The sequence below is a fragment of the Triplophysa dalaica genome, chromosome 20 (assembly GCF_015846415.1).
Source record: "Triplophysa dalaica isolate WHDGS20190420 chromosome 20, ASM1584641v1, whole genome shotgun sequence".
NCBI lineage: Eukaryota > Metazoa > Chordata > Actinopteri > Cypriniformes > Nemacheilidae > Triplophysa > Triplophysa dalaica.
The window spans coordinates 13,476,531-13,548,619 of NC_079561.1; the positions used below are offsets into that span (position 1 = coordinate 13,476,531).

General features: G+C 38.0%; 3 protein-coding genes across 10 annotated transcripts; 2 read left to right on the forward strand and 1 right to left on the reverse strand.

Annotated features, from left to right (window-relative positions):
• Positions 1-13,216: 13,216 nt before the first annotated feature.
• On the forward strand, positions 13,217-30,887 carry LOC130409761 (uncharacterized). 2 transcript variants are annotated; one of them, XM_056733942.1, is made up of 7 exons: positions 13,217-13,701; positions 19,063-19,190; positions 19,443-19,580; positions 19,690-19,852; positions 19,944-20,156; positions 29,420-29,470; positions 30,310-30,887. In XM_056733942.1, the coding sequence occupies exons 1-6, from the start codon at positions 13,476-13,478 to the stop codon at positions 29,464-29,466; spliced, it is 915 nt and encodes a 304-aa protein (XP_056589920.1). In that variant the 5' UTR covers positions 13,217-13,475; the 3' UTR covers positions 29,467-29,470; positions 30,310-30,887. The 2 variants fall into 2 exon arrangements, with proteins under 2 accessions (XP_056589920.1, XP_056589919.1); XM_056733941.1 differs by lacking the exons at positions 29,420-29,470; positions 30,310-30,887 and adding an exon at positions 23,576-24,660 and having other exon boundaries at positions 13,219-13,701.
• A 4,979-nt stretch (positions 30,888-35,866) lies between these two features.
• On the forward strand, positions 35,867-44,874 carry LOC130409723 (uncharacterized). Of its 3 annotated transcripts, XM_056733882.1 has the most exons (10): positions 35,871-36,442; positions 36,943-37,076; positions 39,404-39,562; positions 39,755-39,817; positions 40,370-40,429; positions 40,513-40,557; positions 40,976-41,462; positions 41,950-42,153; positions 44,356-44,488; positions 44,599-44,874. In XM_056733882.1, the coding sequence occupies exons 1-9, from the start codon at positions 36,193-36,195 to the stop codon at positions 44,466-44,468; spliced, it is 1,515 nt and encodes a 504-aa protein (XP_056589860.1). In that variant the 5' UTR covers positions 35,871-36,192; the 3' UTR covers positions 44,469-44,488; positions 44,599-44,874. The 3 variants fall into 3 exon arrangements, with proteins under 3 accessions (XP_056589861.1, XP_056589862.1, XP_056589860.1); XM_056733883.1 differs by lacking the exon at positions 44,599-44,874 and having other exon boundaries at positions 35,867-36,442; positions 42,071-42,153; XM_056733884.1 differs by lacking the exon at positions 44,599-44,874 and having other exon boundaries at positions 35,867-36,442; positions 42,086-42,153.
• A 64-nt stretch (positions 44,875-44,938) lies between these two features.
• zgc:113423 (uncharacterized protein LOC569178 homolog) lies at positions 44,939-51,787 on the reverse strand. Of its 5 annotated transcripts, none has more exons than XM_056733886.1 (10): positions 51,623-51,787; positions 50,352-50,464; positions 49,806-49,883; positions 49,077-49,184; positions 48,361-48,658; positions 47,697-47,900; positions 47,496-47,617; positions 47,098-47,293; positions 45,397-45,597; positions 44,939-45,080 (listed from the first exon to the last, which is right to left on the reverse strand). In XM_056733886.1, exons 1-10 carry the CDS (start codon positions 51,633-51,635, stop codon positions 44,944-44,946), a joined length of 1,470 nt encoding a protein of 489 aa, XP_056589864.1. In that variant the 5' UTR covers positions 51,636-51,787; the 3' UTR covers positions 44,939-44,943. The 5 variants fall into 5 exon arrangements, with proteins under 5 accessions (XP_056589864.1, XP_056589863.1, XP_056589865.1 ...); XM_056733885.1 differs by having other exon boundaries at positions 48,361-48,661; positions 51,623-51,786; XM_056733887.1 differs by lacking the exon at positions 49,806-49,883 and having other exon boundaries at positions 48,361-48,661; positions 51,623-51,786.
• Between the last annotated feature and the right edge of the window lie 20,302 nt (positions 51,788-72,089).

The following is a 72,089-nucleotide window of genomic DNA, read 5'->3' on the forward strand; positions in this document are numbered from 1 at the left end:
CTTGGGACCTTGACGTGGTGCTGGCGGGCATCGAGAGGCCCCCCTTCGAGCCCCTGGAGACGCTGCTGTTCCTCACTTAACCGTTGAAGACGGTTATACTTAACCGATGAAGACCGTTCTCCTGATGGCGCTCCTTTCCATCAAGAGGGTAGGGGACCTACAAGCATTTTCCATGCCTAGTATTTTGTTGTGGAAAAAGAGCTCTTATTCCTGACTTTCTATATATATTAACCACGAAATAAATGGTAAAATATAAATAAAAATCCCTGTGACACTAACCATGTAAAAATTAGCAATTGGTCCAAGCTGGACTCGAACCAGTCAAAGACACCGCATTCGGTTGCAAGCAAACCGAGCTAACTTCTAGACTAGCAATGATTTATATTGAAAGTCGGATAAGCAAAGTGAGAATCACCCTCTTTGCTTTTCAAACCTGTATGACTGTATAATGTGTAAACCGTATAACACAAAAGAAGATATTTGAAAGAAAGTTAGTAACAGAAAACCGTTCGTCCACATTGACATTTTTAAATACAATAGAAGTCAATCGGGACCATTGGTAAATGATGACAGAAATTTCGTCGTTTTGGGGGGGGAACTACGGTACCTTTAATCATGACTTGACTTAATTTGACATATTACACATTTTACACATAGCTTCCTGGAACATACTGCATTAGTTCTCAGCGGGTTTTTCTTTCATTTCTTTCCATTTTTTGTTTTTCCACAAAGTTAAGCTAGATATGGATTTGAGATGACACGTACCTCCAACTTGCCATGGAGTGCGCAAACCCAGAAGAGGAGGGGCTATGTATATAAGCTAATAAATGTGCATTTTGAGTGACGTGTGACGTTAACTTAACGCCGATCGGCGCACGGCCATTACTCAAACGCGTGGCGGTGTATGACGTTAATTTAGCACCAGGCCGCGCTTATTTAACGCCTGGCGGCATTAAGAAATCTGCGTTTTGTTATAAATATGGCAATCCAAAGCACGCGATTGTGATCCTGTTGGCTTTCGATAACCGACCATCTAATCGACCGTCTGACCGAACGTCTTGAGCTTTGAGCGTCTAACAGTGTGGGTGACCAAATTAGGGGTTCTTTTAATGGAGTGTCTATTTACATTTAGCAAACGTGGCCTGCCAAGTGGCGTAAAGTGTAAAGTCTGTATAGGAGATTGGGTTTCTATTCAACCTCTCAATGAAAATGCTACTTAATTCTATTACCTTACATGTAAATGCATTTGTTTTCAAAAAATATATTTAAAACTCAAAAAATTGTATTCATACAGTTGTAGGTTAGGCTTAGGTCAAGGGCTTTAATATCTCAATAAATTGCCATCATTTTAATACTTTTTATATATATAATGATTTACACTCTGTTATTAATGCATAATCTTTAAAACACAACAATAATGAGGTTTAAATAGTGATGATATCTACAACTATTTTTTATTAAATAGCATCTAAATAATATTTTATACAGCTATTTTCGTTTGGTGTAAATAGCCGCTGCCTTTTTTTAACAGGTAATATATACGGAACTGCTCACATTTCTTGGTACCTCTACACAAAAATACTAAGAATGCACAATATTCTCTGAAATAACTTGAAACTGACAAAAGTAATTGGCATAGAAAACAGGCCTCGCTTTTGATTTTTTTTATTCAACATAATATTGTAAATAATAAAACAAATTAAAATGTCAAGGACAAAAATGATGGGACCCCTAACCTAATATTTTGTTGCAAAATCTTTGGAGGCGATCACTGCAAGCAGAGGTTTTCTGTATCTCTAAATAAGACTTCCTCACCTGTTAACAGGTAGTTTGGCCCACTCTTCCCGAGCAAACAGTTCCAGCTGTCTCAGCTTTGATGTATGCCTTCTCCAGAGTGCCAGTTTCAGTGGTTTACATAGATGTTCGATAGGATTCAGATCAGGACAGATAGAAGGCCACTTTTTGGGTCATTATCCTGTTGGAGGTCCAATGACCTGCGTTTGAGACAGAGCTTTCTGATACTGGGCAGTATCTTTCGCTCCTGAATGCCTTGATAGTCTTGAGATTTCATGGTGACCTGCACAGATTCAAGGCACCCTGTGCCAGATGCAGCAAATGAGCTCAAAAACATAACAGAGCCACCTCCATGTTCCACTGTATGGAGTACACTTTGTTGAAATCTTGATTTTTCATCTGTGAAAACATACAGTTTTGATCCATCTGTCCAAATGACATTCTCCCAGAAGGATTGTGTCTTGTCAATGTGAATTTTAGCAAATTCTAGTCTGGCTTTTCTATGTACTTTCAAAAGTGGAGTCCTCCTGGGTCTTCTTCTGTAAAAAATACGTCATAAAAGCGACGGACGATGCGATCAGAAACTCACATACCTTCACCTTGGAGATCAGCTTGTATCTGTTTGGCAGTTATCGTTGGTTCTTTTTCTAGCATTCGCACTATCCTTCTGTTCAATCTGGGGTCGATTTTCATCTTGCGGCCGCGGCCAGGGAGGTTGGCTACAATTCGCTGGACCTTAAACTTATTTATAATATTTGCAACTGTTTTCACAGAAATATCGAGCTGCTTGGAGATGGTCTAGTAACCTTAACCTTTCCCATGTTTGTCTATTATTTTCTTTCTGAGCACCTATGCAAACCACTATCTCCTTTGCTTTTCTGGTCCATGTTCAGTGTGGGGCACACAATGATACCAAACAGCACATTGACTACTTTTCTCCGTTTAAATAGGCTAAATGAATGATCACAAGATTGGATACATGTGTGATACTACTTAATTACTAATTAATTTGAAATATCACTATAATCCAATTATGAATTATCTTTTCTACGGGGTACCAACAAATGTGTCCAGGGAATTTTAGAATATCTTTGTAGAATAAGCAATTATTCACCCCTTCCACAGCTTCTTTGCTTTATACTATGACATAGCAAAGACATGCAAGTATACATGAAACAATAGCTTTTAATTTCATAATTTGTAAGGGGGAATGAAGCAATATTTCAATGAGCTGTAAGGGTACCAACAGATTTAGCATGTCTTTATATATGGAGTCATAATACTCAACTCAACTTTATTTATATAGCACTTTTTACAATTTTCATTGTTACAAAGCAGCTGTACATGAGACACATTGAATACAAGAAAAACAACTAAAGGCATATACTTGTAAAAATGAGAAAAAGGTGAAAACAACAAAAGACAGACATACAAATGCTCCACACAAACAATATGCATACATACTTACACACATTGACATAGACGCACACACGCAAACACACTCGCACACACGCACAGTGAAAGCACACATTTGGGATAAAGAAGAGAGAACCACAGGTCAAATATTAAACAGACTATAAATTCTTATATTCAATATTAATTATGTTTAACTTCTAAATTCTAATAATAATACAATTATACGTCGTTAGACAATATACAACATCGAATAATAATAGACAGTGTCTATTATTGAATAGTAATACTGGTGATAATCCCTTCAATCGCTAAAACTTGTTGCAACATTCTTTACATGTGTTTCTCAACCGGGGTATGCTGACCCCCAGAGGTCCTTGGCGTAATTTCAAGGTGTCCGAATAATAATTAAAATGTAATTTTTTTACCTTAAGCTATCATACAATAGATAATAAATTATTAATATTAAAGGACTGGGCAGTTTAATATGCATCACTTTCAGTTTACAAAGAATCAATCGTCTGCTTGACGATTTGCCAAAATAAAAGTCCTTTTAATTTGAACACCAAGATGACAAAATATTTTCGGATGCTATAATATTTACAATAGTAGACTGTAGTTAATTGTACTATTTTGCAGTATTAGGTAAATACTAAACTTATTATAATTATTATATTATTATATATAATTATTATATTTACTTTAGTAAAGCTCTAAAACAATTTAGTATTAAAGAATTTTGCTACAGTTTACTAGAGTAAATACTGAAGTTTACTGCAGTATTTTTCATGTGGGGAAAATATGTAACACCTCAAGAAACTGAAAACAAGGAAATCAGAAAAAATAAGGTAAACAATTAACTTTTTAAATTACACAGACTTGTGGGAAAATAAAAAAGGTTTCATATGGCAAATATATTTAATCAACTTTGTTTATCAAAACATCAGATCCCTTCGTTAAAATTTAGAGCTTCTACTTGAAGATGCATTTCTAAATAGCTATGGGGAAGATTAATGGATAATAATTGCTTGTGTACCTGACTTGGCGTCAAAGCATGACTGGTTTGTTTTATAAAGACAAACAGCAAATACAACGATAAATCGTGCAGCGATTTGTCCAAGCTTGTTGGTATGCCCTGCATTCAGATAAGAGACGTCTTGAAGAAGATTATGAAAAATAAGAGTGCAATGGATTCATATTTACATTTACATTTAGTCATTTAGCAGACGCTTTTATCCAAAACGACTTATATGTGGGGTAAGCAATAGAAGCATAAGTACAAAAGCATAAGTGCAATCAAATAAGGAAAACGTCTCATATGACCAAACACAGAATACAGAGCTAAATTATGGGGTTTTTTTTAAGTAATATTTCATACAGTATGATGTTCCGAAAGCAGGTTAAGAAAGTAAGGATATATTTAGATGTAAATGTATGGTATACGGGACTTCACACTCTGTCACATTAGGTTATCTCTAAAGTTGTTTCACAAACCGGCATAATACACTTCTACAAATTACACTATTTAACTTAAATATCTACGACACCTAACTTTCGAAATCAGCAATGACAATAATAAAAAGGTGTTATTAGTTGGAGGAAAGTGAAGCGTACGAAGTTGAATAAAGGTTAGAAAAACACTAACGTGTAACAACATGTTCTTATACGTGAAAAACGTTAAGACGATAGGCACCTGCAGGGGTGCCGCCAGAAATTCTGGGCCCTATGGAAACCAAAATTTCTGGGCCCCCTACATTTTTTACAGATAAAATCTAACCCAATAAACATGCCCTGTATACTTATAAAAAAGATAATTAGCAAATTGCATAGTTAAAATGTTTAGGATGAGTACAAAGCCTACAAAAACAAGAAAAAATATAGAAATATGTACTTGTTTACATAAAAGGGAGAACATTTATTATCTCAATTGCATTTGCAAGCACAACAGAACATTATGTACACATATTGACATATACTTTACATGAACAAGCTTTAGCTGGGTCAAACTGCTCAATCAGGAAACACCAGCTACAGTAGAGACACGTTTTATTCAATTTTATATTCTTTTTTTCTGGGGCATTTTATTCATATTAAGAACGTCAAGTTTGACAGCATCTATCGTAGCAGCAGCACTGTCACTTCACAGAACACACGACACGGCAAACTGATTTTGTCGTTTTAGAAGCGTGTAGATTACTTTTTGTTTTGGAAAGTTATCATCATGTGGCGAATACAGTAGATAAGACGTGTTTAGAGGCTAAAATCTTCGCGAAGTTTCGCGCTCAGGCTCACCTTGTTCGGCTGATTAAGACGGGGACGTGGGGGAAGGAGGACGTGGGTGTGCAGCAGCCGCTGATTCTGTGTTCATAATTCAGTAAATATTTTACTAAGCTCGCTAGATAAAAGCAGGTCATGTAGCAACAAAAATAAGTTTTGGAATACAGGAATAGGTCAAGCTACCTTTCTTTTTGAAAAACTGTGTGACATACTGTCGACTTTGGCGTTCTCTGTCTTCTCTTTCCTTCCTTTCTTTCCGTTTTTGATGCCCTGACTTTTGATGTGACATGCCTGCGTGTGTCACTGTCTGCGCCGCATCATAGCAAGTCCAATAAGCAAGAGATGCTACACTAGCGATCGTAGCTCGGACAGCGCAGCTGGAATGAACCATTGTGAGAGGGAGCAGGGAGGGGTGTGACTGAAAGAGTAATTACATTATTTGTTTTTTAAATATTAAATCTATGGTCAAAACGGACAAAATGCACATTTATTGCACGAGGGGCCCTAGCACATTTAATGTATGTATTGAAAAGAGAAAAGAAATAGGAAAATAAAAAGGGGGTCTGCTCTTCTGGGCCCTAAATCAGGCTGGGCCCTTAGAATCGTCCTAACCTTCCACCCCTTTACGGCGCCCATGGGCACCTGTGCAATAATCAGTTTCCGTTAAAAACTGTTCCAGTGTTCGGGGTTAGTATGAATATTCATAGTTTGTTCTGCGATGGGCACGCCTTCTGAACTACGAAAATGCAAATGGTTTAGAGTGTTGTAATCTGTTCTTCCAAAGCAGCTTTACAGGGGCAAACAAGAAAAACAGAAAAGGTAAAACACAGAACAGTGCATGGTGTTTATAGAACGAGATCATTCTAATAAATAATATCTAATTAAAGAGTAGGTAACATATGTTTTTTTAGGCCCTACTTTGGGTAATGGAGTGTCTAACAACAAGTTTATCTACATACAATGTGTAAAAACACTTTAATCTCGTAATTGTATGCAGTTATTCGTACCCTACTTCTTGACTGACTCTCAAATGATTCGTTCCGCGATTCACCCGTCTAGGCCCCTCCTAGCCGGTAACCTCGTGTCATGTGATTGGTCAGATGATGTAGTCTGTTGTGATTGGTCAAACGCGTTCATCATTTGTCGCAAAGTGATTGTGAACGCCTACCATCATTACAGGATTACGGTTTACATGTGGTTGGATCTCTTTATATATATTTGTAGATAGAGATGGCGGCGATTTTACCGTACCAGTTTGAGCCCGAGTCTGACGAGGAAGAAGAGGCTAATCCTCCACAAACTCCACCACGACTGGAGCAGGATGATAGTCAGTGTCAAGTGACAACTCTTGTCATAAAAACTCTCAGTGTGACAACATGCATGTTGTGTTTTGCTTATCAATGAAGTAAATTATAATTTTTCTTAAAATACGTTAGTAATACTATTATTTCGTCTAATTGTGCGTTGTCATGGTACATAGAGCATTTAAAAAAGTCGACGTTATGAAAAATTATTGTAGTTTCACCCAAATATATCTATATAGGTGCACGTGCGGCAAATGCGTCAAACTGCAAAGCGAGGATGAAAATATTCGCTGCCAGGAAGTGCAACAGTTTGTTTACACATTATTATGAATCAATTTATGTTATGAAAAATATTTTCTATCGTTTGTTGCCATCACAACAAAATTATTTCATAAAAGATTCTATTAAGTTCATAAACGTTTAAAGTATTTAGAGAATTAATTCATCCTTCTGCAGATCCAAGTAAGAAAAAGAACATTTACAATTCTCTTGTAACAGTATTATACATGGACTATAGTTGACACGGCATACAGTCTACCGTGTTCGTATCTTCAGATGTTATTACAATACAGATAGTACTCCGCTTAGTTCTTGAAACAAATACTTTGAGAATTCATGGATTGAACAATTAAATCAGCCGAGTAAATAGCAAGATAAACGAACTGTAACACACCAGAAATAACAGAACATGCTAATGTTATTGTTATATGCATTAGCTAAACACAGACATAAGGTACGAAAATATTTCTTGAAGTTCAGACAAATATCAAAAGTCACATTTACAGGTTGGGACTCGGTGGAGCTAAAAGGTCCAAATAGAGTTGGTATTGCCCCCTCTCTCAAGGATAGTCGTTTCACATATCTTACACTGAACGCGGCAAGATTATCAAAGCAATCATCTGTGAAATGACGCGCGCACAGTAGGCCTACAACCCTTGTTTTATACTCGGGGGTGCCGCCAGAAATTCTGGGCCCTATGGAAACCAAAATTTCTGGGCCCCCTACAAATAGGAAAATAAAAAGGGGTCTGCTATTCTGGTCCCTAAATCAGCCTGGGGCCTTAGAATCATCCTAACCTTCCACCCCTTTACGGCGCCCATGGTTATACTCCTTCGGTATTCTTTGAAAAATGAATTGTAACCATTTTTCCCTCAGACGTTCTTGCTTCGGTAGCTGAAATAAGACGGACTAAGTGTCACACCGTAGAACACAGACTTTAGACATGATACACACGCATCACGAAAGTGCGACAGTGTTTGGGGGAGGAGACATACGTTTTCCCGGCAGTCTCAGCAACACGTTTATGTATAGCGACGTAGATATGCATCCACGGCTCGTTTGTGTGATTCAGAGTCGACTCTCATTTTTATAAGCAAATAACTTCGTTATTTATTCACCTTCGGACTTACAACTTGGCAGACAGCTTACTTTCAAACACGGCAATATAACAGACTGAATGAAACGTCATTTTCATGATGTCATGTTACATACGCTTTAAGAATCGTCTGAAAGGTATGTGCATCATGAAGAAGCGGGGAAAACACTTATAAAAATGAATTCGCAGTCACAACGTTATTTTTATGGATATTTTATATTGAATATTACGGCTTCCATTAAGCATGTCGGCTCATTATATACATATTTGTGTGCTTTAGCCACATTGTTGAACTAGTTAAATTATATCTTAAGAAATAGTCACAACACACGTTTTTATAAAAAAAAACTACTGCAATGAGATTTTCTTTTCATGTCAATATTAGTAATATACGTCGATCTTTGGGCTAATTTTGACCAAATTTCGACGGACCAAAAAAGACCAAATTTCGACGTAGATTTTTGGGCTAAAAGACGGCCAGGACAGGCCGACTTGATTTAGCCCAAAAAAAGACGTTCAAATGACGTCTAGTGCTGGGTGGGTTAACTCTTTACGATATTGCAGTGCATCACAATCGCATCTTTGGTATCTATCACAACTTTTAATACTTGCTTTCTTTAAATGACACATGATGAAATGAAACAAAGCATTTACATAGCCCTTTAAGTCAGAATCCTTACATTTTCTATGTTTCCTCGTTTCCATTAAAGTCATTGTGAATGCTTGTTACGTTTATTCTACATTTAAAATAATGTAGTCTGTTTTACCACAACCTTAACTTCTTACATTAATATCTTCCCCTTAAATTATTAACAAGTATTAACACAGAGATCGCAGTGATGACAAAGTGATTACATCTCTATTCTTCAAAATCTTGCATATGTTTTTACATATTCTTTCGTATGTGATGCGTTACAAAGACATGATGCTTTGTAAAAAATATTGTATTGTGGTCGAAAGTACTGGCAAAGACCTGTTTTTTCCAACCTTATTTTTTTCCACTTCTGTAACTTCATATTCAAAGTATAAGCGAAGAATAATGCATAAATATTTAACTGAAATAATACTTGAAAAACAAATCTAACAAACACACTGACCCCTGTCTTTTTGCCATGTGTGGTGGGGGTTATCGTTATATAGTATAGTACATCGCTTTTTTTGTTAGGACTACACCACTGCATATATCCACAAGGAAGAGGGAGAGCCCACCATCCGCAACTTCCACATTAATGTGACAAGTAGTCCGTCTTTGCTCTTGGTTGGGGATGTATTGGTCTGAGTTGAGATGGTCCGATGGTTGTATTTTTTCTTGGGTGGTGGTGGAATTGCCCTGAATGGAGCTGGGATGGTCAGTCAGTCTGCAGGTGTAGCTGTCGTAATCTCTAGTTGGGGATGAGCATTTGTCGATCATCTGGACCTGGTGGAACTTCGTGAGAAAGAGAATAGTTAGCGTAGCTGCTGTTAATTAAATTATTAAATTAATAAACCCTCGAATAGTATCATGAAGGCTATTCCAGATTGTAGGTGCTACGTATGAGAAAGCTCAACCCCCTTTGGTGGATTTAGTTATTCTAGGTGTTATCAAAAGTCCTAAGTTTTGAGATCTTCGAGAGCGTGATTGGTTGTAATGTGATAAAAGCTCAGATAAGTAAGTAGGGGCTAAACCGTTTAAGGCTTTGTAAGTAATCCGAGATATTCTGTGTTTTTGGTGCTATAAGTAATATTTCTGTTCTGCTAGAGTTTAAAAGAAGGAAATTACTAGTCATCCAATGTTTTAGGTTAGCTTGCTGTGTGTTTTTTTTGCCGTATCGTAACTTTCACAACTTTTCATAACTATCATTAACTGCAATAAAACTCAGATTTCGTTTGATGCATTTATAAATAAAGATTGGTTCCATGTTCTCTGGTATTATCTTGTCAAGTTTTTTTGTCAAGATCCTTGAGGTGTTGTTTATAATTGTTTATATGTTGCCCATTAAAAGGCTTTGCTTCTGTTACTTAAACACACACACACACACACACACACACACACACAGAGTAAACGTTTCACGTTTCAGGAATCATGTAGAAAAATGTTGATAAGAAAAAATGTAATTACTTATTTAAATATATGTTTCCTTCTGTCACAGTTGGTGTATGTTATGTTTGTTTTTTTCCTCCCCTGAATTGTCTCAATACTAGTTAATTGTTTCCTTGCCTGTTTTCACTTGTTTCATTATTAGTTCATTGTTTTCACCCGTCCCTCATCTTTGTTAATTAGTCCCGCACCTGATCCTGTTTTCCCTGAGTGTCTTCCTTTTGTATTTAAGCCCTGTGTGTTCCTTAGTTCTTTGTCTAGTATTGTTAATGTCAATGTCAATGTCAATGTCAATGTCAATGTCAATGTCAATGTCAATGTCAATGTCAATGTCAATGTCAATGTCAATGTCACCGTGTGTCATCTCCTGTGTGGTTCCCTGGATGTGATTAAAGTTATATGTTTGGATTATACTTAGAGTTTTGATTTAGATTACAGTCATTCCGTGACACCTTCATTGTAAAGGAATGGTGGCAGGGAACAGATTGCCAAACCCAATAATATTTGTTTTTACATTGTTTTAAAAATTGTAATTACCCCTTTGACATTTTTGTATTTTTCATCTTGCTTTAAACATACCTGTGTACATATGTTTGTCCATTTGAATAAACATATTTCTAATACTACAGAAAATATGAACTGAGGATGTGTGCCAACTGTTTTTTGCAAAAGCAGCTTTAAACAAAACATACATCTAAGTTTTTATTTGTTTCATTTGTTTATTCACTTTCTTTTGCGATATCCTGTGTTTGTGCATCTAGAGAGAACAGGCATATGCTGGTAACAACTACAATGTGTCATGCATTGTTGCATAATTTATTTATGCATGAATTAAATGTGCAACATTGACTGAAACATTCACTCCTGAACCTGATGTTCCAAATAGGGTAAGGTGGTACCCACTAGTCAACTGGCCAATCATAGCACACCTTTGTAAAATATCTATGCGTTTCAGAGAGGAGGGTAAAGAGGAGATACCAACATGCAAGGTTTGTGGAAAACAGCTTTGCATTACATCTAAAACAAACAATAATAGTTGATATAGCCCTGTCATTTGACCCCTTTTACTTTAGCTCCCCAGTGCCGGAAGAACTCATGCAGCCCCAGACCATGACACTCCCACCGCCATGCTTCACTGTAGGCAAGACACACTTGTCTTTGTACTCCTCACCTAGTTTTCCACCACAAACGGTTGACACCATCTGAAAAAAATAAGTTTATATAGGTCTCCTTAATCCATGTCCTTACTCTGCTTGTCTTCAGCAAACTGTTTGTGCATCATCTTTAGAAGAGGCTTCCTTCTGGGACGACAGCCATACAGACCAATTTGATGCAGTGTGCGATGTATGGTCTGAGCACTGACAGGCTGAACCCCACCTCTTCAACCTCTGCAGCAATGCTGGCAGCAAGTATACGTCTATTTCCCAAAGACAACCTCTGGATATGATGCTGAGCACGTGCACTCAATTCCTTTAGTCGACCATGGCGAGGCCTGTTCTGAGTTGAACCTGTCCTGTTAAACCGCTGTATGGTCTTGGGTCTATGCTGCAGCTCAGTTTAAGGGTCTTGGTAATCTTCTTGTTGTCTAGGCCATCTTTATGTAGAGCAACAATTCTTTTTTTCAGATCCTAAGAGAGTTCTTTGCCATGAGGTGCCATGTTGATCTTCTCCTGACCAGTATGAGAGAGTGAGAGCGACAACACAAATTTTAACACACCGGCCCCCCATTCACACATGAGTACTTGTAACACCAACAAATCAAGTGACACCAGGGTGTGAAAATGGCTAATTGGGCCCAATTTGGACATTTTTACTTAGGGGTGTACTCACTTTTGTTGCCAGCAGTTTAGACACTAATGGCTGTGTGTTGAGTTATTTAAGGGGACAGCAAATTTACACTGTCATACAAGCTGTAAACTCACTACTTTACATTGCACATGCTATATTGTAGTGGATTTGCCTTCACCTCTTATGTCCACTCAGAATTGCAACGTAACATTATCCTTCAGAGACTTGCCTGACAAATATGAGTATACAGTACATATATAAATGTTCAAATATAAGGTACTGTCAATATGAGAACGGTAAATGATCATTTTACAGATTAGTTGATATGTGAAATCACTTAAAATATAAACTATAAATTAGAATGTTAATCCTGCTAAGAATAAGGTTCATCATAAAAAAATCCCTGTAAAGCAGCCCGAAGAAACTTTTGGGGAGTTGCTGTAAATTTCTTCTGAACAGTGTCTGAAAAAGAAATGTAAATACACTTTAGTGTCAGATAATTTCAATGAGAGAATTTTGGAAATAATTCGTTATCATTTGCTCATCCTGCAGTTGTTACAAATCTTTAAACATTTCCTTTTTGTTCTAAACACATATCACAAAAGATTGTTACGGCTTAGTTACACATTTCTTCATTTGTAACAACTGGAAGGTGAGAAAATGATGACTAAGAAAATAATTTTTGGGTGAACTATTCCCTTAAAGACCTTCAAAACTTTTATACTTATAATAAGTTCCAGTTTTGTGGGTCCCAAAGGAGGCTTGGCTTTTGATTCTTTGCTGCCATTTCAAATTTTCCCAGAAAGGCAATGGGTAGCTTACATGCTTCTTCTCCCCAAAAAAACTATCGCTAAATCCTTGTTCCTACCACCACACACTTGGAATGTATCCTTCACAATGTTTCGTTTTCTGTGGATTTCAACCTGTGCAATACTCATTAAAGGGGTCAAATGACACGGCTAAAACTAATAATATCGTTTGTTTTAGATGTAATGCGATGTGTAAACGCGATATAAGGTTCTGTATTTACCACAGGGCTATCAAGTTTTGATCGCACTTAAGATGCACTCGTGGCCTCCGTGGTTGTTAAAAGAAGAGTCCTAGAAATGCGTCCCCAAAAATGCGGTCCTGATAGAGCAGCCTCCGGGGTTGAAGGCAGATGCTACAGGAGGCTATTTAAAGGCATGTTCGCGACGTTTTCATCAGTAGGTGGCGCAGGGATGCTGTGTTTTGAATGCTTCGAAGCAACTATGGATAGTTGTCGGTCGGTGGCACTATTGCTGATTTGAGTGTGAATCTCTAATCATAGAAGAAGGACTGCTGGTTCTGACATAAACAAATCAACTTAATAGTATAAACGCATGTCTTCTATCTGGAAACAATCAGTAAAGGAGCTCGTGAGAATCTGATAAACGTTGCTGTAAAGTCTTGACTGCTGTGACTCATAATGAAGATTGGTAGAGATTTGCTAACACACAATTCCCTAAAAAGCAAAGAGGGTGAGAATTATGCCGGTGCTAACAGCGTCGCCGACATCGTTGACGATCTCGAGGATAAAAACAGAGGGCCTGAAGACGACATGGATTTCAGTATATTTGCTCCAGTCGAGTCCTCCGATTGTGAGGAAGATGATGAAGAGGAACGCTCCCAGGGAACAAACAACGGAGAGCTAGGTTTGGATTGTTTTGGTTGCAATGCGTTTAAAGTATGAAAGCTTCACTTATTCAGTAACAGCAGATCTCATTAAAGTTGTGATTAACTGGGCTTGTTTATTGTTTTATACTGTTGTATGCGGTCAACGTATGACCTTCGCGTGATTTTGACATTTAAAAACATCAAAATCAAAAAGGTAACTTTCAGGGTATATAAATTACCATAGCAACTCACTCTTTGAAGATAACCTGCTCCAGGGGAAGGTTGTGTTTCAGGGTTAGTTCATTACAGCACAGATTACGATAACATATGATACTATTATAATTTTACAGCAATATTACAGTTCCATTTCCAATCTCACCTATTCAGCATTCAGAATTAATTTATTCATTAACCTTATTATTTAACCTTTTAAAATAAAATAATATTTAAATAAAATAATGTAAGTTTGTATTGTTAAACTCATTTAAGGCTTTATGTATTTATAGTGAATACTGTATATACTTTGAATTTGGTTTATTAAAACATCTCCAAATATCACTGGATGTATATGTTAACAGTGAAGTATTTTAACTCCAGAGCAATAACATAATCATTACTCTTGTGCACATATCAGGCAATATTTGATGCAATGGGTCAAAGACATATGTGGCCTAATGGTTAGAGAGCCATACTTAAAACTCAAAGGTTGTATGTTCGATTCCAGGTTTCCAAGGCTTTATTAGGTGACCAACAATGGGACCACCAAGGCATAATGTTTACATATTTAAATTCTTACTTTAAGGATACGTCTTTTAACATGGGGAAAGCAATGGCCTTTTAGCAAACAAAGTCCAACCAAAAAAGGAAAATGGATATATTTGAAATGCATTCATTTAAACGGGATATATTACATGAGATATAACTGTGGGCCTAACATTTCATTTTTTAGCCCTGTCAAGGCAAAATTCAATTACACAATATTTATGTTTTATAATTTAGCACTTTATATACTGATGCAGATTTAAGTCTTATAAACAAAAAAAAGATTTATAACGTTCTTTCACATTCAAAAACATAAGCTTCGTAACCGTTTCCATGGTGACTCTTGAAATCTGTGATCCATTGGCAATGTCTTCATGTTGTTCCTGTGAGCACGCGTTAACTTTTGGTAACTAGTGGGAGGTTGATTAAACATAGCCTTCAAACATGTTCCGTAACAGACATACCCCGAGTAAGCAAGGTTTGGGTTAATCAACCCAGAGTTCAGGGTTTAGCTGACGGTAAGTTAACCCTGCTTTCTTGAATACGATAACTTATGGATTTCACCCAGAACCGAAATAATACCAAAACACTTTAAAACAGCCTCAACTATTCGCAAACGGTGGATAAAACCTTGATAAATGATATATGAACCCGCCAAATCACAGAGATCTAGATTCGCATAGGCTTAAGATCACAGACAACCTCTGCAATTAAATGGGTCAAATGACACTGCTAAAATGAAAATTATTGTTTGTATTTGATGTAATGTAACGTTTATACTCAATTTAAGGTTAAAAAACGAGTATTTTTCACACACTATTCATGTTTGTATCTCCGCTTTGCCCCGCCTCTCTGAAACGCGCAGATTTTTGACAAAACTCATTGCTCTGAAAAGCGAGGTGTGCTATGACTGGCCAGTTATCCAGTGCGTAGTGATTGGTCGAATACTGCATGAGTGTGAGGGAAATGTAACGCCTCTTACCATAACATGTTCCCAAGCAATTTTACTGACAGGTGATAAAGTATCATCGGTACTTATATCAATTCGAGCCCGAAACTGATACGGGAAATGAAGATGATCAAGCCGACACATCAACTTTGCCAACGCGACTTGAGCAGGATGTTAAGGATTGGTATCAAAAAAATATTATGTTAAATAGTTAAAAACTATAACTAACTTTTTACCTTTTATATATGATGTTATAAAGACTATAACTATAAATAGTTTGTGTGAGATAGAAACATGCTCACATTACAGCAGGGAATGGTAACATAATAAATAACGCGAGCGCTTTGGCCCTTCTTGATCAACCAGTGTGTGACAGGTTAAGAGACACGACACACACAGAATGACGGTGTAAGCAATCCCAGTGGGGAATTAATTCTAAAACTTAAAATAATATGTCCAAAAAGGTGACACCCGGGGTGCTCGTGAATTAAGATCCGCCAGTCCGTGCTCGTGAAGTTGGGTCTTTATCCGTGTCTCTCTCGCTGGGGGTTGAATAAGCACAGCGGTAGGTGCGACCAGAATCAGGACCCAGAATGCTGGGAGTACGTGGCTTTTATGCCCAGCAGCTAATCAGTGTCAGGTGGACGCAATCAGCATTAGCTGCTGGCCCGATTCCCAGGCGACGCTGCACCTCGCCACATCCCCCCCCCAAGCGTCGACCTGGTATCCGGGAAGCTCCTGCAGGCGCCTCTGGAAGATAATAGGGGTGTGAGGGAAAATGTCGCCTGACAGTCCAACCCGTACTGACTGGAAGACGGACTGGATCGCCGGCTGGCACACGAACGGTACAAACTTGCGTGCTGGCAACCGAACGGGACTCCCACCTAGGCAGCGCTCTCGGACGGCTGGGCAGCGTCCTCTGTCGGCTAGGCAGCATCCTCCGGTGGCTGAGCCGTACTCTACGGCAGCTCGGCAGCGCTCTCTGGCATCTGGGCAGCGCTGTCGGGTGCCTATGCAGCAGTCTCCGGTGGCTGGGTAGCTCGGTCGGGCGGCTGGGCAGCAGTCTCTGGGGGCTGGGCGGCTCTGCTGGGCAGCACTCTCTGGCAGCTGGGCAGCGCTCTCGGTCGGCTAACAGTATTTTCTGCCGGCTGGGATCGTCCCTCAACTCGGCGCCGTTGATCTCTATCTCTTCTTCGTCATCCTCGGGTTCCTCCCTCTTGGACGCGGAGAAAGAGAGCGTGTCCGTCCTTCAATGAAACCAGGAAACACGGTAGTTACACAAACGGGTGACGAGTCGGTCTCTAAGCACCCGCATTCTCCACCAGGTGTGAGGCACAAAGCAATGACACGCACACAAGGAGGGGATAAGTAATCCCCGGAGGGTAAGTTTATTATACTCCCAGGGGGACGGAAGGATCAGGAACAAAACAAAACAAAAGACTTCTGGGTTCCCATGATCTGTCACGTGGCTCGAGCGTCCGGCTTCTGGAAGGTGGTAGAACAGTCCTGCCTGGTCACTCATCGTCTGAGCCTGTAGACATACCAGAGACTAGCGTGAGTGTTGTGGTCTCTTTGGGAGACGTTGCTCACCTCCTCTCTGTTGGCTTGGGCTTTTGTAGCCGACTGATAGAGCGAGATGATCTGCAGGTGTGCCGCTCTAATTTCCTCCTTCTCCATGGCGACGCTGATTGCACACTGGGTGTCACACAGTGTTACGCCGCGTCTCGTCGTGACTTAACAAAGCCAATAAACCCAAAATAAATACTTAATAAGAAGACATTATTAACACGACATTTGTTGCCTCTAGTTGGAATATTATTACTGATTATTAGGACTTAAGTCGTTTTTTTTCACATTGCTTGCATGTCTGCATTTGCAGATCGCAAACACATGACACAATCAACTCGCGTTAAGGCGGGCATACACTGTGCGAGTTCGGTCCGAATTTGAGGGGATTTTTGAGTCGGACGACTCCACTTTTGAGTCATGCCAAATGTATCCTTACTCTTACGTCGTCCAGTGTACAGGGGGATTCGAGAGCTGATTGATTACCATCTACGACCGGCAATCGGAAGGTCGGACGAATATCTGACATGTCAGAAATGTGTGTCGCCACTCGTTAGTGTATCGCACTGTTGAAGCCAAGCTACTTACAGATAAGTCTATCGATATGTTTTTCTCCACTGCGCGAAAACAAAACCATGGCTTCGCGGCGCGTGACATGGACAGAAGTGATGTCAGAAAAATTCATGTCTTTGTGGTAAGAGTCACTTTCTCCAACAGGGAATGAAAGTCCTTCACAGACATTCTTAGAAGGTCCTGTGCCCTTGGGTTGGTCTGGGCTCTGACTTGGCCACTCCAACAGGCAGATTTTGTTTTTCTGAAGCCATTCTATTGTGGACTTGCTCCGGTGTTTTGAGTCGTTGTCCTGTTGCATCACCCACCTTTTACACACTTTCAGCTGACGTACAGACATTCTCACATTATCCTGAAGAATTGTCTAATATACTTGGTAATATACTTGGCTAATATACCCTCAATGATTCCCCGCCTGCCAGGCCCTGATGCAGCAAAACAAGCCCAAATCATGATATTTCCTCCTCCATACTTTACAGTTGGGATGATGTTTTCATGATGATATGCCGTGCCCTTTCTACGCCAGGTGTAGTGCTGTGTTTTTTTTCCAAATAGTTAAATCTTAGTTTCATCAGTCCACAAAACAGTTTGCAAATTCCGCTGTGGAGTGACAATATGCTCTTTTGCAAACTTCAGGCGTGCAGTAATGTTCTTTTTAGTTAGCAGTGGCTTCCTTCGTGTTGTCCTGCTGTGGATACCCTGCTTGTTCAGTGTTTTACGTATTGTAGATTCATGAACAGAGATGTTTGCAAGTTCCAATGATGCTTTCAAATCTTTGGCTGTCATTTGAGGTTACTTCTTTACCTCATTGATGAGTCTTCATTGTGCTCTTGGTGTCATTTTGACTGTGCGCCCACTTCTTGGTGGAGTAGCAACAGTCCTAAAGTGTCTCCATTTGTAGATTGTTTGCCTAACTGTAGACTTGTGAATTTCTAAAGTCTTTGAAATGACTTCGTAGCCCTAGCCAGCTTTATGTAAATCAACAATTCTTGATCGTAGATCCTCTGAGAGCTCTTTTAGGCGAGGCATCACGGCTCACATAAGCGTGTTCTTCTTGTGCAGAGCAAACCGTTTGAGGAGTTTTTATCAGTCAAAGTAGCTGTAGTCCACACCTCCAAACTTATTATCTTAACGAGACTCCAGGTGTGCTAAAACCTCACTCCAATTGACCTTTTTGAGGTCATCAACTCAAGGGTTCACATACTTTTTCCCCAAGCGCTATGCGTTTTCTTTGGTTGTTCTCAATAAATTTGTGTTGTGTTATTGTTTTAGACACATTTTATTTGTCAATACCCTTGTCTTAGATGAAGATCAGATCGCATTTTATGAATTTATTTTTCAGAAAACCATCAAATTCCAAAAGGTTCACATACTTTTTCTTGCCACTGTATATCACTTCCAATCTTAAGGTATAACTTAAGAGAACGTAGTTCAGAAGGTTTCGGGATACACAGCCCTGATCTTTAGCAGACATCAGATTACAATCGGTCGCAATGCATTTTACTTAAAACCATGTTGCAATGATATATAATGCAATCACATTCATCCACAGTTTCTGTCACATATAACACTGAAGATGTTGATCCCTCGGAGGAGCCTTCCTGCAGTTTTCAAGGACGTCGTAAAAGGAAATCAAATGTTTTGGCAGAGCAGAATGCTAAGTGTAGTGAAGCAGATAAGGTATGTTTGGACATTGTACAGATATGATATATTTTGCGAAATCTTTAATATTGACTAATATTGACAAAGATTGAAATCAATAGTAAATGAACAGTAAATTAAATCAAAGTTTAATGCTTCTAATCTTAAAAAAAACTTGAGCCTGGGTTTTACACGTTGTTAAGATGTGATATTCGGTATTTCAAAACATATCTGCATTAGCCAAGATTTCCAGATTTTTACATATTATTGTCATAATGTGTTGCTACAAAGGTTTGCAAGTTATGTGGAGAGGCACAACCAATGAAACGAAAGCTTCAGAAAAAGATAAAAAAATATGATGAAGCCTGGGCCAGTGCTCCGATGGAGAACGGGAATTTAAACAATCTATTTGATGAAACAAATCTCCTGGTAAGACAGAAAGTTGTCTGGATCCTATAGATTTTTTTACATAAAAAAGTCCCCAACTAGTTTTCTACTCAAGATTATTTGATGATTTAGTCTTGTTTGACTCTTTTAGCTTCACAAGTGGCAGCTGCTGGGTATGTACCCGCTTTTTCTGATGGGGGGAAAGAGACGGTCTAAGACAGTGACCCAGTGCATGTGTCCAATCAAATTTAAACATCCCCAAAATAAGGAGGCACAGGACATTATGCGGCAGATTTTTGTTGGGCTGATAAATGGTAAAGCTAATTGAATATTATCTGCACAAAGGATATGCTAACTTTGGGTGTTTTAAATGATCAATACTTGCATTATTTTTTTCATTGTTAGCTCAACAAACCGCCTTCGAGCCAATTGTTACCAAAGCTCCGGCCCAGCCACCAGCCCCCCAGCTACAACTTATCCAGCCTCAGAGGGCCCTTCAACCTGTGATCCCGTCTTTGATCGCACAGCAAGTACCTGTCTTTCAGTCCTTAGTCCAGCCACTGGCCACCGAACTACCAGTCACCCAGTCTCTCTGCTCTACACCTCCCACTATCACAGGTAAGTTTTTCACTGAAAACAAATTATGACATGATAATTAACATGATTATTTAATGTTAAAGGGGCTCATTTTGGACAGACCTGAGCTATGTTTTTAGGTACCGAAGGAGAACTGAAGGCTTTCTTTTATTCACTGTATATAGTGACGTGTGGTATTGTTTTGGGATCTGTCATTTAATAAGAGGCAGGGTGGACACCTCATATCTCCAAATTCAATGTTTCAATGTACATCAATCACGTTCCGCAAACGGTCGAGTGCAAGGTAAGCGGTGATCTATGCTGTTTGGTAAATGTTATCAAATTAGCTCCAGCTGGTTGCAAAATCTATGTCACATTTGTGATGTATACATGGAATAGCTACGTTCACACAGCAGGCCTTAATGCTCAATTCAGATTAATCACACTTTTTATTTTATTTGGGTGTTGACTTTTTTTTTAATCTAATTTATTCTGATGTGAACTGGTCACAAGCTCGGGCTGGCCGAAGGGCTCCACTGTCATTGTGAAACACATAAAATAACAACCGTGAAATAATTCATATACATTGACATTTTGAGATATGAGATGATATAATATTTGATAGACAGTCATCTGTTTTAAATATATGCTTGGCCTATATGTCCTCCCTGCTTGTCTTCATGTCCCAAACACAGCTTTTGAACGCTAGAGAAATTGCCTCCAGGAGGTGGGTCCATGCACCATAATCAGCCTATTACTGATTCAAGAAATCGTGACATGACATTTAATTTAACCAAGTGAAGCGGAGATGGGTGATAAATGTATTACCCCTAAGCAACTGTGATTGCGATTGTTGAATGCTGACAGATGTTGAATGCTGAATTTGCTCTTCTTTTGAAAGCTGTTCAGTTCGTGATCAAACAAATTTTTAAACCGTTTCTTCCAATGTGCGTGCCTGACCCCCAGTTAACTTCTGGTTTATGTTTGGCTAGTGTCTAATAACAGAACTATTTGTATTTTATTTAATTCATGTTAATATTAATTTGTTTTAGTTTAACTGTATATTCATTTTTTTTATATAAATAATGTGTTGAATTTTGTTGCATATTCATTTTATTAAATAAACAATTTGTTGAATAGGTCCTGAATATGGTCACATTTAAACAAGCCGTATGGTACATTGACATTGACAAGCTGTTGAGCTTGGTATCGGTGTCTTTAGCCAAGTAAAAGTTAATTTTAGTTTCTTATGATTGTTATCAGTAATAATCTAAAGGCACTCTATTGTTTGTGAATGTGTACCGGAAGTTAAAGGTGACATCATACGACCACTTTCAACAAGCTGGTATGATGTATTATGGTCTTCATAAAATGTCTGGAACATATTTTGCTTATTAACACTCAATGGCTGTGTAGACAAAGCCTTTCTTCCCTTGTCAAAAACAGCTCTGCTAACAGCAACCCGTTTTAGTGCATGTCTCTTTTAATGATGATGAGTTACAGTGAACCCCACCCCCCTTCCATCCGGCTTGTCAACACAACACAGGCGCAGCACTGCCATGGGAATCATTAAGCTAAATTATGTTTCCTGAATTCCTCTGCGGTTAGTTTCGTCTTAAACATCTCAAATCATTTGTCCGGAGACAAACAAATCTGTTACTGCAAACAGCACCACTGATAAAATCTACGGATTACACACCCGAAATATCATCAGAATCACAAGGATTTAAGCGCTTGGCGTTGACAAGTTATAACGTTAACTGTTAAACACACACCGTGAAAGCATAACTAGTAAGCAGTGAATGATTTTTCAGCCCAAGCACGAATGATTAGAGACGATTAATACGAAACTAACCTGCAGTGTTCGCCCCTGTTCATTAGCAAAACAAACAGCTTGCCGCAGCTAAACGTATTAACACACACAATGTATTAACATTCATAAAGATAAACTCCAAGTGTCTATCTGCACTTATATACAGTAAGTTTAACACAGGCTTTGAATGTTCTATTTAGCCCGTGACTGAAGTAGCTCCCTTCGCTATCATATGCTAACGTTATCCTCCTATATACTGTATATGGTACATTTACGTCAATTCAGACTGTTGATAAATATTACTCGCATCGGCAGTTTTGTCATAGTGGAGATGGTGGTCTAGTGGGTTAAACCACTGAACTGGTAAATCAAAGGTTGCTGGTTCGATCCCAGCAGCCACCACCAGTGTGTCCTTGAGCAAGAAACTTTACTCCACGTTGCTCCAGGGGGATTGTCCCTGTAATAACTGCCAAATGACTAAATGTAAATGTAATGTAAATGTCTCGTTCAGTCAGTCTCGATCCCTCTTAAGGAACAACTTTGAAGCTAATCCTGCTTGTTCTGTCCCAGGTTGAAAAAGTACTCTGGTTTGAAGTGATTCGCGCAAACAAGCAGGTTTTTACTTTCTGAGGGATTTCCACTAAAAATTATATAAATCCACTGCTGTCTCCTCCTAGGTTTGGATTCTGTGCAGCGACTACATTGCATGTTGTCCACAAACTTTAGCAATGGTGTCAACTACACCGCTGTCGCTTGTGAAAACAACAATGGCGGAGCGCGTTGGGTGGAGCTGTGTAGATTAAGGGGCGGTAACATTATAATAAAATATGCTTCGGACATCACAACCAGAGCGAAATCTGAACGGCTCGATTTCTCACATGCTTGCAAGGAAAGGTACACCAAAACAAACTTACTGGGTTCTTATTTTTCACGTTTTCTGGGTTGCTAGATGCACCCAGGACTCAATTATAGCACTTAAACACAGAAAAAGTGGGGTTTTCATATGATGTCACCTTCATTGGAGTTGAGTCACAAAAGTTCATTCGGGTCACAAAATTTCACATGCGCAGTAACGTCTGTTTATGTTGTTTAGAAGAAACTGTCTATAATGAGGTAAAAAATTGTAGCCACATGTTTCTGTGTATTTAAAAGGATTCTAAAATCTGGGAGTGTGTGATCTTCAGTCAGTGTATGATGCCCGGTTTTTCTCAGAAAACGGTCAAAAAGTCGGCAGGTATCATGGCAAGTCATGTGGTGAAACATAAATCCTTCCGTTAAATTGGGCTCTTGTGAATAACTTGAAAACAAACTGGTATATACAAAATATTGCAAAAGAACAATTGAAAAACAACCAACAGAATGCTACCTTAAAAAAAAAGCAAGGACGCAAGACTTTTGCCAAGGGGGTTCTGCAATCTGCATGTATTCAATCATTTGAACATGATACATGATAGCCTACCGTACATCCCCAAATCCTCCCCATGAGTCTGCTCTCATCGGTTGCTCTGTGTGGCATTACATGGAGAGTAACACGTCAAATGTTTACGCATCATGCTGCAATTACTAGAATTTGCATTCACTTTGATTCCTGTACTTTTCACATCAGTAAAACACATAAACTAATGTTAATTTTTGTTTTTTTTTTAAGATTCCCATAATGGGACAGATGATGGTACAGTTGGAAGAAGAAAGAATATGCCAGAAACGAATAATAAATATGTGCAACAAATAAGAAGAATGATGGGACAGCCCTACGTTGGGGTTAGCAAGAAAGAAATGGTTGAGAAGCAGCCCCGGGTCATGGGAGCAAGATGTCAGTCAACTACGTGTCTGAAGTCCTCTAAGCATCACTGCAGTTCCATTGAAGAGGCAGACAGGGAGATCGTTTTTAAATGCTTTTGGGAGTACATGAACTGGAAGGAGAAACAATTGTATGTGCAAAGTTTGGTAGACGTGATCCCAGTACAGAGAAGAAGGGGGCTGTCTTCAAGAAGGTCATCTACTTATATCTTCTCTTTGGAAGTTGGTGGACACAAACGGAGAGTTTGTAAGAGAATGTTTTTAGCAACGCTTGGAATAGGGGAATGGTCTGTACTTAACTGGGTTCAGGGCACAGGAAATACGCAGCAGAATGCAGTGTCATGCCACAAAGGTGAAGATACTGAGTTTACGAGTTTACTACAGGATTTTCCTCATGGTTGAAACTACTCAACTGCTAACAATGTTAAAGAATCAAGCGTCATGCTCTGAGGATCACACACTCACAGACTTTCAATCTGTTTGGAATTAAACAGCCTCAGACAGAAAAGAATGAAACAGCATTTAGGTGTGCCAGAGGTGACTGCTTTGCCCAAAAAGTGCATGAATGGCATATTTGGTTGCATATTTAGATGCAGTCTTGGCATGATTTCAGCTAAAAATCATCTTTTGTGTTCTACTTGGATGGCAATAGATTATAAAAAAAATACAGTTTTTGGGGAACTCTTGATTTAATGATGTACCATCAGTTTTCTCATTTCCCAAGAAATGATTTGGGCCTAAGATTTTCACCCAAAAGTTACAATATGCTCATTTAACCTTATTACTTCAAGAATTTGAAGTTGTATTCGTAGGAAGCATTATAAGGAAGTCCACAATATGTAAAGGATTGGTGTAAAGATCAACTTGACAGTAGTATTGTTGTAATTGTTCTACATATTGTTAAATAAATATTTTACTCCTCGTTTAGTAATAATAAACGACACAGCATGTTTAGTATGTCTTTGTGCTTTTGATATCACTGTGCTTTGTTAAGTGTTGGTAAAAAGTGATGAAGTTTTGTGGAAATTAGCAGTCGGATGTAAGCATCTGAAATAATTATCTGAACATCTTATTCATTTTGTTGGTTTGCTGGAAGGGGAAAAATGTAGTCTCTCACTACTAATAAGAAACCTAAGCAAAGGGGGTGATGTTTCCTTAGGTTAAAGATGGGTCAAGGAGAAATGGGCGAAATTACAGTGGTTGGAAAAATATTGAATATTGATCACCAGTATTTCACAAATGAGTTTTGTGTCTTAACGAGATACTTCACTTAAAAATTAAGGTTCTGTTAAGAATTACACCCTGTTAAGGTGTTCCAATACCCTTAAGAATTTCTCTGTTCTGTTGAACTCAAAGGAACATATTTGGAAAAATGTTAGCTTCTGGGATTTCTGGGACATTATTGACTACCAATAGAAAAAAAAAATGGGAGTGAAAGGTGCTCCAGAACTGTTGGAAACCATGAAACTTTTGAGTTTTCATTCCAACGGGAACATTATATAACTGATTAATGATCGTGTTTTGTTAGGTAATAGGGATCACAGATGATGACCTAATGGAACTAAGACGACTTGCACCCAATGCAGCTATTTTCACCAGTATGGACATCAGTATCACTGTGCCGCAACTGTCCGTGACAAAGCTGTCCAGCACACAGTCCAAGTGAAAGTGGAAATGTTAGGCTAATTTCTCTTATACTATGGTCATGTTGTTACCACTTCCAGTATATCACCAGATGGGACTGTGGGCTGTTCACTGGAGATCAACTGTTCAAATCGTGCAACTTTGTGTATGTACCGATAACCCGGTATTAAAAGACCCCCTGGGCAAAATTATTAAAGACCGGAGCATCGATAAACTTCTGCTTTCGGTATGGAGAAACATGCAGCACGCGCAGCTTGTATCAGATTGCTCCGCTCTTAAATTAAACATATGGGCTGTTCAAATTTCATGAATGGGCGATGCATGTGTTTGAATGCTTTTGAAACTTGTGTCTGTCTCCATTTCGCATTACCAAAACAGCGCATCCTCAACAGAAGAGACATACGCACAACCCATTCAATTGGATTAAATGATGTGCTCGTTTATATAATATGCATTTTTTAAATAAATAAATCAGACCAAATATAATGTAATTTTATTTAATTCATTGCTTTACTTATATAGGACAAACATACAAATCGGTCCATTAAAACACACATTTAAATATTTCAAAACTTTTTGGGGGTTTTTGCGGCTATGATGCACCAACCCACTTCTTTTAATACTGCTGGTCAATTGAACTGAATACAATTTATTTTACATTGCAGCATATACTGTCTCACAGAAGTAGAGTATACCTATCACATTTTTGTAAATATTTTATTATATCTTTTCATTTGAAAACACTGAAGAAATGACACTTTGCTACAATGTAAAGTATAACAGTGTAAATTTGCTGTCCCCTCACAATAACACACAGCCATTATTATAAATCCTATCGAACATCTATAGAAAAAAAAGCTGAAACTTGCAGTTTGGAAAAGGCACCCATCTGAGACACCTGGAGATGTTTGCTCAGGAAGAGTGGTCCAAACTACCTGTTAACCGGTGCAGAAGTCTCACTGAGAGCTACAGAAAACAATTGCTTGCAGTGATTGCCCCTAAAGTTTGTGCAACAAAATATAAGTTAGGGGTCCCAAAACGGAAAAAAAGACCAATAAGGCACGGAGCATTGAAACGATTCTAGGTATGTTGCTATAATGGAGTTGGAGACACAAATTGGACAACAAAATATGACACTAGAAAATTTGACATCTTGGAAAAGCTCAATTTTTAACAATTATTTGAAAATCACTGTGCTAAGTGAAAGAGTTTAATATGTAAAACTTCTCAAGTATATCAGTGAAAAATATTCTGTCCACACTCCAGTCCAAAGGGTGGAGGTAATTCACCTCTTATACTGGCTGTCAGGCATGGTAACGGACCAAGAAGTGTGTTTTGTTTGACTTTATACTCGTCCAAACACCGGTTCTCGCTTCAGGTAATGATTTGTGTTTATCATGCAAGTGAACATGGTGAAAATTTGATGTTTGTAATTTTTTATTGCGTTGTTAGGCGTTACATGTCTCACCTTGGCGGCATGTCTAAAAAGCTCATCTGATTTTCTTAGACATTTTATTATTGCTTTAGCCATTTTTGTGCTCCTATAAATTTTTGTGTGCGTTAAATCGGTTATGTCTGTAATCTGTGTCCAAAGTCAGTCCTTGATGGCTCTGGTGCCATGCCGAGTGTAGCTTAAACTCTAATCAAACACACCTTGCAAACCTCCAATCACATAACGAATGGGAGGAGTGTTGTGGATGTCAGACATATGTAAACAAGACAGATATATTTTTTTAATGTATGTTTTGATAAAATTCCAAATTAATTAGTTTCTTATTCACATTATTGCTCATTTATTTTATTTAAGAATAAAAACGTTTAATGCACTGCATTTTCTTACTTAATCTTAATAAGCCTTATCTACATTTGCATTTACATTAAGGCATTTGGCAGATGCTTTTATCTAAAGCGACTTACATTGCTTTATCCTAAACATTTTACATAGGTATTTGCAATCCCCTGATATCGAACCCACAACCTTGCGTTGGTAACACAATGCTCTTACCACTGAGCTACAGGAAAGCTAGAGTTCTTGGCTCTGTAAAGCTGAACAACACAGCTAGAGAAATATTAAATAACAACATGTATGCATATTAAGAACACATTATGCACATTAAGTATAGTGTATACAAATAAATAAATATGCATAAGCAGTTGCATTTATGTCATGCCAAATAAATGCATTACAAACATACATTTCATTTGCATAATGCTCGGGTGGTATATCAACATATGAAATAAAGAACTATAAAAACTGATAGCTCCTGTCCGAAACAACAACAATGGGACAACAAGTGTGTTCGACTTTACACGGCTCTGCGCAGATTGATCAGCGTATGACAACAAAGTACTTGAGAGTGATTAGAAAGCACCGCTAGCCCTTTCCGTCGTGATGACCTCAAATCTGTCCCAAAATGCACTCCCATGTACCCTTGTGGACTTGTGCCTAGTGCCTTATAGGTCTGCACTTCCTGACGACACCAAGTGTGTACTCGGAGGATGTCCACAAGACAGGACAGGGCCAAACTCTGCAGGACATCGGCCCTCCAGGACCGACTTTGGACACCAGATCATAAGAGTTTACTGTCTGGTATATTTACAGTAGCAAAGGATATCTTATATCTCTTAGTTTTCTACAAAAAATCATCTATAACCCTTATATATTTAATATTGACTCAGAGAATGAGATTGAAAATAATAGTTTAAATCAAACTTTGATGCTCCTAATCTCATAAAATTAGACTAAGACTGGATTTTTCTTTTTACAGGGTCACATGTTTATCTGTATATATTCAAATAGCAATACATTATTCTTATATTTACTACATTTACTACAGTGTTGAAACATAACCATTGCAAAAAAAGGAAAGAGGAGTCAAGCTCAGAAAAGGCGCAGAAGGATAGAAGCTTTATTCCGCACAAGTAGCGCTACCAACTTTGCATCAGGTATGAATGAAGCAGCATCCCGTTTTTAAAGTGACAGGTACAACATTTACTCCGATGTACTAACAACACCTTGATGTTAATAGCAGCTCCTCATGACTGCAATGGGTTACACAGTTTCCACGTAGCTTGTATTTTACAGAAAGTTGAAGCAGTTGACTTTAAAACAATCAAGAGCAAAGAACCGTGTAGGGGTAGGCAGTGTGACCAAAATCACGGAATGTAGTCCTGAGAGACACAACCTTATTTCTTTTTGATTTGTCGTCTTTACTGTTATATATATAAAGTAATTTAAACAGACACAAAGGAAGGTATTTGGAAGAATGTCAGTAACCAAGCAGATCTCATCCCGGTCTAGTTTAGGTCTAAATGTGTCTAAATAATGAAAGGAGAGATTCATCGATTTTAAGAATCAATATTGAGATCCGACAACATTAAAAAGTGTAGTTTTTTTGGACCAGTGGCCTAATAGTACTTCAGACGTAATGCTGTTCGTAACCAGCCCAGTCTTATTGCACTTTTGTTCATATAGCAGTACTTTTAAAATAAAAGATCACAATACACTACTTTTAAATTCATCATCGAAATGTATGCTTAACAATGAGATTAATCACAGAAAAGTAATGCGATTGATCATGATTAAAAATGTTATCGTTGCCCAGCACGCGGGAGCGCAGTACTATGAATACATGCTACATCTGCTATGTTTGCATTGTTGTGTAACCTGTATGAAATTTACTAATGTGTTATAGATTTAGAATACTGTACATCCATGAGGAGAACATTTCAATCTATATCACGCACACTTGAAAAGGGATGCATGCCTGACAGTATTTTTATTTAATGTCCATAATGCACACTGAGAAATCTTTTTTTGTGTCCTGGGTTTTTTTTACATTATTATGTTTACAATTTTTTTCCTGCCTTATAGTATGTAAGTGAGATTGCATTATTGTCAGGGGAGTTCTCTTATAGATGTGGTCCACTTTTCCAACATTTTAATGTTATAAATGTTTAATATCCAAGTCTTGAACGTTATTCTTTAACATAAGCATGCTGAAATGTTTAAGGAATGAAGTTATATAATTGCATTTATTTCTCTCAGATGAACAAGATGCCATGATCCCTCTAGAAATCTACAATAAACAATAATACAGTAAGTCCAGCACCAGCAGCTTATGATAGTACATTGACTTGCGCACAAAATCTTACGCACTCCACGAGGAAAATTACCTGCTGAAGGACGAACTTCGCAGCAAAGCATTCTCTTTCAGCTCAATCCAAATGAAAGCTCAACAGATGCTTTTCTTTACCGGTCTGAGCATTGTCATGTTTGAGTGGTTGTTATCTAAATTGAAGGGCAGCGTGCCGGTGATGTACAGCACGTTGAGCCTGGAAGATCACCTGTTTGTTGTGTTGATGAAACTGCGCTTGGGTCTAAGAAATAAGGACATCACTTTAAGGTTTGCAGTAACAGAAAGCGCCATCTCTAATATTTTAAGAAACTGGATCCGTATAATGGCACAGATATTAAAGCCGATGATTAAACGGCCGACCAGGAATGCAGTTCTCAAGAAAATGCCTAAATGTTTTCAAAAATAACATACAGTTGAAAGAAAAAGTATGTGAACCCTTTGGGCTTACTTGGATTTCTTAATAAATTGGTCATAAAATGTGTTCTGATCTTCATCTAAGTCACAACAATAGAGAAACACAGTCTGCTTAAACTAATACTGCACAAACATTATACGTTTTCATGTTTTTATTGAACACAACATGTAAACATTCATAGTGCAGGGTGGAAGAAGTATGTGAAACCCTAGGCTAATCTCTTCTCCAAGAGCTAATTGGAGCCAGGAGTCAGCCAACCTGGGGTCCAATCAATGTGATGAGATTGGATGTGTTGATTAAAGCTGGCCTGTCCAATAAAAAAACACACACCAGTTTATTTAGTTGGGTCAACGCCAGCAGGGGCGGTTTGTTTTTTGTCACCAGGCTGGAGTGGAAGTGTTTCTGTCAAAGAGATTGTATCAAATTCAGAGTTCTTCGAACTGCTTGAACCAATGGATCAAATTCTGGCCATTCTGGGATTTCCGATAAGAGAGGACCTTGTGGCATGCCAAGCCACTCATCATATTCAACATTTAAAAAAAGGCAACAAGCAGCTGTCTGCTTCTGATGCTGGCACACCAGGAAGACTATCGAATGTAAGAAGAATACATTTGGAAAGAGTCATTTGGCGTTTGAAAAAGTTCACCATTTTGACATCTGTTATTCCACGTAATCAGGAAGACATCCTTGGGGATATGGTGACAGTGTGTGGGGCATTAACGAATCTTTGCCAGACGTAGTGCCTAAAAAATAGATGCACTGACAAGGGGAAGAAGTAGCATACTGCTTACAGGCTGAACAAAGATGGTGTAACATGTGGTACTGGTACATTCCCAGGGTTTCATTGTATGATGTTTTTTTCAACCGATTAATGATTTATATTAAATGCTTTTGATTGAGATTCTTTATTCACAAGGACTTATGCATTGACATGTTTAAGTCTAACCTTGTATGTTTCAATGTTTTTTTTTAACCCCATTGCTCTAGATGTTGAACATATTGCTCAGTCTTTAATTATTGTACTACTATGATGTGAGTCCACTGCGACGGATTTTTATTTGAACACAAATAAATATTTGGTTAAAGGTTTACAAATGTGTGTGGTATATATTTTCTATGTTTTAGCTTTCAGTTGTCACTTTGTCAAATTAGCAACATTGCAAAATATGTTCATTAGACATTCTCTATATGAGTGTTCAATGAACCGGTCTCCCAAAATGAAAGTTATTTAGTCATTTATTCACCCTAGTGTCATTCCAAACCTGTATGGTGGTAAACAAAACTTTTATCCTTATTGACTTTTTCAATGGACACGGAGATATTTCTCAAAATAACATTTTAACAAGAGTGGGAACAGGGCGTGTTGCACTGGACAAACAGAGCGTGTACAGGACACGTTGCACTGCACTCGCATCTTTCGCGGAGGAGCAGCGGAAGCATAAAAGAGAGAGAGAACCAGGCCTGGACTTTATGTTTTATTATGTTGGTGTGGCTGGCAGTCGACCGTGAGTGAGCTGTCGGCATTTTAGCTTTGTTTAGTTGTTTTATTTATTTTATTAAAAGTTTGGTTAAACCATGTACTTCGAACTTTGTTTCAACTATCATTTGTGTTCCACCAAAAAGAAAGTCATACAGGTTTTTAATGATATGAGGGTGAATGTGAGTTTTCCTTTTGATGTCATTTTTATAAAATGTTGAACCCATCAACCAAAAAAGATAGAGAGCAGGAAAGAGTTTTGAACAATTAACCACTGTGGTATTATTCCAGAATTCTCTTTTATCACTTGTAGGCTTGTCTCAACCAATGCTTGTATAAATCTTCAGGAGAGTACACTGGGGCTTACCTGTAGCTGATGAAGGTTTATCTTTTGTGCCTTTGCATTCACTTCCAATCTAAACCGAGAAAAAAATAATTCTATTCATCAACCTGTCTCTCTAATAAGATCACAGGTGCTTTTTGCCATGGCTAAACAGATGTTTGTTGTTAAATGTCACAATTGTGAGTGTTGTAAGAATGTGAGTGCAGGAAGAATCTCACAGACAAAGGTTCCAGGTGTCAAAAGGTCAAACTTTATTAGCTCGAGCCAACAAAGTGAGATCAAAGATCACCTGACAAATCCACATCTGACTCCAACATCTGTACAGAATTTACAAGATGTTAACCACATTGTCACCTTTTATTAGCCACACTCTCTGCCAGCAGTGATCTCTTTCTCCCTTTCGCTTGATTCTAACTATAGCATGGGCTTCAGGGATTATGGAAAAAATATGGTTATTGTTGGCATCCATGAGTCATCGTAATATTTACACAAACTTTGAAAGAGAGCTAAATATAACGCTTAAAAAGTCCCTAAAACTACTTGCATATTGTCAAGTCAATAAACAACTCCTTGAAAGTCAGTGAATGTGCTTGTGGAAAGAATAGATCACATATATAAATTATTAGAAATTCGCCCATATGAGGCCCCATATACAGAATATTTACCAAATACTGATCTTTGTCTCTGTCATTGAACAAAATTCTTTCCTGCAGTCTTGAAGCTGCAGAGTTCCTAGCGAACACATGTAACAAGTTTCTTTCTTGTTACCTTTAAACACACGTACGGCTCTTATTTCATCCTTGCTATATGTTCAGTCCTTGACCTTTTAACAAGTATACATCGTGAAACACTAGTGATTCTGAAAGCGGGGGAGCCGCCTGGGCCGGGGATACTTTTTATTTACAGTAATCATCTTTTCATCAATACAGTGTTAAGCCTTATTCGGATGGGATAGATAGGGGTAGAGTAATGCAATTTTACATTGCCTAGGACACAATGCTTCTTCAGGTGACTCCATAAAAACACAGAAAACGGGAAATGCCAGACTATTCCCATGAGATTATTATTACTTGAGGTCATTTTTCCGGACCTTGTTACAAGGTAAAAGATGCTGTAAAAAATGGAACTACAAACGTTACATTTATGCTCATGCAATATGGTATTATTCAGAGCCAAATAGCAAAATAATTGCTTTAATGTTGAATCAATGTTCATTTTCAATATTTAATGTAATAGTCTTTGTTATTTTAATGTGTTTTTTGTTATTATAGTAAATCTAGTATGATAACTTGTATGTATGTATAGGGGTGTAACTGTACATTACTTGTTCGGTTTGTGCTGCGGTTTTAGGGCCACGGTTTCGGTTCGGTTTGTGCTATGTTCAGGGAAAAGGGACTACTGACAAATAACAAATAAGAAAAAAATAATCAAGCTACAAGTAACAGCACCAATAAAACAACAGAGCAACGCAGAAAATAAAATAAGATACTGTATATTTTAAGGTATAAATGGATTAAAGTAATCAAATAAAACATAACATTGTATATGTACAAATTAAATAAGATGAATCATTATTTAATGTACAGAAGCTAATAAATCACAAGAAGTGAGTGATTTCCTTGACTTTTAACAGACCGTATGAATATACTGATGTCGCTTCAAAAGGAATGAAACCGATCCAGTGCATTAATATTGTGCACATGCGTTGTTTTTCGTCTGTTTCACCCGTTTACTTAAGACATAACCTACTATGTTTGTTAATATACTCGACAAGAGGGGTATGCTGACCTACTTCGTGTGTGAATATATCCGTTTAAGCGCTTCAAAGACAACTCAATATTTGTCAATATGTCTATATGACATTCCTTTTGCGCATTTCGGATCTTCTCATAGCGCGCAAGCGCGTTTTGTTGTGCATCATCTTGCACTTAAATATTTAAATCGGCAAGGCTTGAATAATTTAAGTTTAAACAGCAACATGTGCTTGTTCAGGTCTCACCTAAACCGGCGCGCTCACAACATTCGTGTAATGAAAGCAAAAAATGACAGGTTATATTACAACATACGTCAATCCTATTGAAATTTGTCTACTTTATTTGATTTGTTGTAGGTATTAAATGTGTATCCATCGACAAACATACATCAGCTGAACTTTGTCAGTCTGTTTTACGTATTATAATTTCTAACGAACGATATATAAATGCGTCTTCAGATTTAAGATGAGCCTTGCCGCGTGCCGAACCGTTGGTGGAGAACCGTGAGGTTCCATTTTTTACCGGGAACGTTACACCACTAGTAAGTTACTGTTTTAGGTCTACTGTAATGGCATAAAACTGTCTTGTTGGTCTTGTTTTGCAGATTTAAAATAGCATTTAAAGTTTAAATGAAATAAATTCGATTATGTAAAAGGCAACATTATTTATTCTTTTCTTTCTTTCTAGTCCATCTGTGCTGGCAGTATACTTTCAAACCTGCAAACAGGTTTATTAAAGGTGAAGGCATTCTGCCATTAACTGCTTTGTTGTGTCTTTTTTCAATGTGGTTCCCTAACCAGTTTTGGTTGTATGTAGTTTATTGCAGCATACAGTATTCGTGTGAAGAAATAAAGAAATAAAGCTTCTTAAACTTTTTTAAACAAAAACATATTTAAATTAGCATTCTATTAGTTTAATGCAATAATAGCCCAATAATAATGTGAACTATTAAGGGATACTTTAAAAAGCAGTAAGCTATAACCTATATGTGTAACACAACATATAAACTAAACAGGGCAAATGTATTGTTAGATCTTCATTTTTGATCTTTAAACCCCAGTGCTCTGATATTCAGCCAACACTATTATAATCCAGCTATATATTGATAAAAACAATAGGTGGGACACTAAGAGCTGACACAATAAAATTAACAAAAGTTTATACCATACATTTTAATTGTATCTGTCACCATGCACAAATACAATTATTATGCAAGCAAAGAATGGAAATGTTACTGCTTTTCAATACAGAAACTGTAACATGTGAATGTATGATAGTATATGCACAATTTATACTTGAACAAGTAAAATGTTGCTACTGTCAGGGAAAACAGGGAAACAGGGAAAATTGCAACATTTAATTTTATACAAAATATTTTCTATGGCATCATTTTGCAATTTCTTTATTTTATTTGTTAACAGAGAGGGTCTTTAAAAGTTAAACTGGCAAAATATTTTTTTAATATTTTTATGAAAATCAAGATACATTTCCTGAAATACGTTACGCACTTCTCTCATCTGAACTGTGTGTTTGTGTGTGTGTCTAAAAAGTTAAATTGACTGTTTAAGTACTAAATTGGAAACAAATATTTCCAAGTAACAAGTAACAAGCTATGTTTTGATTATTCTTTACAACAAATTTCTACTACAAATAAAAAAATCAATTGTTTCAACTGTCCCTACACTGGCAGTGGCAGTCATAAAATGTTCTTTGTTATCTCGACACAATAACTTTGACACATGCTATAATTTAAGAGGCTAAGAAAACACTGATTTAAAGTATATGAATGATACTCCAAATCTGTATAAATTTCTTTCAGATGAACACAGAGAAACATATTTGGACGAATGCTTATAACCAGACAGATTTCGCCCCCATTGACTCCCATAGTAAGAAAAAGTACAATTGAATTCAGCAGTGCCCTGAACTGTTTGCAAAGAAATGCCTTCTTTTGTGTTCGACAGAATGATAAAGTCATTTTTCCTAGTATGGGAGTCAATGTGGGGGCAAGATCTGTTTGGTTATAAAAATTCTTCCAAAAATATTTCTCTGTGTACATCAGAACAGATTTGGAACAACATAATGGTGAGTAAATGATGACAGAATTTTTATTTTTGGGTAAAGTAACCCTTTAAAGCAGTGAAATGACCATGCTGTCAGTAATGACGTCAATTGTAAAAAATAAAATTGGTCTTTTAAAATATTATTATTGACAACACAACAAATGTATAAAATACAATTTAAATAACAGTCATTTATAATAATTAACATAACACGTGACTCTGTAGTTGTCTTTAAGGAACTCAGATGCTGCAGCGTTCTGACTAAAGTAACGTTATATGAATGCGGCCCGTAAGAGAACCGCGGAGGAAGAAATAGTTCCTTTCCAACGCAGCTATTTGCTAACAAAATGCGTCTTCTCCACGAAAGCTTCTGACAGGTATTATTTGTCATGCTAAATAGCGGGAAAAAAACTCATTATATTATATATTAAAAACATAATCACGGTGTGTTAACATTTTTATCAGATCAAATGTAAGTATCCGGAAGATCACTATTTCGAGATTGATCCGCCCACTCCTACTAGACAAGCAAGCAAACATTGCGACGCAAGCACACTCCACTTCCATGAATGCACGTGTGTTTTGTAGTTAATTCGGCGAGGATCAAACCGATTTCGCCCGTTTTCACTCATGCTGAAGGATATGCATGATTCCGGTGCCGTTTCACGTCCACAAACTTTGTTCAATGGCGACGAGAACGATGAAGCTAACAGCCACTACATAGTTGTCGAGCTTAAAGATGAAGATCTTAAAGCGCCTACCGAAGCAGATCTGAGTATATTTGCTCCTGTCGAGTCCTCTGAATGTGAGGGAGATGAAGATGAACTCTCAGACTCATCCGGCGTTTCTACCTGGAGAAGAACAAACACGAGAGAGCGAGGTTTGACTTGTGCTTCCAATACAATCGTTGTCTGTAACGTTAGATGCGCAACATAAGGCGAGCAAAAGCAAAACGGCATGTAACTACATAATATAGCTCACTTGATTTGGCACTTATCATTTAAGTTTCCCTGGCCTTGAGTCGGCAAATAAATTATGCTAAAATAATTCACAGATCTGACTTGCCTTTTATCAGTCTGTCAGGTATTTCTAACCTGGTAACGTTAGTCCGGAGGTGTAACGTAAGTCCATAACGAATATCAATGACTTCAGATTAATTTGTATTACTAGAGTAACCATGGTTGATTTTTGCTTTAAAACTGAGGTTTAAGGTAATCAACCTGTCTGGCAACCAAGTGTCCTGACCAAATGTCCTAATTTAGTAACTATGTTATTTAAGATAATATTTTTTCTATTTATTATTTAATTTCTATTTATTTAACACTTGGTTTGATATCTTGTTATCTAAGCAATTACGATCTTGCCCCGTTTCTGTCACAGATAACTGGGAGAATGTTGCACACCCTGAGGGGCAAATGTCCAGTGGGAGTTTTAAAGGACACAGTAAGCCGAGACAGAACTTTCTGGATGGAAAGAGACCAAAGAGGAATCCTGAGTGCAGTGCAGCAGACAGGGTATGTATGTGTTTGTGTATTGGGTCAATGACTCCAATTGTTTGTGTCCTTATGGTTTAATTAAATAGAATAGGTTAACATTTTTCAATACTTTTTCAAATTGCTGGCATGAATTCTCTTTTCGGAGGTCCAAGTCGGCAATTTCTTGTTTTAACTTATTTTGAAACATGCTTTGCAATAATGTCAATGTTGTGTAACCGTACAAACGTGATACCAAATAATTTATCTTGTTTATAAAAACTGAAACTCTCAATACAACAACCTAAGATTGGGTGCAATCTGAGATTAAAGTCCCAGTGCAATTTTTCATGAAATATTGCAGTAAATAGATTATCAATTTGGGTCGTTTTCTTTTTAAAATTCATGTGCCATCATAATCTTCAATTAAAATCCAAAAATGCACTTCCGCCCTGAAATTACTATTCATCTCAAATTATGAAAATTTGACATGAACTGGCCTTCAGTCTGCTCCCAATTTCATTTCAAAATCAATGCAACAGCTGTTTTAACACATCCAATCAATTCGCAGTGAAAAGCCACACCCACTAATTGTCTCCTTTGAAATTCAAAAGATTAGTAACTCTTTTTAAATCAGTGCAGGTATTCTTACGTCTACAATGCTTGTAAAGTGGTTTGACCCCAGGAATACACTTATAATTGATCATTATTATAGAAATGAGTATTAACTTTAAATATTACATTTGTAATATTTCCATCAAGGCCATATGTGCTTACATAGACTGCTATGACTGTCAAATTTGATTTTAAATGGAAATGTCAAATGGTGTAACCGATTTGACTCTAATTTAGTCTAATATCATTAGTTTAGGATGCTTATTAAATGTGTTATATGCACTATTATATGAAATATAAACAATTGTGTGCAAACACAATTTATTGATTTATAGATATTTTCTAATTAATATCTGATCATCAAGAGCCCATGCATACGTTTTTTACATTTAGCAGACGCTTTTATCCAAAGCGACTTACAGAGAGTTCAGGGAGCAGTAAGCGATAGATCATACAGGAGCAATAATACAATAGGTGCTAATACAAAGTTACAAGTTTTAACAAAAGCCAAACCACTACATGTTGAGAGAAAGAGAGCGGGCTAGTGTTTTTAGTTTGTTACTCATTTGTCTGTCAAGTACTCACAGAAGAGATGGGTTTTAAGTAGTTGTTTTTGGGTAGTAATATTTCTTAATCTTTGGCAGTTATACCCTTTGACATTTTTCAGGTACTTTCAGTCTTAACTAACTTGAAAAATGGTGTAAATGTTGTTTTACATAAAATCAACATAAATACACTAGGTATATTTCAAAATATCTGATGCATTGTTTTAAAACAAGTTTTAAAAGATTGTTGAATTTCTCATCATGCTTTACCTTTTTTAGTCGCTAACTCTTATGTGTGTCTGCTTTTTAGCTAACGTCGGTAATATGGTCTTACAGGAGAAAATCAAAGATTGGAAATTTCCTGCTTTTGTTGACTTGGAATATATTATGTATACCAGATGCATAGTTTTATTTTTGCTACATAAATATTCTTTTAGTATTTAATGGAATAACAGCAACTTGGTCAGAATATTTTCTCCTGTGAATTGTGTAAGAATGAGAACTGTACAGATTTGGAGTGCCATTGTTTTGTCTCAAGAGGCACATAAGTAATGTTTTTTTTTTAAGGCATTTTTATGAAAGCAATGTAATTACCCTAGTTTAACTAAGCCATAGTCCTTGCTCAGGCTAAGCCTTGTCAGTGAAACCGGGCCTTTAAAGGCACGGTGGGTGATCTTGTCCAGAAATGTTTACTGTCATGTTGGTTGGAAATCTCTTTACTTTTTAAAGTAAAGTAAAGTAAAGTAAGGTAAAGTGGTCAAATAATCTTTTTATAATTATATTTCTTCTGTGAAAGGAGCAGAATCAAAAAAACATTAGCCCAATCAAAACGTTCTGGCTGAACGCTGTGACTGGTCATGTGTACATTTTCAGCCAACGCATTTTGCATACCACTGCGCACCCTTCACGCAAAAATTATACGTCATCAGCGCCGCAGGGCGCTCACGTCTGCTGTGTCAATGTAGGGAGAATGGCGGACAATCTCTTTAACATTCAAACTTTCCTGCAGAAATTTAGGAGATTTAGTTTGCAATTCGTTACGTGGGTTGCCAAAATACATTCATGTGTATCAAATAAACAATGTTGAGTTCAACAAACAGAGTGCTGTGTTCTCATGGTAGTATTTCTCTCTGTCTCTCTATCTCTATCTATCTCTCTCTCTCTCTCTCTCTCTCTCTCTCTCTCTCTCTCTCTCTCTATCTCTCTCAGGGGATGAATGAAGCACTTCCTTCTAAGGAGCATCCTTGTTACCAGCCTCCACAACTGTCTGATTCAGCCACAGCGCCTGTAGAGATGTTAGGGCCGCATACTTCAATCAGTCCTATAGCTGCCATGGAGCCTCCTGTATTCCCAAATACACCTGTCCAGGTTTGTTGGGTCTTATTTTTAATGATTGTTTAATGTTGGCATTACTCAGACATAAAAGATTAATGGTGAATTATTTGGTAAATTAAAAGGGATTCATGTCATTCAATGAAAAAGTAATGAATTAAAAGCACCAGTTAAGAATAATTTAAATGATATAGATCAAAAGTATCTCATCCCAGTTTTCTTCTTCAGAGCAAATCTGTTGTTGGGGAGAATCAGCACAATATATTACTTGAAGTCCTGAACTATTGTAAGGTAAGAAATTCTGATCTAGTTAAAACCGAGTGGCTGTTTATATGAGACTGTTTTCAACTAAAAACTCCAAACTTTTAATCCGTTTTGGCGGTTCATTTACAGAATCATATTTCAGTGTGTAGGCATGCCCGAGTATTTCTCAAACAATAATGGCGGCCTACATGTAGCTTGGGTGTGCTGCGTTACTTACCTATTATCATTTCTCCTGCAAAATCTATACTTACTGCACCACTACCACCAGCGGAGAAGTAGTATTTATATACACAAACTATAAAGCACATAAACTTTGACAAATTGTATTTAAAGTGCTTATAGCTTTCAATATGGGTATGCATATGTGGGCAGGCATGTAGGGTTTCTTTATAGTGCAACAGTGCCATCCACTGGCCTGCCATGCATAGTTTTCCCAGATCCATGTAAATGCAAATCGTTTTGATTATGCTGTTGTGTGCATGTGAAACTTTTCAAAGAGGCAAAGGAACAACTTTTTTAAATTTTCATCTTGTAAACTTACTCTTGAGTAGCTGATTTTTGTTTGTTGTGGACATGTAGTTCCTGCATGCAGCGGTGGAGAGGCTTGAACAGAAGATTGACAGACAAATGTCATACGAGGTATTGTAAAGATGAACTGTTTATACCTGACAAAGTGATGGTGCATTTACTGATGTTACTCATTTCTGTTGAATAACTTAAAGCAAAGGTGTCAAAGGAGTTCCGCAAGGTTCAACAGTGGTCCAAAGGTTTGTCAACTTAATTTATTTTACCACATGTTTTTTTATCTTTTCGTTTTGACTATTAATATTGGCATGTTTTCCACAATGTAACATTTTCTACTGTATTTATTTGCATTTATTGCGGTAACATTTTACACATCTGTTGAATAGCATGAGGGTGTTTTCTCCATGGGGACACAAATTTTGGAAGCTCTTGTTCATGATGTTTGGGCCGAAATCAACGATTACATTTGATTTGACAATTAATTACTTATTTTGGTCATTTTATTATTCAAAGTGATCATATCAGTCCCAGAGACTTGGAAGGAGTTCAGCAATCTGCCCAAAAGGAAATGTTATTTTTAACCACTTACCGGGATATGTATAATTTCTGGCACGTTTATAAAGTACAAACATTTTGACTAGGTGAAAATGTCTTTCTCAGAGACAGTCAAAGGTACCCACTGAAGGAGAGCAATTTTCCTGTGCTTTGGCCCAACGTCTCGGTCCACCCATACAGAGAAACCCACAGTGGATTCCTCCCTGGAAACGAAGCACTGTTCAGCAAGGGCCGAGCAGGGCAGATCTTCAGGTGAACAACAGTAATCTTCAGTCAGCCAGACCATCTGGTGGTGGTAGAGGGAAAGGCCGGGGGAAAGGACGCGGTCGCCGGGGTCGTAGTAATGGATCCAAGCGCCAGTCTCAGACTCCCGATCCTGCTGAGCAAACATCTGAGCTCTTGAGAGGTGGGATGTTTACAGCAGAAGCAGACGATCCGCAGCCATCTAAGGTGATGAAGAAAACCTCTCAGCTGTTCAAGGACTCAGAGCGTAAGCAGAAGAGGAGAAAAGGCTTGGAGGGAGACGGAGATCACAGTGAATCAGAGATTTTCAGAAAGGTGGTCACGCTTGAGACTGATGTGGATAAGAAAGGTAGGATATTGTTTTAAAGGTATTGTCAAAGTTGTGTGATGTGTTTGGTGAATAATGAGTGTCCCTACTGGGAACTCAGTGCTCGATATGGCCTTGACGTTGGAGCTACCCGCATAAACAATGATTTTCTTCTGCAAAGCACAAATTAAGGTATTTTGTAGAACTTTGGTAACCAAACCATGGTGGTACCCGTTTAGCTCTATTGTGCAGACAGAAAACGAATGCAAGTCAATGGTGACCGCCATTTTTCGGATACCAGCATTCTTTAACATATCATCTTTGTGTTCTTCTGAAGAAAGTCCTACAGGTTTGTAATGACAAGAAGATGAGTAAATGTTGACTGAATTTGCAATTTTGGATGGAATAGTTCTTTAAGTATAACATGGGCTCTGAAATATGATACACTCAAAATCTTCCTCACGTCATTGTCCCTGGAGTTCAATTATAATTTCCGTTCAGGAGTGTGATTGGCTCTTTTGTTCTTCAGTGATGATCGGGAGCTCCATGCGGAAAGTGTGGATCCCATTGTCTGTGTATAAGGAAGCGTTTAAAGAGTCAGAGCCACAGAGAGCCCTGGTGCCAGTTCTCCATTCTCTCTTCTCTAACAGCACTCTGTCCTGCAGTGCCGTCACAGGCAATCCAGACAAAGGCATCAAGCAGCTTGACCCCAACAAAATAGAAGCACTTCGAGGTAAACATGATTTTCACAGGTTCAGTTGAAATTTAAATGAAGTAGATCTCTGGAATCCAAAAGCATTTAGAAAAGCACATGAACATAAAATTGCACATGGTATAATGGAACATCTTCGATATGGATTAGGGATGCTCTGCTCTGATCTGATATTTGATATGTCGATATTGAATAAAATTCTATTCTCGGGTATCGGTGAGAATTGGCCCGATCTGGTATCAAATTTTTGCTAGGTGAAACGTTTATGGAGATGCTTGCTCTTAACCGGTTTCGCGCCGCAGCTGTGCTGTGCGCAGTTTGTGACATTGTATGCTAGCAAAGTGCTCTGTAGGAAGGTGAACAAGCCAACATATCATGCAGGGAAAAAACATGGAGCGAGCAACAGCGTCCGCGATTTAGAGGTATTTTACAAGTTATGCCAACAAGTTTCATCTCTGTTTGTAATATATGCAGAGTAAATGTTCCGAGGTCGTATAGTTTAAACAGTAAAGCTCCTGCTAGTCGACAATGAAAACATTTGAAATAACATACGAAAACAAGACGTTTGAAAAAAAGGATTGTGAACAGTTTATAAAAGTGTATGAGCAGCGAAATGTTTTAATTTAGGTCAGATCTAGCAACGATGATTTTATCCTCCATTGTTGTTTCGGATTTCTGCCACCGCTCGCTGAGTCATAATCATGTTACTACTAAAGCAAGCTCCTTGATTGGTTAACGCAGCGCAATTTTTTTTAACTCATGTGAATCAAGCGTTACACGCCTCTATCGCGTCGACTCATTTGCGCGAATCGTGCCGAAGGATGTCCTATCATGTCTTTTCATTGACTTAACATGTAAATCACTCCCGCTTAAAGGGGTCATTTGACTCGGCTAAAACGAATATTATTGTTTGCTTTAATTGTAATACAATGTGTATACATGATTTAAGGTTAAATAACGCTGTATTTTCCACATACCATGGATGTTTGTATCTCCTCTTTGCCCTGCCTCTCTGAAACACGCTGAAATTTTACAAAGCTCATCGCTCTGTAAAGCGAGGTGTGCTATGATTGGCTAGGTCACTAGTGCGTAGTGATTGGTCGAATACTGCACGGAAATGTAACGCCTCTTACCATATTCAGAACATCAGGCTGCTCCAGCGATGGTACAATGAGATTGACAAGACCGCCCACATGCATGGGCAACTTATAACACACCAAAGACGAAGAAAAATATGACCCCTTTAATGCTTCATTCACGTTTGATGGGAACACAGAGTCAGGGTTGGCGCATCAGCAAATGCTGAAATATTACTGATCATAACTTAAGGAAAGCGGAACACAAATACCCTTTTTTAGCGACATTAAATATTAGATTTGACAGTTGGATTAAAAACTTTCTTTAGTCTTTAAAATTTTGCCTATTTCATATGCACTGTACAAAGTTTTTAGACCGCCTTCTGGGCCATTCTTAGTTTTAGACTACAGTGGACTACAAGGTTACAAAACTTTTGTTTAAATGACTGTCAAATTAATCGGTCATCACTATTTTATTTGGACACGTTTACCAAGCAAGTGGAGCGGTTTTTAATTTAGCTACATTTGTTTTGGATGTTTAATAACTGTTTGCAGTTTAATTTTGAATGTCAAGTTTAAGATAATGAACTTTTAGAGTTTTTTTAAATTGTTGCACTGATGCTGGTATAATAAATATTTCACTAAACTTATTAATAATTTGTTTGTTATTTTGTTTTACAGTGTTAGGAAATAATTGTATAAGTTGAGCCTGATGCCTTGCACAGTTGCATACCGTTTATCTAGTAAATCAGCAATTTTACCTTAGTACATGGCATCGGCCGATACTGAATCTCAGGAACCAGAATCGGAATAAAAAATGTTGGATTGGACCATCCCTAATATGGATTCTGTCATAACAGATCATATAAAAGCCATTTGACGTTCATTAAACACAGATACCTGAATAAGATTACATTAAGCATCACGCAAAAAAATTCAAGTGTATCTGGGAGCAATAGTCTGTAACCTTTTTGCGCTTTATCAGTGTTGTTCAGGATTAAAGCTAAGCCCGATATAACATTTCAAAAATGTTTTGAATAAAATTATGTATATCGGTTTCTGGGAATTTATTTCATGACCTATAGCTTGCATCAGTCAAGCTCCCAAACTGAATAGTGTTACATTTTATTCTCGTGTTTCTGTTCAGAGTTTCTTGCTGAGATGTACCCACAGTACGATGTCAGCCTGAGAGGTGTGACATGGGCAATGTGTGTTGGAGTGATCAACAACGTTACCAAAGACCTCAGGAAAAAAAGATGAAATCACATCTGCCCGAAAAGGTGATTTTGTTTTTTTTAATCTAATTCTTGGCACTGCTTCAATCTTTGATCGATTAAGATGATTGTCAAAAATCAATTAGATAAACCTCCGCATTTGTGATTTATTTCAGGTTGGTGACGGTGGGATTGAAGCTGCGTTCGTTCACACCTCTACGAATTTGTGTTATTAAATCCACAATGTGACAAATACACACTTCATGCGCAACACTACTGGCTGTCAAAAGCTTATATCTGTTTAATTCAGTTTGATTATCTCCAATACAGATGACATGTTCAGATCATTTTCTGTGGCTGTTATACAGAATTTATCTAAGATATATACAGATTTTTTTTCAGCTATAAAGTTTTAATATTTGTGTTACAAAATAAAAGTGATTTTTTTTCAAGTATGAATCACAAATCTGTAACTGATCGTGCTGGAGTAATAGCCTCTCAACATTAGCATTTTCCTATTTTTAGTGCCCATCTTTAGTGCCCATCTTCCGTTCCAATCGACACTTGCGGATGGTGCTGTTCATAGCACCAACGCAAACCTTCCAGTCACATCCATCCTCTTCCAGCTTCATCCAGGGAAAATGCTCTAACAGGTGTTCTGAAGAACAGACAGACACTCAATGACCAGGCAAAGCAATCTGATTCCTAATGAAAACGACCCATTTCTGAACCTTATGATGTTTGATTCCATCTGCAGTCACATAACCCAATTACATTCAATAATGGCTTTATTGAAATAAAAATGTTTGTGACTGAACGTTCTAAATGCAATGTTAGGAAACTGAAAAGAAAATAATGAACTTTTAACATTTTTTGAAATTTGCAATTGCTATTTGAAGACAAAATGTGTATTGAATTTATTATGCATTAGGGGAAAAAACTTTGTAATGCAAACTATTGTTAGTTACACTGACCCCGGAGTGCAGATATCTTGTTATGGTCAAGGGGATCCATGCCAGTTCGAGCCCCGTAGACGTTACTGTGTACCAGTACATCCTCTGGGAAGATGAATTTGATGAGATATCGTGCTATGTGCTCGGGACGCTTGCGCATATGTGCTGCAGTCAAGGCAGATTCGGGAACCTTCACTTCTCGATGACTGGACCCGATATATACTATTTAAAACGGAGGAAAATACATGAATGTTGCACATTTCAGCATCAGCATAGTTTTGTCACACCATAGGAAATAATGGACTCCCTTAGATTACAAAAACAGGAACATACAGTGCATCCGGAAAATATTCACAACGCTTCACTATGTTACAGCCTTATTCCAAAATTCATTATTTTCCTCAAAATTCTATAAACAATACCCCATAATGTCAACGTTAAAGAAGTTTGTTTGAAATATTTGCAATAATATTAAAAAATAAAAAAGCACATGTACTGAAGTATTCACAGCCTTTGACATGACACTCAAAGGAGGATAGAGGAGAACCTTCCAGAAGAACAACCATCTCTGCAGCACTCCACCAATCAGGCCTGTATGGCAGAGGGGCCAGACGGACGCCACTCCTCAGTAAAGGCACATGACAGCCAGCCTGGAGTTTGCCAAAAGGCACCTGAAGGACCATGTGAAATAAAATTCTCTGGTCTGATGAAACAAAGATTGAACTCTAGAGGAAACCAGGCACCATTCATCACCTGGCCAATACCATCCCTACAGTGAAGCATGGTGGTGGCAGCATTATGCTGTGGGGATGTTTTTCAGCGGCAGGAACTGGGAGACTAGTCAGGATCAAGGGAAAGATGAATCCAGCAATGTACAGAGACATCCTCGATGAAAACTTGCTCCAGAGCACTCTGGACCTCAGTCTGGGGCGAAGGTTCATCTTCCAAAGGGACATAACCCTAAGCACACAGCCAAGATAAAAAAGTGGCTACAGGACAACCCTGTTAACGTCCTTGAGTAGCCCAGCCAGAGCCCAGACATAAACCTGATTGAATATCTCTGGAAAGATCTGAAAATGGCTGTGCACCGACGCTCCCCATCTGACTTGATGGAGCTTGAGAGGTCCTGCAAAGAAGAATGTGAGAAACTGCCCAAAAATAGGTTTAACCAGCTTGCAGCATCATACTCAAAAAGATTTTAAGCTAAAATTGGTGCCAAAGGTGCTTCAACAAAGTATTGAGTAAAGGCTGTGAATACTTGCGCTCTTTTCATTTTTTTTTTTTTTATATATTTGCAAAGATTTCAAACAAACTTCTTTTAACGTTGTCATTACGGGGTATTGTTTGTAGAATTGAGGATGAATTTAATCCATTTTGGAAAAAAGCTGTAACAACAAAATGTGGAAAAAGTGACGGACAGTGAATACTTTCTGGATGTACTGTATTGACAATGGAAGAACACAGGGGTGTGATGTAACATTAAAATACAAATGTGAGACTAGTCGCTGGAATGTCATGACAAGATTACTTATAATCAGGTGAATCCTGCAATTTTTACGAAAGATTTTAAAAAGGAATAGGATAAAAAGCATCTGCCAGATGGCACAAACCTACAGGCCTCGTTTAATTCTTAAAGATTATTCACCAAAATTCTAAAATCTGTGCAGTGAATGTTTGTAAATACAATTAGTAAAAGAAAAATCAACAGATGTGAACGCCTACCTAGGTCGTATTCAGCTCTGTTATAGTTCATATCAGCGGGCCTGTCACAGTGAGACATTGAGTTTATTTTTCTCCTCTGCATCTCTTGCGGTTTCTGCTCGGTGTCACTGTCAGACAGCTCAACATCAATCTCAGCAGTACCTGCAGGTGTAACGTCTTCTTTTGATGGAACCATTTTAGTTGCATTCAACTTTTGCTGTGAAGTAAAAAAAAACATTTATAAGGTAATAACAAAACAAGGTTCACATCAAAAAGATTATATAATTGACAAATAATGTGCATTAGCCTTTCAAAAACATCTCAAGCTAAAAAATACCAAGTGTAGCGTTAATTTGAGGTGATAAACTCATAAAATTGAACAGGAATTAAAACATTTGCTTAAATGATTCCCGTCTCACCTTCTGTGTCTTACCCACAAAGCGAAAGTATCGTGCCATTGAGTTTATTACAGACAAACAAATTTTCCATTCTTTGCCTTTCTCACGGAAATCAAATTTCGGATACCTCTTGCCAGCCCATTCTGTGAAAATCAGCACGGTTACATCTGCTGGATTTACACAATGCATATCTCCTTAAATTAGATGAGAACTCCGGCTCACCTCTGATGGCACTGATCTTGTTCGGGTCGAGTCTCTTCAGATGTCGGGTTGGATTTCTGCTTGTGCTGCTTTGAGAAAGTTCCTCAGTTGTGAACATGTTTCGTAAGAGGTACCGCACCGCTGCGCTGGGTCGAGCCATTTTACCTGCCTTATGCAAGACACTGTATGGAAGGAAAACTTTCCTCTCGGATTTACCCACACAACCTATAGATGACACAAACAGCAACATTCATGTCAAATATTGTTGCCATTGTCCCGACATGAAATTTATTTTTCTCCTATAGGATTTGATCAGGATTAATATAGTTAACTAAAACTAAGATTACTTAAACATTTCTAATAATTGTAATCAATTAAAATGTCAGACAAAATATTACATGAAAAACTAAACTAAAATGAGAAATATTACTTAAGTAATAAACTGAAATAAATTTGAGGCAGAAAAATTTACAGAAAATATCTATGTCTCACATATACTCCAATGTATGTTATTCTAAAGTATTAATAAATCTAACCCCATCTAAAGTAACCTGCAATTTTTTTTTCAAACAGAGATGGCGATAGAGAGGCACAGTTACAAATTGCCGCTTTAAATATATATACAATAACGCAAAAATATTCAGCAAACCTTCTTGTGCCAGTCGAACATCAGAAAAAATCTTACCTGAGTTTGCAGGAGTGGTTCTTTCGGCCGGGTCAGTGCTATCGGTGTTGATTCGAGTTGGACTGTTCACTCGCCCCTTCTGTTGTTCTGTGAGATTCATCTCGAGCAATGCTTTTTGTTCAGAGTTATGGGATTGATTCTGGACAACCTCTGGACCGGGAGACGGTGTGGGAAGTTTCCTGCTCTCCACAGAAAGTGATGTAGAACTGTGAGGCAGATGTGGCATAGAGAGCCTAGAAGTTGGCAAGCTTTCACTCCTGCTCTGGAAGCTGTCTGGTTTACCAGATGACACACACGTCTTCTAATACATAAGAGAAAGACAAATAAAACGAATGGACGTAAAAAGAATGGTAGAAAAGTGTTACTTGGCAGATTAAACTCAAGTCAATGCACACCAAGAATAGCATCCACAGCAACGGACAATTTATTTTTTAGCTTGCACAATGCAATTTTACTTTTAAAAGTGTAGGGCCTTCAAATATATATGGATTTTGATTTTGGACTAAGATCTTGAATTTAGAATGAAACCTCACTTCAGCATTCAAGGTTATTTATGAAATTAGGATCAAACTTATTTATTTTTACGATTATTTGAAGAACTTTTCAGCAAACAGCCTAACCAAATAGAATGTTATAGCTGTTACTATCATATAAAGTATTAGTGATACATTAATGCCACCCACATTAGTTTGTATGTGTTAAGTGTGTCATTTCACCTGAGAGAGCAGAGCCGATGGATTCTCATGAAGGGTCTGTATGTTTGCTACTTTAGCCTGAAGCATGTCAAACTTTTCCTCAAGTTTCAGAATGGCTCCATATGTAACCTGCACACAGGAGGATTCATTTTTGTTCAGAACTAGATGTAGCTTGGTCTAAATGACTGAATGACTGTCGGTTTATAGTGCTTCTATATAAATAACCCCATAGTTGGGATCGATTGCATGGTATCTTGATGCAAAACAAGAATTTGAATTGAAACTTGAATTGATACAGAAAATAACAGAATGAATTTCTGTCATCATTCACTAACACTTGTCCTATATTATCGGTCTGTATAAAGCAGAAGAATACAATAAAGTTGAATGGTGATTTGGCTCCCAAATAATACAATAACAGTTCGTGCAGATGGTTTGCAGTACAACATGTGTAGCTTTTGTTTTGTTTAGCTTTCTATACCTTGTATGCTGTATGTTATGTTGTCACTATGTTTTCTTGCAGATAGTTTTTGAGGAGGATCAAATAAGAAACTCATGATACTGGCTTATAAACTGCAGAGTTAGTTACACATGTAAAACAGATATTCAGAACTACTGCCTATATAAAAATGTGAGTTTAAACGGTATAAAGTACATAATAGGAGAAGTTAGAAGTTGTTAGGTGTACTTTAAAAACAGCAATACTTGCAGCATCTGTGGTAAAACACGGCAGACATGCAGAATTAGTACCTGACAGTAGGCAAGAATCTCCCCCAGAGTCCTCTTTTGTTCTGCTCCATTTATTTCAATAGAAGTGCCATTCATCCCCTTCAGACAAACAACCAAAAACATAAGGTATGCAACTCTGTGTAATGTTTGTTTTCGTCACCTGTGAATTATGTAGCAATTTATGTGTGATGATATCATTACTTAAACCGCCATTTCCTTCCTCGGACATCTAGCAGAAAAAAGAAAGCATCCAATACCATATTCCATGTCAGCACAAACCAGTACGGCTGAACCCCGTGTATTTCTGCACATACTCATGTCTCTTATTATTTCTTGTGACGTTGGTCAAATGAATTAAAATGAAGAGTTCAAAAATCAATATTAAGAAATCTTTTTTTTTCTCAGATATTCTGTGAAGTATTTCTCTTTGTTACCTCACACAGCACTGTTTTCCAGTTAAATACATGTTTGCTGTGATTGCCACTTTGTTCAACAAATCAAATGAGTTAATCCTTCTAGTGTTTACAGTAAATGTCACAATATTAATATGAAAATGTGTAACGCTACCATACTGTCACTGGCAGGACTGACGCCTCTGCATCTCACAGTAGGTGTGCCGTCATTGCTCAGTGAACAGCCATCAACTTCACCAGTCTTCATACTCCACAATCCACCGCTTACTGCAGACAGAAATACAGCTAATTAGATATTTGAGAAAAATCGTATAACCAAACAGTGAGAAAAAATACTTTATCATTTTGTTGAACACAAAAGAAGACATTTTGAAGAATGTAAGACAGCAAATAGTTCTGGGACACTTTTGACTACCTATGTCATTTTTCCAACTATGGGAGTCAATGGGGGGCAAAATCTGTCTGGTTATAAGCATTCTTCCAAATATCTTTCTCTGTGTTCATCAGAACAAATACTTTCATACAGATTTGGAACATCTTGAAGGTGATCTAGATGATGACAGAATTTTCATTTTTGGATGAAGTGTCCCTTAAATAGAGTCCGCTGATCTTTAACTTAACTTAAAATAGTTGCCATTAACTCACAATGTCTGACAGGATTTGCAACACTAACTATTCACCTGGTATTATATACACAGTTTATATTTCAAAAGGGTTAACGTTAAGTATTATCGTTATACGATACGATACTTTTCACCAAAGCTTGGTCAAGAGATTAACCCTATTAAAATATTAACCATGTTTTATTATAGTAAGGTTAACTATGGTATTTGTGGTAAAACAAAAAAGTAACAACAAATGTACTATTGTTTTAATAATGACAAATAATTTGTATTGTATTGTCTGCGTTTCAGTAAAATAAAATGCGTCGGCACTTTCGTTAATAACACTTTCTTTTGGATACGCACCATAGTATTACATGAACACGAATGACAATTCATTCAATGTTATGGTATTATAACTTTCTTTAACATAGTCAATGGATTTGAATCGAGTAAATTAAAACTTTGTTAGTAAGTTCTCAGACCATTTAACTGTAAACGGTTTTACATGCATTAAAAAAAGAACGCGACCCCCTACAGTGCGTTCCAAACATCTTATATTTATTCTGTCCTTACGATCACGCGTTATTGCGTTCATGAACGTTCATTCGCAGTAAAGTTGGAACTGGGTAATCATCATCCACGTACAGTACTACGAAAAACACTTTCACTAATGTATTTTAGAGCCAGAGAAACATAGGAGTTCATCAAACATTAAAGTAACTAATAAACAGATCATCAAACCACGCACGCCATTAAATGTCCCGTTCAATCGTTCAAACGCGTTTTGTTGTCATGTTATCATAAAAAGAGTCACGTGTACCGTGTCGAGACATGCTTGATCCGCTGCTGTCACTCTTGTAGGGTTCTCGTTTATTGGAAATAATCTAGTATTATGTTTAAAGTACTATTGCGTGGATTTAAGATAAAGCTGTTGTTATTTTAGGGTTCCGACTCAAGCCACGCCCGTTCTTCTGTCATCTCTCTTTGCGCATGTCTGAACGCACACAAAGCGTTCCCGACCTATATGGGGAGTCTGCAGACCTGGAGCATGCAGTTTTGCGCCCCCCGGGCAGTTTTACGCCCGGCAGTTTTACGCCCCTGCTGTTCCTTATTTCTTCAGTAGGGGCAGTATGCAGTATTACGCCCCTGCTGTATAATTAATACAAGTTCAGTGAGATTTATTTTTCTAAAACTTTTTGAAATAACAAGACAGTACAACTGGATGATCATTTAATGTTTTTTTAATTATTTCCAAGTATTATTACAAACGAGATCAATGATATCACAACATAAGCCTAATTAGCCAGCCAACAACTAAGAAAACAAGATACACGAGTATTAATTGTATTGTCTTTAAGTTTAAATAACACCTACCAATATCTATATTATATATATACAGTTGAAAGAAAAAGTATGTGAAACTTTGGGTTAAATAACTGGTTGACCCTCCTTTGGCAGCAATAACCTCAACCAAACGTTTCCTATAGTTGCAGATCAGACCTGCACAACAGTCAGGAGAAATTTTGGACCATTCCTATTAACAAAAGTGTTTCAGTTCAGCAATATTCTTGGGATGTCTGGTGTGAATCGCTCTCTTGAGGTCATGCCACAGCATCTCAATCGGGTTGAGGTCAGGACTCTGACTGGGCCACTCCAGAAGGCGTATTTTCTTCTGTTGAAGCCATTCTGTTGTTGATTTACTTCTATGCTTTGGGTCGTTGTCCTGTTGCATCGTCCATCCTCTGTTAAGCTTCAGTTGGCGGACAGATGGTCTTAATTTTTCCTGCAAAATGTCTTGATAAATTTTGGAATTCATTTTGCCATCGATGACAGTAATCCGTCCAGGGCCTGAGGCAGCAAAGCAGCCCCAAACCATGATGCCCCCTCCAATATATTTTACAGTTGGGATGAGGTTTTGATGTTGGTGTGCTGTGCCTTTTGTTCTCCACACATAGCGTTGTGTGTTCTTTCCAAACAACTCAATTTTGGTTTCATCTGTCCACAGAATGTTTTGCCAGTAGTGCTGTGGAACATCCAGGTGCTCTTTTGCAAACTTCAAACGTGCTGCAATGTTTTTTTTGGACAGTAGTGGCTTCCTCCGTGGTGTCCTCCCATGAAGTCCATTCTTGTTTAATGTTTTCCTTATTGTAGATTTGTCAACAAAAATGTTAGCATGTGCCAGAGATTTCTGTAAGTGTTTAGCTGACACTCTAGGATTCTTCTTCACCTCATTGAGTATTCTGCGCTCTGCTCTTGCAGTCATCTTTACAGGACGACCACGCCTAGGGAGTGTAGCAACAGTGCTGAACTTTCTCCATTTGTAGACAATCTATTTTTACCGTGGACACATGGACATCAAGGCTTTTAGATGTACTTTTGTAGCCCTTTCCAGCTTTATGTAAGTCAACAATTCTTGATCGTAGGTCTTCTGAGAGTTCTTTTGTGCGAGGCATGGTTCACATCAGACAACGCTTCTTCAGAACGGCAAACTCAAAACTGGTGTGTGTTGTAAAATTGGACAGGCCAGCTTTAATCAACACATCCAATCTCATCATATTGATTTGACCCCAGGTTGGCTGACTCCTGGCTCCAAATAGCTCTTGGAGAAGTCATTAGCCTAGGGTTTCACATACTTTTTCCACCCTCCACTATGAATGTTTACATGTTGTGTTCAATAAAAACATGAAAACGTAAAATGTATTAGTTTAAGCAGACTGTGTTTCTCTATTGTTGTGACTTAGATGAAGAGAACACATTTTATGACCAATTTATTAAGAAATCCAAGTAAGCCCAAAGGGTTCACATACTTTTTCTTTCAACTGTATATATGTTCCATTCCATTTTCTACCGCTTATCCGAACTACCTCGGGTCACGGGGAGCCTGCGCCTATCTCAGGAGTCATCGGGCATCAAGGCAGGATGCACCCTGGATGGAGTGCCAACCCATCGCAGGGCACACACACTCACTCATTCACTCACGCACTCACGCACTCACGCACTCACACCCTCCAGACAATTTTTCCAGAGATGCCAATCAACCTACCATGCATGTCTTTAGACCAGGGGAGGAAACCGGAGTACCCGGAGGAAACCCCCGAGGCACGGGGAGAATATGCAAACTCCACACACACAAGTCGGAAGTGGGAATCAAACCCCCAACTCTGGAGGTGTGAGGCGAACGTGCTAACCACTAAGCCACCGTGCCCCCCCTGTATATATATGTTAAGATGTTTAAATTAATTCATAACAATATCAATTAATCGTCAAAAAACGATGCATGTTGTTTTTCTTAGTAAGAAAAACGATTATTTACCATACCTCTACCTCGCGATTGACGACGAAGTTATATGTTAGGTCTGTTCTGGTGGTCCATGAACAGCGAACCCCTAGTGGAGAAATAAGGAACCACAGGGTCCTAAAACTGCATGGGGCATGAAACTGCCTGGGGCGCAAAACTGCATGCTCCAGGTGTGCAGACTCCCCCTTCTCTTCCCGACGCGTCTGTGTGGAGCAAAGTGCGATTTGAATGACAGTGGGCGGCGCTTAGCGTTACACACCATTGGTCTTTAAATCCCGAGTGTGTTTTCCACTAATACCCATTAAACGTTTTCGGTGTCAATAACGTTTTCGGGTGTAAAATATAATTGTTCAATATCTTGAAGCATCCATAAAACCTCTCAGCAGTTATTATCAAGTGAAAAATGTTACTTTTCTCATCGTCGAGCAGGATAGACCAACTACATTCGTTTTTGATTAATGATCAAAGATATGTTTTATAGCGTTTTTAAATGTATCAATTATCTACAAATTAGTAGATGGATTATAAATATATTATATTTTGTAGATTATCCACATGTTTCCGGAGGATGCTACCGTAAAAGGGAACCTGTACCTTGAATAACTTATTCTGATGACAGAAAATTAGACTGGTGTGTTTCATATTTTTAATTGTAAACTGTTGGTTTCATGTGGTAATCTGTAAAAAAAAGAAACTGATGAGCAAAACCTGCTGTTCGTGGCTGCACTTACAACCAGGCGAAGCTTCTTTCACGTCGTAAAAAAGAGATTTACACTTACAGATTTAAAGTTAAGATGGACTGCTTGATGGACTCTACAGTTTTTAATATGGACCGCTTATCTCAAGCAGATGACAAACATTAAACATTACTAACACTGAATGTGCTCATAGTTTAAAAAGAGTTCGCTATTCTAATATAATAATCAGAACAATATGTTCTTCAATAAAAACGCGAGACTGTAAACTGGATTTACAAGGATTCTTATGTATATTAAAGATTTTTTGTAAAATAATATTTTGGAATGTACAGTAGTAACCTACACAAAATTTACTTGAAAATAGCTAGTAAAAGCTGAAAATGTTTAACTTAAAAAATCTGAAAATTTTAAAGGAGCATTTGTGTAAAAGCTTAAAAAAAATATCTGTAGCTTTTATAAGAAATTCTCACGTAAAGTTGACATTGAAATTTTAATACCCGCTACTCATTTGTAACCTATATTGTAAAAAACCACCATCAAAAACACCCTCAGTTTTTCATTTCAGTGTTTCATTTAGTTTGGCTCTTGTTTTAACTTCACGTTTTCTTTGAAGTTTTTAACTGCAGAACAATTGCATATCTTACTCTTGTCCACTAGGCAACATTTGATGCAATGGGTCAAGGATAGTTGAGACCTAATGGTTAGAGCTCATACTTAAAACTCAAAGGTTGCAAATTCGATTCCCAGGTTGGCAGATTTCCAAGTCTTTATTAAGTGGTCCCTATGGCATACTGTTTACATATTTAAATTCCTATTATAACTTTAAATTTACATAAAAATACATAAAGACTTAGACTTTTTCATAATGACTGTATTCCTCAAAAATCAGTCTCCTCTTACAGTTTAGTATTGAAAGGCCTTTCTTCAAATTCATTCTTTACCTCTGTCACAGCAGACCTTCAACACAATTAATGATCATGGTAAGTGTGTACTGAAGCGTTAAACGTGTATTTTTCAAGATTATGTCTTCAATAATAAGCCCAGCAAACACAGAACGTTCCCCTAATGTTACCCTATGGTTCCCATTTGTTTTTTTGTTGGGAACCATAGGGGAACGTTACAAGAACGTTCCCTGTAGGTTATATTTTTCTAACCAACAGCTAACGTTTCCGGAACGTTCCCTGCAGGTTAGTTTTTTCGAACCAACAGCTAACGTTCCCGGAACCTTCCCTGCACGTTAGTTTTTTTTCTAACCAACAGCTAACGTTCCCGGAACGTTCCCCGCACGTTAGTTTTTTCTAACCAACAGCTAACGTTCCCGGAACATTCCCTGCACGTTAGTTTTTTTTCTAACCAACAGCAAACGTTCCCAGAACGTTCTGGGAACCAAAAATTGTTTGCTGGGAGACTACATCAGCAACTGTTCAAAAAAATGCTGACACATTGCAAAGTCAGTTTTCACAAAACCAAATAAAAAGAGTTTTTTAAAGGAACAATTTAGAGGTTCAATATACAGCCTACACAATTAACAGTGTTAAATACATGTAAAATATACAGGTAGAAAACCATGCACATATAAATTATGGTTACGAACATCTCAACAAATAGAACTGAGATAGCCATCTAGAATAGGCTATATATAATACAAATCTTAGTATACAAATACTTGTATAGTAGCCTATATACAGTATATCCTCACTATCTATATATTTAATAGCGTTTATAGTTTTAGAAACTTATAAATTCAACTACACAATATTTGTGTTTCTTATCTCAGCAATTTATACAAAGACACAGATTTAAATCTTTTGAGCAAAAAACCCTGATTTATAACATTGTTTCGCGGTCAAAACCTTTAAGATTCTTAGCTGTTTCCATGGTGCCATGTGAAATCTGTGATCCATTGGCAATGTCTTCATGTTGCTCCTGTGAGCGAGCGTTAACTCTTGGTAACTGGAGGGAGGTTGATTAAACTGAGCTTTCAAACATGCTCTAGAACGGACATACCCAGAACATGCTTTCTGAAATAGCCCCTTGGTCAATACGCTGCCTCCAGGAGTCACGGAGGCTTCTTTCCTGGGTTCATCCAAGATTCGCTTCAATCAGGGCAATCTGGAGTAATGAACCAGGCAACCGACTGTCTCTCTTGAGCGAGGCCTCAACCTAGAGGATGGCACTTGCATCCAGAAGTGGTGCGTCTTATATCGGACAGGTTTGGAACAGCTCGCACCAACCTGTTTGCATCACCAGAGACAACCCATTGCAGGGTGTGGTTTTCGATGCACATCCAAGGTGGCCCTTTGGGAGTAGGTCTCACGACTGGCAGGGAGGATTGTTATACACTTTTCTTCCCCTACCATTGATTCCTCATGTGCTCAAGCATGTAGAACTGGGGCATTACAAGATTCTATTGGTTGCCTTAAACGACCAAAGGGGCATTGGTTCCCTCTTTTCTTATGTCTAGTAAGAGTCTGTCCTTGGCCATTACCAATCAGAGCAGACCTTCTCTCTCCGGTAGAGCGTCAGATTTGGCAAACCAGCCCCGCCACGCTGCAACTTTGGGTTTGGCCTCTTCTCAGTCCATTTCTTATGAGTAGGGAAGAAGTAGTGAAAACTATTAACAAGGCTAAAACACCTTCCACACGGGAGAACTATTCAAGCCGGTGGCTTGTGCTCTCCAAATGGTGTCAAATTAGAAGTCTGGAACCTACAAGTCTTGAGTCTGCTCTATGTTTTCTTAAATCGCTTTTAGAGCATGAAAGAAAATTAAACACGGTGAAAGTCTATGCTGCAGCCATTTCGCATTTCCACAATATTGTGGAAGGCTTGTCAATTAGTAAACACACATTGGTGTCCCAATAACTTAAAGGTCCACAAAGTCTCCACCCAGAGGAGAGTTAAGATCGCCATCCTTGGACCTCCCTTTGGTTCTACAATCATTACCTAAAGCCCTGTTTGAACCAGTAGCCCAGGCAGACCTTAGATCAATGTCAAAGAAAACAGTTTTTCTTCTGGCTATAAGCTCAGTGAAAAGAGTGGGTGAGCTACATGCTTTGTCTGTAAGCAATGGTTGATGAGATGGAAAACAATTTACTCAGGGATCTCTCTTTTCTTCCCAAAGATCTCAATCCCAGCAAAATCAATCAGACGATTGAACTTTCAGCGTTCCAACATGACTTTGATGCCTTACCTACTGGACTTCTCACATACATTGAACGCACACAGGAATCACAATCTCAGTTGTTTGTGTGTTTTGATACGTAGAGCATTGGGCACTCAAATCAGCCTCTCTCCCATTGTAGAGTGGACACTATAGCACAACCATATTCCACTCAGTGTTTACCAGTCCCTGGGAACTTGGTCATTCTACCAGGAGTCTGGCCACATCATGGGCAGCACTGAAAGGGGTGGCACTTGCAGACATAGCCTATGTGCGGCAGCTTTTTGGAATTCATCTTGTACCATTGCCAGGTATTACAGGGTCAATATTGCAGATCCAGATTCTTTTGGTTCTGCAGTTTTGCTTTCAGCGTCTAACCAGAAATGTAGATATGTAGGGACATCTGACCTCTCGTGACCCTGATAATATTAGTCATCCAAGGTAAGACTGTTGTTATGATCTAAGTGAGGTTGAAATGGATTGTAAGTTATGACTTTAACTATGGATCTATGCAACCGAATGATGACCGTCACCATCTCTTGTCAGTCGGGTTGGATTGAGCCGCACCATGCAAAGAGGAAGTGCTTGGTTCACCACGATGTGTCAATAGCGAACCAACCACTCAGGATTAATCACCTGACTTTGTTTACATTAGGTCTCGGAAAGGCAGCATAATGGCGTCATTCAAGGTAAGACCGTTGTGACGGTCATCATTCGGTCTCAAAGATCCACAGTTATAGTCAATTTACGATATATTTAGTAAATAAAGCATAAATAAATATTTTTAATTTCTCTCAAAGTTTTACTTGCAAAATTGTGGTTTGTTCCAATCTTACCAAAGCATACCTTAAACAGTCATTCATTAAGAATAATCACATGTGAGTAAAGTGGCAACAGGTTTTTGTGTTTTTGGAAAAGCTTATCGTAGAAATGTGTACTGCCTTGAAGCACCACTAGGTGTCACTCATAGACTGCCTGGAGGATTCTGCCACTACAGTTTCTGAAAGTTGATGCATTATTTTTGAGTTCGATTGAAACGTACTTGTGTAGTGCTTTTCTGAAGGAAAAAAGGAGGGATTGTGCATCCAATAAAATATTTATTTTTCTGACATTCTCCTGACATCATCCTGACAAGTATTTCCAAACAAAATAAAAAACATAAAATGCATGATATTAAGATTTTTTTTTCATTTACATTATCTAACTGGAAAACAACTCGATAAACAAAATTCTGGATTATTTTTAACCCATCGAGACAAAAAGGGTTAGACCTAGGGTGTAATATAATCTATGCTGTGTTGTCTCAGCCCTGCTGGCTCATTTTAACCTATTGTTGGGTCAAATACATTTTCTGTGTAAATTTACCCGACAATTGTATCCGTCCCCTTTTACGCTTCCTAAAAAATCCGATTATTTTGTGTGTGTTGCCTTAAATATAATTTCATTTTAAACATTATTTTCCAATACTTTATCAGATGTTAATGTTCACTGGTTGATATAAATACCTTGAATATTTAGCTCTGTTTGAAATTCAAATATCCAAATTTATCTAAATTATATGGGATGAAGTCAGCCAACTAAATCTTAAAAAAAGATAACAACATTCTTCCAAATATCTTCTTTTTTGTTCTGCAGAAGAAGGAAAGTCACACCGGTTTGAAATGAAAAGAGAATTTGCATTTTGCTCACTTTAATCTAACCTGTTCTGACACAACTTGTTTAAAACCCTGTTTTGTCATGCGAGCTAGACAGTCACTAAATAAAATTTATGTAAATTGTCATATAGCGCTAAATGCCTATAGTTTCTCTGGCAGTGGTTATAACTGTCATCAATGCTTGTTTTTTTTATACATACAGTATTTATACAAATGAAAACCTCATGTCATTTTCTTAAACAATGAGATACAATTGAGGTAGATGACTAAGCTCTTAGGATTTGTTTTGCAAGTGCAGCATCAAGTCTATTGCCTGAGGGGGAATTATATTTGATAATATCATATTACAGTATGTCTTTGCATGTCTTGTATTGTTTGTACTGCCAAGCAGGCTGTATCACATTTATACAAACGTTCCAAATTTTTCCAGAGCATCAATAAAAAAATGGGGACCTTTTCACAAAACAGGGGTTATATAAAATAACAAAAAAACAATAACAGTCTAGGTCTTCAAAACCAGACCCTTTTGTTGAAAGACGTCACACTGCCACATTGTATTCCAGGTAGGTTAAAGAAAGTCAGGTGTAAGAATCCCCCATCTGAAAAATTATGATTGCTAGAATGAATTTCAATTGAAAGACAAAAGTCAATTTTTCTAACTGCTGCAACATCAAGGTTGAGCACAGCGCCACACCTCATGAAAACCATTTATTCTTTTTAACCAGTGCTTTTCAGTGAACCGGTTGAACCAGTTCACCAAACTGCCATGACTCATTTTTGACAGTTCACATCTTAGTGGAAAGGAGTTAGGAACGTTGCATGAATCATGCAGCAGTAGTGTATGCGTAGTATCACACAGATTTATTTCTATATTTCATCAGGAAATGTGGTCAAACCAGTTTAAATGTAAAATGGCACACGGTGCTAAAACAATATAGTTGTTAAACAGATTTTTTACCTCTTACAATCATGTACAAATAACCTTGATTATTTCAACATTTTCCATTGACTATAAATTTATATTTATTATTAAAAAGAACATTCTCTGCTCAGGTCATTGTGACCCGATTATCTGATCTCTATTAAAAATAGAGCAGAACAAGATGTATTACCACTCATGCACCCATGCATGGAATTTGGATATACATAACAATGATGATTCTAGTGTGGATAACAATCTAGGATATAAATCACGAGTTGCTGAAAATTACATGACTAACAGAAAGCTGAAATCCGGAATAATAAAAGATTTGCTCTAACCAAGGATGGGTAAGCTAGAATATACCAATCATATTAAAGAATTATGTCTTATGATGTTCTATCATATCAAAGGTATACTGATGTTATAAAAACTGTTGTATACTCTGGATCGAGAGGCGAAGTTTTCTGATTCTGCTCTCCCGGCTGGAATAGAAGCGTTTCTAAAGGCATCTTCTGGAGTCTGTCTGTTATTAGCTGCGCAGCAGGTTACTGTAGGAGAGTGGTTCTCAACCTTTTTGGAGTACTGAACCCTATCATATCTCAACCCATCCTCATGGACCCCCAATCACCGCGCTCACAACCCATCATTTTTCCTTTCCCTAGCACAAAATTAGGTAAATAAAAAGATATAAAATTTATATTTGTTAAGTCAAAATTCCACGTGACCATTTAATGGTTTTCAGTTTCATTTCAAGTTCACAATAACCACAATTACGTCACCAAAACATTCTCATCTCGATTTTTTGAGGAGAGGTCTGCTATATCTTTTACGGTATGAGTGATCGTGCATATGATAGCAGTGATGCCTATCAAGCCATTCCCTAGCATTCATTTAAAGCAGTGGTCTTCAAACTAAGTCCACAGACCCAAGTGGGGCCGCAAGAGGAAGCTAGGGGGTCCGCGGAAAACTTGACAGAACAAAATTAATTGACATTATGTATTTTTTACCAAATTTAGTTCTAGCTAAAATATATTAATAACCAAGTCTACATACAGATTTGTGCTTTATAAGTTTAGGTTTTTTCCCAAAATACCTTTCACTATTTAGGTTTTGCACTAGAATACATTGAACGTAGCAAAATTGGCGCTGCACTGCTATTAACGTGCTTGTCAAATGATGGAAAGATTTTTGAAGAATCCCGCTACTGCAAGGACGAGTTTGTGTCAGTCTGGTTTTACATACGTTATAGCAGGGAATCTATCCTCAGTGTGTACAATGTGTAGTAGATTATGTGCCTTTGTCGGACAATAAAATGAGCAAACGCATAGCTGACATTGCCAGTGATATTATTTCACAAATTTTAGAGCAACTGATAAAAGAGAAAGCCCCTGCTTCATCGTGAGGCTCTTGTAGCCAAACAAATGGATGATGAATTAGATCAAATGCTGAGAGATGTAGTTAAAACTGTGAACAATGTCAAATCCCACTCATTGAAACACAGACTTTTAGGTACTCTGCAAAGAAATGGGTGCAGATTACGATTGTTTGGTGCTCCACTCAGAAGTACGCTGGCTTTTGCGCTGCGCAAAGAGCTGAGAGAGTTTCTCTCTGGTGAAAAGACAGAACTTGCCAAATGTTTTAAGATGTCTCGTGGATACTAAAGTTGTCATAAATAACAGGATTTTTCCAACATCTCAATGTCCTCAATCAAGATATGCCAGGGCACAACGTGTACATTCTGTATGCATACTGATACTGAAAATGCATGTACATACTGAAAACTTTAACAAAGAGAAGGAAGTTATGACTGTAGAAATAACAACTCTACAGGACATGTGCAAGGAGTTTGAAGATCAGCTTGAACAAGGTAAAAAGGACAAAGAGAAGCAAAAACCTAATTCTTTAAGAGAACGGAAAATGGTTAAATCCAGTGATACTGATTGTAACACAGACACCGATTCTGATGCATTTCAGGGAGCGAAGGCAAGACTTCAGACTCAAAGGATGGAAACATGTTAATGGATCGTGAGATTCAGGGTCGTGATGAAGTCCATTACAACAATGTGCCTGCAAATGACGAAGAAGTGTTTAAATGGTTAAAAGAGGTTGGGGGTGTGCGAAAAGATCAGAGGGCAGCATTAGCTCAACTGGAAGCTCTTAAAGAGGTGTTTTCTCTGTCAGTCAGACAGCCGCAGATAGAAATAATTTGAAGGAAGCTCTTGGTGATGTTTTATATGATGAGAGCATGGCAGACCCTAGATCAGAGATAGAAGGATGGAAAAGACTTAAGATATGGTGCAGAAAAGCACAACAGCAAAAGGTAGAATGAAATGAGATAAGCAGATGCATATAAAAAGCTAATGAAAATGTTGAGGATTACACTGAGCGAATGTGTGAGACATTTTCAATGTTTTAAGGGCCAGATCAAAAGTGTGACTCAGTGAGCTTTATTAAGATCCCAGGAAAGGGAGGACCTTTCTTATCAGTTTGGCTTGATGGGTTACAACCTGAAATAAGAAAAGGAGTTTGTGACAGGAATGAGGGTTTAGGTACTCCTACAGACTCTAATTTCACCGTTGATGAAAATCAAGGAGAGCAGAGTAACCTGGAGATTAAAAACATTGGGCAAAGCTGACTTACGATCCCATGCGATTTGGTCAGATAATAAAACAGATTGTAGGTTACTTGTTATGTAACCTGTCACATATACAGGGACAGCGCCCCATTGCACTAAGCAGTATCCCCTCAACCCTGCTGCCATTAAGGGTATTATGCCAGTGATTTAACAACTATAAGAGAAAGGCATTATTGCTAAGATCAACAGCCCTAGCAACAGTCCTGTGTGGCCTGTTAAGAAACCTGAAGGGCCATGGAGACTCACAATTGACTACAGGGCAGTAAATCAGTACATTGATAAAATCACTCCTCTCTTAGCTGACCCAACCACAATTTTCAGATTGATTAAACCAGAAAAGAAAGTCTTTGGGTCAACATCAGTTGTTATCCAGTTCATTGATGAAGTGCTGATCTGTTCAGAGAATGAAGCTGAACATGAGAGAGATGTCAGGCGGCTGCTGGATTTCCTGCATAGCAAAGGTCACAGAGCGAATCTGAAAAAGGCTCAGCTATGTCAGAGTGAGGTAATCTATCTAGGGCAGAGTTTATCTCAGGGTAAGGGGAAAATAACACTGCTGCGAGGCTGTTCAAAGACATCCAGTTCCCAAAACAATCAGTGAGTTAAGATCTTTCCTGGGTCTGTTATAGTTGGATTGAGAACTATGCAGAGAACACGACACCTTTAAACAATTTATTGAAAGGGAATCCCAGAGCAAAGGATTTAGTTGACTGGCATCCTGATACTCACTTATTTTTTGAGAATTTAGAAAAGACTTTGAGCTTTGAGCACACCAGATCACAGGAAATCATTCACATTAAAGGTTCATAAACAAAATGGTTAAAATGACCTCTGTGTTAACTCAGGAATGGGGAGATCAGAATTAGCCTATGGGGTATTCTGGTGTGGGGGCCTTGCTTGAGCAGTTCAAGCAGTTTCTCTGGCTTTGCATTGTGTGACTCCTGTAATACTTGATCAGAAATTAACCATTCGTTGTCCTCATTCTGTACATGCTTTGTTGTCTCTAGGCAGAGCTGCACGTGTGACACTTCCAAGATGCGTCAAATGGTCCACAGCACTAGAGTTACCAAACATTGTTATTTTAAAAGCTACACCATCAAACCCAGCCACATTGCTTTCATGGTCTGAACCAACTCCAGACTGGCATGACTGTGCAGAGATTGTACAAAATTTAAGCGTAGAAGAACACTTAGTCAATGTACCAATTCAAAATCCTTATCTGATTTTGTACACTGATGAATAATCTTTTGTGGACAATGGGAACGCAAGCCAGGTTGGGCAGTGACCAATGATTGGAATTTTGGCTTCTGGGCATGGGCGTAGGTTTGGTCTCCGCTTTGGTGGGGACAGCCCCCCTACCCCTGGAATTCTTTTGTTGTAAGATACCAGTGCTTTAATGGCGATTTCGTTTTATGTTTCAGACTGTTGGCAATATAGAATATCACAATACAAAAGTGAATCTACTTCATCTCATTGTATTTTATCCTGACCCTGATACACCATCCTGTATAGTGTCCCTAAATAGCCAGTATAACTGTATAATCTTAGAAATGCATTCTCAAAAAATAAAAACCTGAGACTGTGCTGAACAACCAAACGTTTTATTAACAAACAAACATAATTTACTATGTACATTAGTAGCCTATTTATACTTACAAAAAACACTGTTGCAAGAGGTAGACTTTGAGAACTTTTGGAGCACAATAATAAACCAAAAAACAAAGCAAAAAAGCATCTACATTATGTGTGAGAATCTGGATTTCGTCCTGTCCTCTACAAATATGGCATCTGTTTAAATACAAAGTCTATATATCATATGTATTCATTCCTATTAGTATTAGCTTCTATACACATAAGATGTGCCTTACTTTCTTGTTGTTTAACCTCGGTGAAAGTTGTATCATGTCTTATGCTGGCTTATGTTGATATAAGTATCTGTTGTTCTCCATCTCAAGGTTCCTAATGATATCTATGGAACATTGTTTTGTTATTGTAATATTAAATATGTAATCATATCTGATTGTTCAGGAGGAATAAGGCTAAATAGAAACTCTGGGGATTTTCCACTCTGGTGGTTTTACATGACAATTTCAATTTCAAGCATATAAATATTAGTCCTTAATACAATAAACTTTGGACTCTGATTGAACAAGCACTTGTGTCTGTGTCAAACTTTGTCTCCAGGCCTGAAACTGGGCCCCACAGGTCTTTTTTCTCTTTGGTTCTAAGAGAGAAGAAGAGTCTCCCCTCTTTTGCAGACGAGCCCCCAACTGAAAGAATGTAAACTTCTTATGTCCCCTTATCTAAACAATATTCTACGGTTGAAGAGTCTAGTCGACGGAACACACAGAGTTTCAGGCCTGGAGACAAAGTTTGACACAGACACAAGTGCTTGTTCAATCAGAGTCCAAAGTTTATTGTTAAGGACTAATACTTATAAGCTTGCATCAGGAGGCGTCATATAAAACCACCGAAACAGTGGAAAATCACCAGACTTTCTGTTTAGTCTTTCCTCCTGAACAATCAGATATGATTACATATTTAATATTACAAAAACAAAACAATTGTCCATAGATATCATTAGGAACCTTGAGATGGAGAACAACAGATACTTACATCAACATAAGACAGCATAAGATCCGATACAACTTTCACTGAGGTTAAACAACAAGAAAGTAAGGCACAACTTATGTGAATAGAAGCTAATATTAATAGGAATGAATACGAATGAATACATATGATATATGAACTTTGTATTTACACAGATGCAATATTTGTAGAGGACAGGACGAAATCCAGATTCTCACAATGGCCACTTTCAGACCAAAGGTCTTACAAGCAGTCCTGTGTCCCTTTAAAGAACAAGGTGATAATCGAAAATCTTTAATAAAATGAAACCATTCGGGTATTTTTTTGTGGTTTTCCTTCCTGAATATTCAGAGTCATTTGTACCATTAGAGACATTTATTTTGGCATCTCGCAGTTACCATCATCATTTAAAATCATGTCTTTTGTAAGCTGTTCATTTCTCTCTAATTTTACTTCTTGATTTAGGATTATACAAGTGATTATTATCCTTATTAGGATTAGAATAATTGTTGTTCCACGCAGTCCACCTGGCTGCCTGAACGGGTGCCATGGCCTGTTAGGTTCTATCATTCAAGAATTTAAGAATATCTGGGCCAAACACCATAAGTGTGCACGCAGTTTAGGAATTGATATTTAAGAATTTCATGGGAAATTTGCACTTAGGATACCAATTTTTCCCTTTTTTTCTTTTCAGAAAAGAATTTGGCTCTCAATGCACCTCAGGGGAAGCTACAGAGTCAGCACTGTTGGCTCAATGGACCTTCTATCTTCTTGCTTTGGGTGGCCCCCACCTCACGAAAGGTAGTTCTTTCCTCAGCTTAGTCAGTGCTTTCTCCACCCTGAGGTGTATTAAGGTGAATCCTCTGTTGAGATTCTATGTTAAATTGGAGCTTGCCTGCTCTCCTGAAGAACACAACTTCAGTCTGGAAGCGTGTTTCCACTGTGGCTGGTAGTCCGTCAGAACTCCTGTCCGTGTTACGGCAATCACAGTCGCTGGTCGGTGGTACTTTGGTTCTCCAACCTTTGTTGGCTTCAGACTCCTCGCAAAGACCTTTTGTCCTGGAACAAAGTTGTGAGTAGGCTGCTCTGAGGAAAGAGCAAGGCACAAAGAAACATCAGCACATATAGAATTTAACTTTTCGACTAGGGAAGTCACGTAGTTCTCCTGGATCACCTGAAGATCCCTTAAAGAAGAAATACCAGACCAGCCTTTGACACACGGGGTCGGGAAAGGTCTACCCATTAGTACCTCGAACGGTTACAATTTTGTCGTGGAAGATGGAGTCATTCTTATTTCTGCCAAGACTCCAGGCAATAAATCAACCCACTTTCTACCTGTATCGAGTACAGCTTTTGTTAGTCGTGTTTTCAGTGTTCGATTCACGACTGCACTTTACGGATGGTACGGGATATTAAAATGCCAATCAATAGACAACGCTTTTGATAAGAGCTGTGTTACTTTTGACATGAACCCCGTCGCTTCAGGCCACTTTGAGAATCGATCAATAATTACCAAACGATATTTTAGATTACCTATCAGCGGCATGTGCGTAAAATCAATTTGTAAATGTTGAAAAGGAGCTTCCGGATGTGTCAATGCATCGTGCTTAGCTGATTTGTGCGCATTTACATGAGCACATGTTAAGCATGCGTCCAAAACAAGCTTTGCTGTTTTATGAACATCGGCTATACAATACAATTGATTAATTGCTTGAACTACTTTTGCACAACCCTATTTAACCCTATTTGCATTAACCCTATTTTGATAATGCTATCCTACCCTGTTTATCTCTAATAATCCCTTCCTTCTCAGAGTGCAGACACTTTTTGCTCCAATGCTCTAAGTCTCCCTGTGTTGGTTGACTTTGCAGGAATTTGATATGAATGTCAGAAACATTCGTTATGTGCACTGTCATTGCTACATGTGTTTCATTTTTGGGATGAAATGGTGATTTAATCTGAGCTTGGGCTGCTGCCTTTGCGGCTTCTATTCTATTTATATTGCCCTTCTATTGCCTATAGCCTGTAAATCCCCCCCCGAAGCGTGACCCTTGACCTTTACTATTGCCACTTCGAGCGGAAGCTGAACTGCTTCAGTTAACTGTCTTATCAGATTTGCATGTGCTATTGGCTTTCCATCTCTCGCTTCCCACATTTTGGCATTATGGTGAAGAACGCTCCACGCATACTTAGAGTCTGTGTAAATGCTTACTCTCTTTCCTGTCATTAGCTCACAGGCCCGCATTAATGCTATCAACTTTGCAGCTTGAGTCAAATTGAAATCTAGAGCAAAAGCTTCTTTTACCTCTCCTGAATCGGAAATCACAGCATAGCCACAGAGGCAGACAGCGTCAGATGGCATTGAACAAGACCCATCAACATAAATATGTTCTCCCCCCTCTAGGGGCGTATCCAACAGATCGAACCTAGAAGAGTAAGAGGTGGTCAGTTCAAAGATGCAATCATGTTCAACATTAAAATCTGCCATGTCTACCTACCATATCCAAAATACCCAGCAAAGCAGGATTAATGTTTGCTGTAGTTTGAATGCTAAGATTTTTCGTTGCCAGCAGAGTAGCATCGTAACCTGAGCGTCTTTGCGATGTCATGTGTTGTGTTTGCATGTTGTGTAAAATTACACCTACCTGATGGGATGCATATAATATTAAAGGGTGTGACAGCACAGTTTTCTCAGCCATCTGTACAATCAGAGCAGCTGCAGCCACAGCACAAAGACATGCTGGCATACCTGTGACTATGTTATCTAACTTCTTAGACAGATATGCAACTGGCCTATATGTTGAGCCATGAAGTTGCAACAGGACCCCTAGAGCTACACCCACTGTCTCCCTTACATGCAAGTGAAAAGGCTTGGTGTAGTCCGGCAGGCCCAATGCTGGTGCTGTCGTGATGGCTGCTTTCAAAGCATTGAAATGTTCATCAGCTTCCGCAGTCCACTCCAATGCTGTGTTTGGCGGAGCTTTGTGATCTATCAGACCCCTCAGGTGCCTATCGTGCTCTTTCGAGGCTTCAAAACCTGTTTCAGCAAGTACATTCCAAACTATTACAGATGCTTTTACACAGTCTTCCTCCGTCTCCCCCAACACGAGGATGTCATCTGCAAACTCAAGAACACAAACTGATGAAGGCAGATCAGTCATTTTGGCCAAAGTTCTGTGCACTGCCGCAGAAAAGACAGCGGGTGAGTCTACATAGCCCTGAGCAAGGCGTTTCCACGAATATTGCTGTCCTTTAAATGTAAACATTAACAAAGGCTGAGTATCTGGGTGTACAGGTACAGAGAAAAAGGCTGCACACAAATCTATTATTGTGAAATACTTATGCGAATGTGGCACTGAATTCATAACAGTCAAAACATCAGGCACAATTGGTGCGAGTGGTATGATTAACTGATTAACTGCTCTTAAATCTTGAGTTAATCTCCAAGTTTTCCCATTAGCTTTCACAACAGGATTAATTGGTGGTTATATGGTGAATGTGTTTGTTCGAGGACACCCTGCTTGACAAAATTTTCAATCAAATGTTGAATACCTTGTTCCTTATCTTTAGACAAAGGGTATTGTTTAATGTAGACAGGTTTTTTTTGTTTTAAGTTTAGCCCTGTAAGGTTCCATGTCAATGAAACCAGTGTCATCCCTGAACTGAGACCATAACAAAGGGTTTTAATCATGGTGTCCACCCCTGTTGGCATGCTGCCACCAGAGGCATACGAAGCACCCGTGTTCTCATGTCTGCTCTGAGGTGTGTGTGTGCGAAACTGTCTGCACTCTCGTTTGTAATGGCCCCTCCTTCCGCAATGGAAACAGATTATTTCTGACTTCTTCCTTTGGCTAGGATACGGCAATTGCGGATTTACAGACGTTTGTTCAGTGTTCCTTTTTTCTCGATAGCCTATAAACATGGCATTCACTAAAGTCATATCATGCAAGTTTGAAGTCGTTATTCTGATCAATTGCGCTTGTTTATGATTCATGTTATTTAACAGAGTGCTAAAAAAACAGAGGCTTTATGTCATTATTTAATGGCAATGTAGAATCTTCAATCCATGCTTTCTTAAAACGCACAAAGAATTGAGCAGCTGAGTCTCTCTTGCTGCCTGTTTCAAAAATTAAGACCTGTTGACTCCCAAATTTTTATTTTATTTTTTATCTGTCTAAAAAAATTTTTCAACATCTGTAAAAGTTTCCCAAACAACGCATGTGGGTTTGCACCAGTATCGCTGTTTGTGATTTTATCATTTTCAATTGATAATTGTGGGGAAGACAAACTTTTCTTAACGGTCTATCATTTAGCGTGTTTCCAGCGCGTACCCAAACCATTGAATTTTGAGGGTTTGTAGTTACATTAGGTTTATCAATTAATTTCTCCGGTTTTATCTCTTTTGGTTTTATCGACAGTGATGGTGCAGAGGGAGAAGTCTGTTTTTTGGCAAGGGGCAGTTTTGATTTGCATACGCAACAATTTTTGTTTTTTCCGGCCCTGGTCCCAAAACCTTTTTCATGTCTTTCCATACGGCATAAGCTTTATTCATGTATGGATAATCCCATATTGGGTCTCCCTGACATGCCCTTTGCTAATAACATACACTCATCAGAAAAGGACCCTTCCCTCGGATAGGGAATATTAATTTTTCGGTTTTATTCCCTCCGACCATCCCGCGAGATTGCTAACATATGGATCTGTATAAAATCCCTGATTATTTCTGTACATACAGGCGACTGGCGTTTCGCCCGGCAGTGGCCTCGAAACAGGATTTCCCATTTTACACTTCAAACCCGGCGGTGATAAAACAGTACAGTACAGACAAAACAAAGAAAAACTCTCGTGTTCAATCGACCAACCCATTCAACAGTGCTGCATGTCTTATATTGTGATCAGAGGTGGATATTAAATTCACCGTCTTCTTCCTGATAACAATATTTCAATATATCATGCAGTAACAGTGATATCAATAATATTTTAAATTCTAACTGTAAGAATGTTAGCTTTTAGACTAACCATTAAACAGATTTTATTTGTGAGTAACAAAGCCTCCTCAAAGCTAACACTTCGATCCCAAATTACAGTGTGATCAAGACTGCATTAACCATTCACATTCGTGCTGTCGCCAGCCTCGCTGTCACAACAATGGGAAGTCGAATCCCACTAACATGAATTGAAACCTATTCATATTCGTTAATAATTATTTTATTAATTACTGTCGCCAGCCTCGCTGTCACAGCAATGGGAAGTCGAATCCCACTAACAGGAATTGAAACCTATTCATATTCGTTAATAATTATTTTATTAATTACTGTCACCAGCCTCACTGGTGCAACAATGGGAGAATCAACTCCCACCAACATGAATTTAAACACACAAGAATCCTTCAGGGTAAGCGTTAGATTTCTGTCAGTCATAAAGAACTGTATAGAAAAAACACTTACCCCTTTTAATGTAGGTCTGTGACCGATCGTCAGTGCGCCTCAGGTCTTTGTTCTCTTTGGTTCAATGAGAGAAGAGTCTCCCCTCAGACGAGCCCCCAACTGAAAGAATGTAAACTTCTTATGTCCCCTTATCTAAACAATATTCTACGGTTGAAGAGTCTAGTCGACGGAACACACAGAGTTTCAGGCCTGGAGACAAAGTTTGACACAGACACAAGTGCTTGTTCAATCAGAGTCCAAAGTTTATTGTTAAGGACTAATACTTATAAGCTTGGATCAGGAGGTGTCATATAAAACCACCGAAACAGTGGAAAATCACCAGACTTTCTGTTTAGTCTTTCCTCCTGAACAATCAGATATGATAGCATATTTAATATTACAATAACAAAACAATTGTCCATAGATATCATTAGGAACCTTGAGATGGAGAACAACAGATACTGATATCAACATAAGACAGCATAAGACATGATACAACTTTCAACGAGGTTAAACAACAAGAAAGTAAGGCACATCTTATGTGAATAGAAGCTAATATTAATAGGAATGAATACGAATAAATACATATGATATATGAACTTTGTATTAAACACAGATGCAATATTTGTAGAGGACAGGACGAAATCCAGATTCTCACAGCTGGCGACAGTAATTAATAAAATAATTATTAACGCACAAATGTTAATGGTTAATGCAGTCTTGATCACACTGGAATTTGGGGTCGAAGTGTTAGCTTTGAGGAGGCTTTGTTACACACAAATAAAATCTGTTTAATGGTTATTCTAAAAGATAACATTCTTACAGTTAAAATTGAAAATTATTATTGATATCACTGTTACTGCATGTATTGAAATATTGTTGTCAGTAAAGGACAGTGAATTTA

Coding starts and splice junctions, on each gene's coding strand:
- LOC130409761 (XM_056733941.1), top strand. CDS start 13,476: ATGAAGATTGGTAGAGATTTGCTAACACACAATTCCCTAAAAAGCAAA. Junction 13,702..19,062: donor AACAAACAACGGAGAGCTAG/GTTTGGATTGTT, acceptor ATTCATCCACAG/TTTCTGTCACATATAACACT. Junction 19,853..19,943: donor TTTTGTTGGGCTGATAAATG/GTAAAGCTAATT, acceptor TTTCATTGTTAG/CTCAACAAACCGCCTTCGAG.
- zgc:113423 (XM_056733885.1), bottom strand. Junction 49,884..50,351: donor GTCCTGCCAGTGACAGTATG/GTAGCGTTACAC, acceptor GTTTGTCTGAAG/GGGATGAATGGCACTTCTAT. Junction 45,081..45,396: donor CAAGATATCTGCACTCCGGG/GTCAGTGTAACT, acceptor TCTGTTCTTCAG/AACACCTGTTAGAGCATTTT.
- LOC130409723 (XM_056733882.1), top strand. CDS start 36,193: ATGCTGAAGGATATGCATGATTCCGGTGCCGTTTCACGTCCACAAACT. Junction 37,077..39,403: donor AGTGCAGTGCAGCAGACAGG/GTATGTATGTGT, acceptor TATCTCTCTCAG/GGGATGAATGAAGCACTTCC. Junction 41,463..41,949: donor GACTGATGTGGATAAGAAAG/GTAGGATATTGT, acceptor TTTGTTCTTCAG/TGATGATCGGGAGCTCCATG.